The sequence below is a fragment of the Centropristis striata genome, chromosome 14 (genome assembly GCF_030273125.1).
Source record: "Centropristis striata isolate RG_2023a ecotype Rhode Island chromosome 14, C.striata_1.0, whole genome shotgun sequence".
Classification (NCBI taxonomy): Eukaryota; Metazoa; Chordata; class Actinopteri; order Perciformes; family Serranidae; genus Centropristis; species Centropristis striata.
In genome coordinates, this window is record NC_081530.1 from 11633916 (window position 1) to 11706004 (window position 72089).

Sequence of the window (72089 nt, forward strand, 5' to 3'; positions counted from 1 at the left end):
CAGTTAGTTTTCATTAGTTTTTAGAGTGAGTTTGCTAGTTTTTATTAGTTTTTATTTTTTGGAAAATGCTTAGTTTTAGTTTAGTTGTAATGGGGTACTTGTGTGCGAAATTCAACAAAGTCCCAATAAATGTTTCCTTTATTTCCTTTGTCTGATCCATCTCAGCCTTAATAAGGTTATTAAGTCATAAAACCAGATAGATGAAATAGATTTCATATCAACCAAAAAGGATTACGTATGAAAAAAGTTGACAAAGACGAAAATGAAGGACATTTTCACTATATATATTTTTTTTTTTTAAGTTTAATTAGTTATGGTTTTTTTTTAAAAACTCTTGTTTTTCTTTTTATTTCAGTTAACGGAAATGTTTTTTCAATTCTAGTTTTTGTTATTTCGTTAGTTTTGTTAACATACACAGGTAAACAGTTTAATTGGTAACAGGTGATAGTATCATGATTTGATATGTGAGGAGCGTCTTCGAAAGGCTCAGTATGGCCTGAGGTTTACCACTCTGTATATCAGCTGTTGGATTTTTTTCCGCCTTGCAGTTGTTCACAATCTCAACGCACAACTGCAAGGACTGCAGGGGACTTCACCATCGACAATACATAAAATCATTGAAATATTCAGAGAAATCTCTGCATGTTTTCTGGCCAAGGCCAAGGCCAGAAAACCTACAATGGTTGCCTGAGACCTTCAATCCCCGGTTTTTCAGGTTTTTAAAGCTGCATGAATTGTTTCCCCCCTATTACTACCCTGTTGTTGTTTATGAAAAACTTCCCAGCAAACTTTTCCAAGCCTAGATATTTAGTTACTTGCTTTATTACAAAATTTCCCAAAATTTCAGTTCAAACATAGCCTGGCTAACGCCAGACTAACAAATGAGATCTAGTCTGGAAACCAGCCATTCATTTCTCCGTAGAGGAGGTGTGGTTTACGATCCTCCAGAGCCGTTTATTGGGCGCTACGAATGTCTATCATAAGCGTCTGTACGTAGCTCTTAGCCAATCGTATCAATTATACCAGATGACGTATGTAGAGCGACAGAAATTGATGTTTACATAGCCAGACTAGCCCATCTCTACTTTGAGACTAAAATGCTGATTTCTGCTTCTGCAACGTTTTTCAGCAGCATGTTGTGACTCTGGCTGCTCACAGTCTACCGGCAGTGTTGTTGTGTGTGTGTGTGTGTGTGTCTGTGAGAGTGTTGCTTGCTTCTTTGCTTCTCCAGTTCTCGCTTTCTGCAAGATTATTTATTTTTACGCCTTATTCCCCCTCATGTCATTCAGCCACACACATCCACTGATTTTATGGTCAATAGACGAGGTGCTGCGGGTCTCTGGGCGGCCCCGCTGTCCCCCGGCTCGTAGCCAGATCACCAGCGTTACAGCAGTGAGCGGTAGCAGGACTAGTTAGTAGATTAGGCTTTGGCCAAATCCTGTCGGAAGCAAGGCTAAAACATCCTTTTTGGAGGTGAAACCGGAGTGTAAAGTCAAACGTTGTTCTTCTTTTAAAATAAACTTTCACTCTAAACTATTTAAAACGCCGTCTACAGCTAGATCCAAAGAGAGTTTCACGTCTGCTGCAGCCATGTTGGATCTGTAAGAAAACTACAAAACTACAAGCTTCCGTCTGCCGAGTAGTACGCGTCATCGTCTTGCCGTCCCTCCCCGTTCTGTGATTGGATCCCTAAAACAGGGCTAAGAAACTGCCGTAATTGCCAGACTGTGTTGCAGTTTGAAATGAAATCGAACGCACAAGGCAGTATGGGTATACCCAGGCTATGTTTTATTACAAATTTTCCCAAAATTTCAGTTCAAACATGGGGGTCATAACCAGTGTTGGGCACGTTACTTTTAAAAAGCCATTAGTTATAGTTACTAGTTACTTCTCCCAAAAAGTAACTGAGTTAGTAACTGAATTATTATTATTATTATTATTATTAATAATGTTATTGGCGGCACCAGATGAAAGAGGCTCTGTTTAACTGAGACAAAATGTACTGTTCTTCTGTATTATACAAAACTGTTTGATCCTGGGCTACACGGTGGTCTAGTGGTAAGCACTCTCACCTCACTGGTTCGCCTCCTGCTGCGGCTCTTCTGTGTGGAGTTTGCATGTTCAGGTGTGAAGGTAGGTGTGAATGAGAGTGTGATTGTCTGTCTCTATGTGTCAGCCCTGTGATAGTCTCGCCCATTGTCAGCTGGGATCCGCTCCAGCCCCCCACAACCCGAGTCTGGATAAGCGGTTAACCCTCTGGAGTCTCCAAAAGCTCCACATTTTGACTTCTACATGACATACAGACTAGAAAACAAAGCAGTGTGGAGCCCTACTGTAAATTTACCTCTATAGTTCTGGCTGTAAACTCCATTAGGCCAGTTTCAGTTTGATGATGGTATACCAAGTAAAACTGGAGACAAACTCAAATATATTTAGTATAAAATGATAGAACTGGATGTAACCCTCTTATATGTTATATTTGACACATTTGTTCACATTTGCAACATTTAAAATTCTTTATTGAGCATGATAGTGTTTTGAAAGTAAAAAAAAGAAGAGACACAAAATGACAAAAAAAGAAACAAATTAAAAAAAAAAAAGACACAAAATGACCAAAAAATTACACAAAATTACTAAAAAGACACAAAATGACCAAAAAATACACAAAATGACTAAAAAAGACACAAAATGACTAAAAATACACAAAATGACTAAAAGAAGACACAAAATGACCAAAAAAGACACAAAAAAGACACAAAATGACAGAAAAAAAGGCACAAAATAACAAAAAAAAAGACACAAAATGACCGAAAAAGACACAAAAAAGACACAAAATGACAGAAAAAAGACACAAAATAACTAAAAAAAAGACACAACAAAAGACACAAAATGATCGAAAAAGACACAAAAAAGACACAAAATGACCAAAAAATACACAAAATAACCAAAATTGTTCGACTAAACACACAAGACACAAATAAAATCGAGTCCCACTAGAATAAAAAACAGAGTTGGATGACAGGATCACACACAATCACAAGATCACATTCATGTTGGTTTTTCTTTGTTTCTTTGGTTCAAAATGTTGATCCAGTAAGTCAGAATAAAAAATAAATTATTATTAGGTCATATAGGTTAGGTTGTGCTGAAAAAAAATATACCAACATGGAATTTAAACATTTTTAAGTGGTGTATACAGGCAGGATGAAAATGATTCAAAAATGGACTAAATAGCCCCAGACTCCATAGAGTTATGGATAAGTAATTGAGAGAACACAAACAACACAAACACAAACAATCTTTGCTTTTGCTTGCTGTTTTGACTTTATTTACTACTGTGTGCATTTCAGTGGGACCTCACACCCAGACACATTCACATCAGACTATGTCCTGGAGGTGCAGGAGGTTCCAGAGTCAGATTGGAAGCCCTGGCTGGTGGACTTTAATTTCTTGTTCTCCTTCTTCTTCCTCCTCCGCTCCCTGGATGCACTGGTCTCCCTCTCCGACTGCAGTGATTCTATGATCTCTCGTAGTATTTGGACTTGCCCAGCTAAGAACCACTTCTCACGCATCGCTTCATGCGCAGACTGCTCCAGCTGCTGCACCTTACCAGCCCACATCTGGATCATACAGATATGTCAGCGCAATCATTTTATTGACATATAAACATAATGTTAAGAACACTGAAAAAAGTGTAACATGCATATGTTCATTCAAACTAATAAGTGTCCATTTAAAAGAGGATAAAATTATTGATTTGATTGTAAAACTTATTCTTTTTGCATTTAGAGACATCAAGTTTGATTTATACTGAACTAAATATACGTCCTAAGGACCCGAAACAAAGTTTTTATTTTGTTCTTTATGACCTGCAGGTAATATTTTTAGTTTGAGTCAAAAGCACTGCACACTGCACAGTCAGACCGTGTATGTAATATGTTGCATATAGTTCATATGTTAAAGATTTATAAATACATTTAACCCTTTGATGCACAACATATTGACCCCCCTTCTAATGCACAACATGGGTCAAAAATGACCCGCATTCATTTCCCATGTTATTTAATGCTTGCTGTGTGTTTGTGTGCTCTATCTTTTGATATCAACTTATTTTATGATTGAATATCCCAAGTATTCTTTAAATATCTTGTTTTTGATAACAACAGATCATTATTTACATTTTGCCTCTCATACTTTCTGAAGAAAAAAAGTTTTTGTTTTATCACATTGCTAACTAATTGGCTAAGTAGCTTGCTAAGCTAACTACTTAGCCAAGAAGTTTAGTAGTTAGCTTAGCAAACTACTTAGATAAAAAATGGATATGGGTCATTTTTCACCCATGTTGTGCATTAGAAGGAGAGTGACGCGAAAAGGGATTTTATTAAAAAATGAATAAAGGAACACAAAATAAAGATGTATGATGATCAAAAACAAACTAATTGAGGAAAACCTGGAATACTGCATGATGAAAATAATTCATTGCACATAAAAATATATATCGGGTCATTTTAGACCCATGTTGTGCATCAAAGGGTTAATGTAACCTGTTGGCCAAGTGTCTTCTTTTATAGAGTTTTTAAGGTGGGAAACAAAAATGAGTTAAGTCAAATAAAATGTGAAAAATATAGTTTGGGTATATGTAAATAAAGTAACTGGTGTCAATGCAAATATTAATTCTTAATATTATAATTTGGTTCAATAACTAAAATGTTAAGAAAATAACTTGGATCAAGTCAAAGAATTAAGTTTGAGTCAAGTGCAGTATTATTGTTTACATCAACATAAAATAATCAGGTCATAAGAAGTTACTCAAGTTAGATTCTATGAAGTCAAATATTTTAGATGTGATATCTGGACATCATTTTTTTAGTTTGAGCAAGGTTATACTTTTTTCAGTGAAGAATTAGAATGGATTTTCCCCAGTGGCGGTTCTACACAGGGGCCTACAGGAGCCACTGCCCCTGTGAAGAAGCCCTTGGCCCCTGCTGTGGCCCCTGTGTAAAATTAATAATAAAATGATCAATATCTCAGTGTACACAAATGGAACCCAGAATGTGTACAATGTATTATAGTTTAATTGTGCATATATATAAAGATCATTCTCACTGGACTGCACTTGGTAAAATTCATAATAAAATGATCAATATCTCATTGTACACAAATAGAACATATATATAAAGATCATTCTCACTGGACTGCACTTTAAAAAACAGTAATTGTGCACAAAAATGAGAAATGTCATTGTCACACTGTCAGTGTATTTGTATCTTCCAAATAAACACTTAAAATAATAAAATTAGATTTTTAAATAAGCTAAAATAAAGGTTTTGAATGCTTAAATATCATATTTGCCTTTAAATGTGCCCCTCTGATTAAACACTGGCCCCTCCTTGGCCCCCACAGTAAAACTGGTCTAGAACCGCCAGTGATTTTCCCACCTGTGTGAACCACTCTATGATGACAGGAGCACCCACGGGCCCCTGCACACTCCCATCCCGCCTCATGTACACGTGTCCCTGGTCGACGTGATAAAGGCTTGGCTGATGGAAGACTGGAGGTGCTGTGAAGGTGAGGCACAGCACCTTGAGCTGCTCTTCTTTCACTCCGGGCTTTATCACAGGCAGGAAGCGCAGGCTGTAGTTGTGTGGAAGGAGAGGAGGATGGAATTGCTGTGCAGTAGAGTCCACCTGCAGGCGGGCGTTATCCTCCCTTTTATGGTCGAAACACACACCGCCCACCATTCCACTGTCACTCACCCCGACCAGCAGAGTACCTCCCCCACTGTTCAGGAAGGCACAGCCGTACCTGCGAACGTGAGAGCCGAAAACCATCTCCATATAGTTTCCTGAAATCAGACACATTTGTAAACCTTCAGGACTTCATTTCACTTGTATGTTTTGGAGACAGACACTCATGTGAACATTATAGGACAGAGCAACAAGGTTATAATAGTTTTTGATTTTCATTAGTTTTAGTTTTAATTTCGTTGTGAATTTTTGTTTTCAAATTAAGTTAGTTTTAATTCGTTTTTACTTTTGGAAAATGCTTAGTTTTAGTTTAGTTTTTATTAGTTTTAGTGTTAGTTTTAGTTTTTTTGTAATGGGGTATTTGTTGGGTGCCATATTCAAAATGGTCACAATAAATGTTGCCTTTATTTCCTTTCTCTGATCCATCTCAGCCCCAATAAGATTATTAAGTCATAAAACCAGATAGATGAAATAGATTTCATATCAACCAAAAAGGTTCACGTATGAAAAAAAGTTGTCAAAGACAAAAACAAAGGACATTTTCACTATAATTTTAGTTAGTTTTGTAACCACACAATACCGTTTCAGTTTGTTATTGTTTGAAAAAAACAACTCTTGTTTTTATATTTATTTCAGTTAACTGAAATGAATTTTCAATTCTAGTTTTCATTATTGATTATATAATAACTTTGCAGAGCAAGTTAAGCAAAATCACCTCAAATTTCCCAAAATGTTCCTTTAAACTAAAGCTTGACTCTGTTTGTTTCTAGTGTTTGAACATCACGATGATTTTTAAAATATAATTTTTCACGAGCTGAAAAAGGGCAACTTGGTAAGAATACTGAATCAATTAACCAATTATTAGACAGTTGACAGACAATAAAACTTTTTTAGACATAATAAAACAAACAAAAAAGTCCCTATTGCCCACCCGTAGAAGTGATTTTTAACAGGGTACATGTTGATAGTTCTAAGTCTGTTCTGTCCTACCTGTTCCCTGTTTGAACTCGATGCTGCGTGTCTCGTTGCCAACGTAAGCTCCGTACCAGAGCCACTGACAGCTGCTTATGTCCACTCCAATGATTGGCTGGGTGTCCTGGAGTGGGAAGAGAGCACATTGGGTCAGTAAGGTTAGGTCAGAGAAGGCTTGTAGAGTCCTCCACATTAGAAAAAGATAGGCTAAGAATGCCAGTTATTGTAGTAGGTGCATCAAGGTAGGATGCCTCCTGGATGCCTCCCATTAGAGGTGTTCCAGGCACGTTCAACTGGCCCTGGGGTCAACCCAGAACAAACTGGAGGGACTATGTGTCTCATCTGGCCTGGGAATATCTTGGGGTCCCCCATATATTATTTCCACCATCATTATTATAGTAATTGTAAGTAGAAAATTTTCTCTGGGGAAATTCTGAAAGGGCCACGGGGGCAACTGCGGGTGTGTGTACACTATGATGAGATTCTTCAGAGATTTCAAACAATTAATACTAGTAATGTTATGATACTATATTATATACAAGGAGCACACCTACAACAAGCATTCCTTTTCAAGTATTTATTTATACAGCAACCTATGACCTTTAACCTCAAAATGTGTGTGTATGTGTGTGTGAAACATGTGTATCTGGAGGAGTGTGTGGCCCTAATTAAAGAAGAAGGATCTAATGATTGATTGAAATTACTGGCCGTTATTGACCTATCATGGTCATATATATCATATACATATCATATATATTGCTATTTACCTGTAACTTAATGTCTTTTTTTGGTCATTTTGTGGGATTTTTTTTAGTAATTTTGTGTCTTTTTTGGTCATTTTGTGTCTTTTCTGGTCATTTTGTGTCTTTTTTGATAATTTTGTGGTCAATTTGTGTCTTTTTTGGTCATTTTGTTTATTTTTTGGGTGATCTGAACTGTGCGTGTGAGATTGTGTTCAGTGAGCGGGGGTCACGGACAACATGCATGTTAAATTGGGGGTTGCGACTCAAAAAGGTTGAGAACTACTGGTGTAGTGGTCAGCACTCTGGTCCAGTGGCGGACTCAGACTGTTTGAGGGGCAGGGGCGAAAAAATAAAAAGGGCACATCCTGCACAACATGGGGCCCCACCAGCACGCAAAAGCTATGATTCCTCATCCTTGATTACGATTAGGATTAAGTTAAAATGAATTAATGATATGGTACTGACAATTATGCCCCCCCAGGGGAGAATGTGGACATTTTTAAGTAAAATGCATCAATTTGGTGCACTTTGAGAGCTAAATGAGAGCAAACACCTCACATTCGTCATAACGACAGCAGAATGAAACCAATGCCTCTTTCGCATTCCCCGTTCATCGGCTATCAAAGAGACAAACATCTGCACCTCATTAGCTAACCACAACATGTTGGTTTGCCATATTCTGGCTCTAGAGGACACATCATCATAATTAATTGTACAAAGGGGCACCCTAGAGGGCACTTAATCATTTTTTTCATGTGTAAAGGGCAGCCAATAAGGCACTTCCTTTTGTTTTCACCACTCTAGAGGACACTTTAGTGCGCTTTTTCAACTAGGAGGCCTCCACCCTGAGTCCGCCACTGCTCTGGCCTCACAGCAAGAGGGCTCTGCAGCTCTTCTATGTGGAGTTTGCATGTTCTCCCTGTCAGTGTTGGTTCTCTCTGGGTCCTCCTGCTTCCTCCCACAGTCCAAAACCATGCAGCGTTTAATTGGTGACTCTAAACCCGTAGGAGTGAATGAGAGCATGAATGGTTGTCTGTCTCTATGTGTCAGCCCTGTGATAGTCTGAGACCTGTCCAGGGTGTACTCGCCTCTCACCCAATGTCAGCTGGGATCAGCTCCAGCCCCAAAATTGAGACAAGCGGTTAAGGAAAAAATGCATGGATACATAATGCACGTCCAACTGGTAGGAGGCCCCGGGGAAGACCCAGAACACGGTGGAGGAATTATATCTCTGTCCTGGCCTGGGAACACCTCGGGGTCCCCCAGGAGGAACTGGACGTTGTGGCTGGGGAGAGGGACGTCTGGAATGCCCTGCTTAGTCTGCTGCCCCTGCGACCCGGCCCCGGATAAGCGGAGGAAAATGGATGGATGGATGGATGGATGGATAATGCAAAAAAATGCAATTCACATCAACTTTGTTAATTTAGAACTATGCCATCCATTTGTGTGATTGATTACACTATGTAAATAGCTAAAGTAGGCCTGTTTTTTTGGGGTCTTTGTTGGACAGTACAGCTGAAGACATAAGACAGAAATGTATGTCACAATTGCACCCCTGCTGTGAAGACTCATATCTTATATATGACTTATATCCACTACTGACACTTCTATATATGACAGCTCCTTTGGCGTTAGCTTCCTGCAAAAGAACCGCCACTTCTAAATCATTGACGTTTTTTGGGAGTCTGGTGCAAGGCCATAATAGTTTTTGGATTTTTCATTAGTTTTAGATTTCATTTTGTTGTCAATTTTTGTTTTCAGATTCAGTTAGTTTTAATGAGTTTTTAGAGTGAGTTTGCTAGTTTTAATTAGTTTTTATTTTTGGGGGGAAAATGCTTAGTTTTACTTTAGTTTTAATTAGTTTTAGTGTTAGTTTTAGTTTATTTGTAATGGGGTATTTGTTGGGTGCGAGATTCAATAAGGTCACAATAAATGTTTCCTTTATTTCCTTTGTCTGATCCATCTCAGCCCCAATAAGTTTATTAAGTCATAAAACCAGATAGATGAAATAGATTTCATTTCAACCAAAAAGGTTTATGCATGAAAAAAGTTGACAAAGATGAAAACGAAGATCATTTTCACTCTAATTTTAGTTAGTTTTAGTTAGTTTTGTAACCACAAAATACAGTTTCAGTTAGTTATCGTTTTTATTTTTTATTTCAGTTAACGAAAATGTTTTTCAATTCTAGTTTTCGTTATTTCGTGAGTTTTCGTTAACTATAATATCCTTGTCTTCTTGTCACCATAATCACTTGTGATCTCACCTGTTGTGGTGTTCTCTGGTTCTGAACAGTCTGATTTTGGACTCTGGAGTTTCTCTTCCGTTTGGAGCCACCTACATTTTTCTGTCTTTGTTTGCCTTTCTTTTGATTTCTCCACTTGTATCCTTTCCCTTTACGTCTCTTCCCTGAACTGGCGTTTGATGAGCCAAAGCAGGTGGAGACATTAGGTTGTTGTGATTGTGGATTGGAGGAGGAAGCTGCCTGATTTAGATCACCATTGGACTTTTTGGATAATATCTCCCGTCTTGTACCTGAGACCTTCTCCTTCAACGTCCTCTTCCAAGGCTTTGAGCTTTTTGGCATTTGGCTGTGAATTGCAATTAAAAATTCAAAAACAATAACTTATACAACTCTAGATTTTCCAGGTCAACATGTGAGTTTTTACAAATACAGTCAGTTGTCTGTAAGCTTATTGTGTGTGATTCAGCATAAGATACACAGTGTGAGATGATAATAAGGGGGCGTCAGTGTGTGCTAAATAGATAAATGAACACGAGGAGGCTTGATAAATCATAAAGTCAAGGCTGATCAAAACAATGATCAATCAAAGCCGCGAGGCATGGCGAGGGAGCAGCGCTGCCACTACGCTGATGATGACAAAGCTTATGAGTGTGTGCCAATATACAGCAGTGAAGCGAGCGTCTTACCTTTGCCTGCTGCGCTGCTCAAAGTCAATCTGTTCGGGCTTTGCAAGTGTCTGTCTAAATTGTGGAAGAACCTCAAGTGTTCTTCAACACTTGGAACATTATGACATCATTCCAAATTATGATGCATTACGGAATGGAATTCTCCTTATGTAAGCATTAGAATGCCCAAACTGTGTTTCCTGTTTGTCTTCAGGAGTGAACAATCCAGCTACCAGGTTTTACATTAAATGTAATGAATCAAGCACGGTTAAGACACTCAACACTGACTTGACAACAGTCCATTCCAAATGATACAAACAAGGCTGGGCAACCGGGGGGTAACTGCCACAGGGCCACATTGCAAAAAAGGTGTGTCTAAAAACCAGATAAAAACACTAAATCTGAGGGAAATGATCTTGCTGCATGGACAGATAATTTACCTTGACAAGATTTCTTAAATTAAGATTATTAAATCTAGAAATAAGCATGTTGTACGCTTAGAATAAGGACTTAACTCTTAAACAAGATAAATTAAAGCTGCAAGCAGCGATGAACTGGCCCGAGCAGAGTGCACTGACAATTATTTGTTTCTTACCAAGATAAAAAAAAAAAACTTTAGATTTAGAAGTGTTAGATCATTTATCTTGTTTTAAGAGTTAATTTCTTATTTTAAGCGTACAACATGCTTATTTCTAGATTTAACAATCTTAATTTAACAAATCTTGTCAAGTGAAATTATCTGTCCATGCAGCAAGATCATTTCCCTCAGATTTAGTGTTTTTATCTTGGTTTTTAGACACACCTTTTTTGCAGTGCACAGTCCCCTGGGGGCCCAGAGGCCCTTTACCTTAAAGTTAGAGAGACTTTATCCCAAATCAGACACCGTTCCTTACTGTATCTCAAATCAGACACATCTGCAACGCCGCAATTTCTGGTGTTTTCACGGTCATTTCGAACAAGATCGCCACCACCAGTGTAGGTATAATTGATTTATACATATTTAACAATCTATGTGTGAAATTTAATTCATGTATATGGAGATTTACATGTTTATTTACAATATGAAAGTAAATCTGATGAGAGAAAGCAGTAAGAATGCTCACTCACGACACTCAGGCGACAATCTTAAATGTACATCTTTATTTTTACTGCACTGTATTTTAATGTGAAGGACAGAAGGGGGGCGTGTCTATGTTCCCCCGGATCCTATGTTCCCCTGTTTGTATGAGACTGGGGAATATAGGACACTTTTTCCCCGCTTTTCCCAAAAAGGGTCCTATGTTCCCCGGTCTGTTACTCTTTCCACCATTACTGCCAAATTCCATGGCAAATAGACCTAACCCTAATCCTATTTAAAAAGCAAAAAAATGAAAATGAAAATAACCAGAAAGTAGCTGCTGTGCAAATTTAAGTTTGCCATGCTGAGAGTCTACCGTAAAGATTGATTGATTACGGGGAACATAGCATTATATGCTACAGGGGAACATAGGACCCTTTTTGGGGAAAACAGGGCACACAGGACCTTTTTTCGAAAAAAGGGTCCTATGTGCCCTGAGCGGGGAACATAGGGATGACCCCGACAGAAGTACATTCCAGGTGTGTTGATAATGATGATTGATAATGGCGATATTTATTTGGCTTACCCAGAAACATCCAATTTCCCCGGAAAAACTGCTTATTGTTTTACAGCGAGGAGATCTAACTGTCTGATTTAGGATACAGTTAGCTCACGGCTAATTCACCGGCGTTAGCGTCCTTTCGCCGACTCTGGTAAACCCGAGGCTAACATACACGGTTAAAACAATATACGGTTCGAAAGATAAGAAGTTCGACTTTAGTTTCACACCATTTAATTAGTTGGAGGCATGACATACTCATTTAATTGAATCATCATTTAATATGAAATTTTGATAGAATCTCAGCCGAACAGTGTCCGAATGTCCTTCTGGATTATGTTCGCAATTTGAAAACGCCTTCATTCAGTCCCCCTATAAAGAATTAGGGGTTGTGTGCAGTAGATTTTTAGGGAGAGATAGCAGGTCAACAATAATTGCAGCATAGAAGTGGTGTATATAATCTGAAAGTTGTGAACCTGAAGACTAATTTCTTGAAGACTTGTGTTTGATGTTTGGCTTTCTGAAGTCCATTTCCATGCTTCACTGTGTCCAGTAAGTTGTTGCAGCATCTTTCTTTGTTACACATATGGTTGGTGGTGAATTAAGCCACTTCTTTAATTCAAGAATGGATAAAAATTGGTTAAAAACCCTTCACAATATTACATCAATACACCAAGATCTTCAGAACAACATAGAAAAATCCATGCTGTGTTGTGAAACCCCTTATTGTCAGTATACATAGGAAGCAGGCAAAAATAATGCATGAGAAAAACTATGTGGTTTAGCCTGCTTTTCTAGCAAAACTGCATTTTTTGTGATTGTTTGTAACCAAAATCATTTTTTTGTACCTATTTGGATTTCTGTGATTGAAATTGTATACTTCCATAATTAACCCCCAAACAGAAATCATATTACTATGTAGGATAATTAGACATTTTTCTCTCTTGTATGAAATGTTCAAGCTGAGCTCAGGGAAGGATTCATGTTAAAATACTTTCCCATGGGCTTTTAGAGTGACAAGAAAGAATTAAGCAAATACTTTTGCTTAATTTTGCCATTATGTTTTTTTTTTATTGCATTGGCTTCTGTCAAACCTGTCTCCTAGAAATTATGCTTCTCTCATGATTATTACAATGGCATTTTATGGCTTTAGTGCCAGTAAAGAGATGACAGTAAACAATGGAGAGAGACGCAACTAATGTCCCCAGCTGGATTCAATCTAGGAACATTAAGGTCCAGGGTCAATGCTCGGGCTGCAATCGACCTGATTATTATTTTTTTTAATTCTGACTTACTGGATCAACATTTTCAACACAAAAAAACACACAAAAACACATACTTTTTTTTTTTTTTACAAAAACCACCCAAAAATTTACAAAAAACGCACATAAAACACACAGAAACAAACAAAAGATTTACAAAAAAACCCCACAAAAAAACACAAAAATCACACAAAAAACATTAAAGACAATGAATTAAAAATGCTGAATGCAAACTGCAAAATTTGAAAAACCTCTGCAAAAACTTACACTTGGTCGAGGTGTTTTTAACCTTTGGTGAAAAAGAGTTGATGCACTAAATTGGACATGTAAACTTCTGAAAAAGCTGACAGCAGGGCTCCATGCTGCTTCGTTTTTACGTTGCAACGTCATGAAGAAGTCTTGCTCCGGTGCTTTCGTGGACTCCAGAGGGTTAACTTGAGTAGAACAGCAGCTAAACTTATATGCTATGGTGTTGGCCTGTGCATAAAACTACACTGTCTGTATATGTCATCATCATCATTCATATCGTCTGCAATACAATGACCAAGGTATTTCATCTTTTTGGAGACCTCAAGACAATTATTGGATAGTTTGAACACAGGGAAATTAAGCCATTTATCGGTAACACTTTACAATAACCATAATTTATAAATGGTAAACAGATTATTAGACAGTTTATTAATGTCATCATTTATAAACCATATATAGGCCATTTAGAAAGGTAAATACATAATTTATTAATGTTTAACTAACTAAACCATTTATAAATGGCTAATAGATGGTATATTAATATAAGTTTATAGTTACTTTACCATTAACAAACTGATAAATTAAAATTAATAGTTTATCAATAGTTTTAGTTGCACTCATTATAACATATTAACACCATATTAAGTATGTTAATGATTTTGAAATGATTGATATACCTTTAAGAAATTGGTTGAAAACATTTAAAGATTAAATATGTAAAGCACTTTGTAAATGGTTAATAATTGGTCTATAAACCATCTATAAACATCACTTAGTTGGTTATTGTAAAGTGTTACCCATTTATCCTGTTTTGTTCTGTTCTGCATATTAAAACAGCACTTTTGCTGGAATTATATTTTATATCAAATTCCAAATTGTCGTCATGGGGAGGTCGATGACTCACATCCATAGGCATGGATCATGGACTCATTTTTCATTTTAATTCAAAATGTGGCATCTTTTTACAACAAATTGCTGTGAGAACATAAATGTAACCTTAAAATTGTTTAATCATGCTTTACTGACTAAAAGAAGAAAAAAACCCATTGTGAGTGAACATTTAGCAGATGGCTTCATTATAGACATAATCCTGGCTGCATTACATTTCTCAGTGGTATATAAACATAATTCCTGGCAGAGCATATATGAAGAAGCTCCTGCTGCCCAGCACTACTCAGACTAAAAGTAACAAGTGAATAATTCACTTTACAATGCTATTGTGATTCATCTTTAACTTTGTTTAGTGTTTTTTCTTTGATTACACTCAAAATAAATGTGCAGAATGGTGGAGTTTTACGTTAAAAAACCGGCAGCTGCGGTTGCTGGAACTTTACCGTAATAAAAAACTTTTTGCAACTTTTTCTACGGTAAAAAGATATTGGCATCCGCTCAATTTCACGTTTAAGAATGACATTTTATTTCATTTTTTACTGTATAAATAAAAAGTTTTTCCATCAAAAGAAACACTGTTCTGCCATATAATTGACAAGAAAATACTTTATAAATGCCGCATAAATGAACGATTTTACCATTCAATATTTCAGTATACTTCTGTTAGAGATATGTGTTTAGTGTTTATATATGTTTAGTACACTTAACAGTGAGAAAAAGTGTTTTACAAAAAATAAATGTAAAAATTACGGCTTTTATATATATTACAGTATATTTTTGCTACAAACACGGTGCCAGTGTATTTTACAGTGGAGTAATGTATTTTAAAAAAAAAAAAAACTGTAAAAAATACTGTTTTGGCTGATATATACATTTACAGTGTTTCATTGTTACTGAAACTGAATTAACTCATTTATCATTTTACGGTCTTTTACTGTCATGGTTTAGTAGTTTTTCACCGTAAAATCTACAGACATTTTTTTTACAGTGTAGGCAATAAAAAATGTAAAGTAACATCTGCCATCAATACATTGTTAGCCATCCATTTTTGAAAAAAAAAAAAATTTAAGAGCCACTGGACATTATGTGTGTTATAAACATGACAGCCTGTCCTCCTGTCAAAACCATAGCGAAAAAATGAGCTTAATTGACGTGGTTGTGACTGACAAACGGAGGTTAAAAGGGCGGATTCCCATGGCCAGTTGCAAGGTTATTATAATTAACGAAAACTAAGGAAATAACAAAAACTAGAATTAAAAAAACATTTTCATTAACTGAAGTAAAAATAAAAACAATAACTAACTGAAACTGTGTTTTGTGGTTACAAAACTAAAACTAACTAAAATTAAAACTTTGTCAACTTTTTTCATATGTAAACCTTTTTGGTTGATATGAAATCTATTTCATCTATCTGGTTTTATGACTGAATAAACTTTTTGAATATTGCACCCAACAAATACCCCATTACAAAAAAACTAAAACTAACACTAAAACTAATAAAAACTAAGCTAAAACTAAGCATTTCCCAAAGAATAAAAAACTCTAAAAACTGAATTTAAAAAACAAAAAAATCACGAGATTAAAACTAATGAAAAATCCAAAACTATTATAACCTTGGTCAGTTGGAGTGGTGGATGGGTACACAGGCAAGGAGAGCAGGGTCTCGTGTGAAAACAAAAGTAAACCATTTTTAACTTACGTTGCGTGAATCACGTTTTTGAACGTAACTTAAGCTTTTTACGTAACATACGTTTATTTACTGTTTAAACTGTCTTTTATAACGCCATCAGAAGTTTTTTACCCTTAACCTAAGGTCAGTGGTTTTACAACATAAATCTACTGAAACTGGAGCCTTTTTTTACAACCGCGGACCGTATCTGTGTGCTATTTTTAGAATGTGCCGTTGTACCTCAAGCCTGCGAGCTGTGCCGCGTTACGTTAATATGTGCCCTGAAACGCGAGCCGCGACACGTGCCGTCATTTTTTTATTTTATTTTATTTTTTTAAAGATATTTTTGGGGCATTTTGTAGCTTTATTGACAGTAGAGATATTGAGAGTGAAAGGGGGAGACAGAGGGGAAAGGGCCGTAATTTGTGGTACTGACACGTGACCTCTTCCGGCGTTTATGTTGGAGAACTTGTTGAAATATGATAATATTTAATATAATTTAAGACATTGTCAATAATGTTTTGTTGTGACAATCAGCACCATAACTGCTGAGGCCTCAGCAGCATGCCAGGAATTATGTTTATATACCTCTGAGAAATGTAATGCAGCCAGGATTATGTCTGTAATGAAGCCATCTGCTAAATGTTCACTAGCAATGTTGTTGTTTTTCCTTTTAGTCACGAAAGCATGATTAAACAATTCTAAGGTTACGTTTATGTTCTCACAGCAATTTGTTGTATATTAAAAGATGCCACATTTTGAATAAAAATGAAAAATGAAAGCATGGTCCATGCCTATTCTTAACCAAAGTGCGACACATGGGATGGTGAGTCATCTACGTCACCATGACGACGATGTTCTACGTCCTACTATGGAACTAAATCTCGGCAGAATTTTTTCTCAAAAATGAAATTGACAAACCTTTATTATCAGTGTTGGTTCTACACAGGGGCATACAGGGGCAACTAGCCCTGTGAAGAAGCCCTTGGCCCCTGCTGTGGCCCCTGTGTCAAATTAATAATAAAATGATCAATTTATAACAAATGAACAACGGAACAATTTTTACCTATTTTTTGTCCAAACAATATCTCATTGTACACAAAAGGAACCCAGAATGTGACATTGTATAATAGTTTAATTGTGCAATAAAAGCTTTTGTATATAAAGATCATTCTCATTGTACTGCACTTTCAAAATAAAAAAAGTAATTGTGCACAAAAATGAGAAATGTCAATATCGTACAAAAATAATTATTATAGTTATTTTTATTGTCTCATTGTTTCAATGAATGTATTTGTATATTCCAAATTTACTTAAAATATTTTTAATCAATCAAATCAAAATTACTTTATTCATCCCTGAGGGTAAATTCAGTTAGTCTGGTAGAATCTCTGTTAGAATGAGACAGCCTGATGGCTGTAGGAGAGAAGGATCTTTTGAATCTCTCCGTCCTGCAACGGAGAGAGAGGAGCCATCCACTGCTGTTTTTTTGGTCCATAAAGGTTTTGTGTAGCGGATGATCCGGGTATTTCAGGATGGCCTTGGACATCTTGACAGTGCATGTCTCCACCACCTCCTCCAGTGTGTCCAACCTGGCTCCAACCACAGAACCAGCTCTTTAGACCAGTCTGTCCAACCGCCTTGCATCTCTGTGTGTGATGCTGCCTCCCCAGCAGACTGCAGCATAAAACAACACACTACCACCACAGACTGATAAAACATCTGCAGCATCTTACTACAGATGTCCAGAGATCTGAGCTTCAAGAAGAAAAAGAGGTGGCTCTGCCCCTTTCGTAGAGAGCGTCTGTGTTTAGGGACCAGTCCAACTTATTATCCAGGTATACACCTAGATACTTAGAACTTGGCACCACCTCCATGTCCACCCCACAGGTATTCACTGGCTGAAGAGGGGGCTTGAACCTGCGGAAATCTATGATCATGAATGCTTAAAAATCATCTTTTCTTTCTAATGTGCCCCTCTGATTAAACACTGGCCCTTGGCCCGCCACAGTAAAATTGGTCTAGAACAGCAACTGCTTAATGTCTATGTCAAGTATTGCAGTTGCTATGGAGTTTTAACGGTATATATTCCCTTTTGTACTGGTTAGTTTCTGTGGCTCAAAACAAAAATGGGTGTTGTACTAGCACACCATACTTTAACCCTCTGAAATCACCAAAAGCTCCAAATCCTGACTTCTTCATCTCATCCAGACTAGTAAACAAAGCAGCGTGGAGCCCTACTGTAAATTTACCTCTAAAGTTCTGGCTGTAAACTCCATGAGGCCAGTTTCAGTTTGATGATGATATACCAAGTAAAACTGGAGACAAGCTCAAATATATTTAGTATAAAATGATAGAACTGGATGTAACCCTCTTATATGTTAGATTTGACACCTTTGTTCACATTTGCAACATTTAAAATTCATTATTGAGCATGATAGTGTTTTGAAAGTAATAAAGCAGTAAAATGCCCAAAAAAATCTTTAAAAAAAAAATAAAAAAATCGCATTTTATGTTGGACTAAAGGACTAAAAAAGACAAAAAATGACTAAAAAAAGACACAAAATGACCCCAAAAAAAAGACAAAAAAAATGACCAAAAAGGGTTAAAAAAAGACACAAAATGACTAAAAAAAGACATAAAATGACTAAAAAAAGACACAAAATGACCAAAAAAGACACAAAATGAAAAGACAAAATGGCAGAGAAAAGCCACAGAAGAAGACACAAAATGACCAAAAAAATACACAAAAAGAGACAAAATTACCAAAAAAGACACAAAATAACAAAAAAAGACACAAAATGACCACAAAATTACAAAAAAGGTTTAAAAAGACACAAATTTAAAAAAAAAAGACAAAATGAGAAGACAAAATCTCAGGCAGGATGAAAAGGATTCAAAAATGGACAAAATAGCCCAAAACTCCATAGAGTTAAGGATACTTATACACAATGCACATCCAGTGGATCTCATTCTTGCCCGGCCCTGCAACAAAGTCTTATTTGCACAGAAAAAGAGTTTAGCCCAATTAATTAAGGTTCATCTCCTTTTCCATGCCATTTAATAACTAAATAGTGGAAAGCACACAAGCACATTTTCACTGAGTGAGGAAGTGAAGCAGAACAATGAGCACAAACAGTTTGATTTGCAGCTGTAACACTTTACCTGCAGTGGTGCTCATTCAGCATTATAAAGCATCATAAAAAGCACTATGAGCATGTTGTAAGTGCGTGATAATTACTATAATCAGAACATAATACCATGAAAACAATATATGCTGAAGCTGATGTTGAGTTAATGAGATCCTGTGAAACAGCCACTTGAGGTCAGTGTTGTTCTAAGTTAAGAGCCATGAGTAGTCCTGGTTGTTACCATGTCCTGAATCTGAGGTCAACGCACGCCAACACATCCAGTGACCTGAGTGAGGAGAGGCCATATGCTGCTGCAGCCTCACAGGAGCCACAGTGAGATGATAATATGATGCTAAATGTAAGCAGTGACACTCTGATGGAGCCTGAGACAAAGGCTCTCTGATGCATGCAGCAATGTCTAGGCAATAGTTTCCATGCAACTGAAATACAATGGGAAAAATGTCGCTCAGTAATTGTAACATCAACATGAAACTGGATTTTGAGATGGCAGGAAAAAAAGCGAGGGAAGAGCTGCTGGAGGGCAGGAATGAATCACACCAAATGGTTTCATGTCAGTTTTGTGTATTCATGTAAATGGGATTTCAAACCAAATCTTCCAGATGTGAGGAATGCTTTTGTTTGTGGAACAGTGTACAGTGAATGGGAACATGGTGAGAATAACAGCTCTGATTACACCATATTTCATTCTCTAATTGGGATGATTTCCAGTGAATGAAATCGTAGGTAAGTTGGTTTATTTTGCATTGGAAACCTCCTGAGGAAGATGTTACCGGCTTATACTGTTTATTGTCTATTGTTTCATAAATCCAAATCTTGCCACCCTGGTTTGCTACCAAAAAACCTGTGGCATTTTGTTATTATTTCCCCCCTTTTTTTAACCCTTTGATGCACAACATGGGTCTAATGTGACACGACTACGTTTTTATATTCTATATCTTTGCAATAAACTAATTTCATCATTCAGTATTGCAGGTTTTCCTCAAATAACTTGTTCTTCACCATCATGCATCCTAATTTGTTGTTCTTTTCTTACTTTTTCAATAAAACCCCTTTTTTTTATCACTACGCTTCTAACTCAAAAGGTCATTTTTGACCCATGTTGTGCATTAGAAGGTGTTTATATGTTGTCACCAGTTTAGAACCTGACAAAGAAGACACAAATATTAACTATCCTATTTTGTTAAATTGGTGTTTTTCCAATGGACATTATTATTTGGTGGCTCTAATAAGTCTCAAATGTTAAAATATGTGATTTTCCAATGTAATCTGGTGGTTCTAACAACTCTTTTAAAGTTAAACCTTAAAAAGAAGACAAACATAGTTACACATATATATATTAAAATTGTTAATTTAGTGACTCTTTTCACTTTTTGTATCACTACGCTTCTAATGCACAAGGTCATTTATAACTCATGTGTGTAAACTTGATTTTATAATACAAAAACTATTTTTCTTCATAAAGTATGAAAGGAAAATGGATATAATGATCTGTTGTAATAAAAAAAAGATATTCAAACACACAGATAGCATGAAATAACATGGGAAATGAGTGCGGGTCATTTTTTACCCATGTTGTGCATCAAAGGGTTAAATTCAATTCAGTCGATTTAATATTTCATTACATTTTCTGTTAATTTTATCTCCCTAAACACTGTTGCAAAAACCTCTCCTCCTTACCAGGATATTCTGTTTAGGAACACATTAGTAACTTCCTTCATTATATTTGATGTTTTGTTTGTAATTAATCAGAAATTAGCCTATAAAACCCACCGTTTGTAACAAATGTGTATTATTGAAACCCTGTAAAGTGGCAGACTCAACACTGACAACATGACCTCAGCGTCCTGTATGTTAGCTATGCTTCATTATCAATCCATGTGTTGATTATTTTCTCTATTAATCAACTGACCGTTGGCTAAGCACACCCTGTGTTAGCTACTGTTGCTTCACCTGTCAGGCTTCTGCTAGTTAGCTGCTGTGATCAGTTGTATTTGGCTTGCTAATTGAGCAAACATTAGCTGCATGAGTTGGTTGAAAACATGGTCTCTGGCTTAGTTTTTAATGTCGGCAACTAACTCCTTTTAAAATGGGAATCTTGTGAATAATAATAATAAATATAATAATACCTTTATTTATATAGCACCTTTAAAAACAGCGTTCACAAAGTGCCTGGACAGAACAAGCATGAATAAAACTCCTGCAACATAAGAAACCAACAATGAAGAAATATGTATATATATATATATATATATATATATATATATATATATATATATATATATATATATATATATATATATATATATATATATATATATTATTCCATATATTCTAGGTTCATTCAATATATTCAAAGTTTCATTCAATATATTCAAGTTTCATTCCATATATTCAAGAACTGATTCCATATATTCAAGCTTCATTCAGTATATTCAAGAATTCATTCAATATATTCAAAGATTAATTTCCTGAACGGCATGCCATAATGCACGTCACATGAATGCAAGTCTGTAAAAATGTGTTTTGAGAAGTGACTTAAAATAATTCACTGATTCAGGGAGCCTTAGGTCCTCAGGCAGGGCGTTCCAGAGTGGAGGGGCCCTGATGGTAAACACCCTATCACCTTTAGTTTAGAGCCTGGACTTTGGAACAGCCAGAAGGGACCCACCTGAGGACATAAGGTGTCAATATCTCTGAAATGTAACTTGGAGCCAGACGTGCTTTAAAAGTGATCGGTAGCCCCATTTTACATCACAATATATCAAATTCTAGAGACTGTGTTTTCAACAAAAATAACTGTTTGTTTCAATTTGTTATATTTAGTGGATCTAGAGGAACTGGTTTGCAGGGATAAAGATAAATATTTACTTACTAAATATTACTGGTGGCCTGTAAGAAATCAATAACGAAGAAATGGCTGAAGAGGGAGGCACCTAGTGCAGATGAATGGATTGATATTGTGTACAGCATCTTTGTAATGGAAAGAATTACTTTCAATTTAAGAACACAAAAAGAGGTATTCATTGAAAATTGGCAAAAATGGATTACGTCTCTACCATAAAACCAGATTTCAGGTAATCTCAGATTGGACTATCAGAATAATTTCATTTCTTTGTACCTTTCCCCCTTTTTTTATTTATTTATTTATTTATTTTTTGGGGGGCGTTTTCTAATCCCCTTTTGTATGCTTTTACTTTTCCCTTGATATTTTCTGTATTTGTCTATAGGTCTTCATGTTGATTGTTCGTTTGTTAATTTCAAAAACCAATAAAAAGTAAATGACAAAAAAAAAGTGATAGCTTAAAACTAACAGGGAGCCAGTGAAGAAAAGCTAAAATTGGAGTAATGTGCTGTCGTCTGTTAAAACCAGTCATTTGAGCGGAGCAGGAGGATCTTTGGTTGTTCCTCCATCATCTCTGGCTCTAGCAGGGGTCATGGTGTCTGGGAAAGTGCAGCTGCTTGAGAATGGTAAGCTCTGCTCTACTGTTGTTGTCGCCTTTCTTAAGCGAACACATGTCGGCCGCAGCTTGTGGTGCAAACTGGGACAGTTTGCTAGTGAATGTGGAAAAGTGGGATGTATTTGGGTTTTCCCCAGATATTTACTGGGACCCAGAACACCCACCTCGAAACCGGGACAATCCAGGGCAAACTAGGGTGTCACCAGCTGATGATCAATGAGAAAAGACAAGGAAAAACTCTCAAAGTCAGTGAGGATTTTGGTAACACTTTACAATAGCCATCATTTATAAAGGGTAAAGAGATTTACCGTTTATTAATGTTTAATCATCATTTATAAACCGTATATAAGCCATTTAGAATGGTAAATAATTTAATAATTTTAACTAACTATATAATTTAAAAATTGCAAATAGATGGGATATTAATATAAGTTTATAGTTACTTTACCATTAACAAACAATTAATAGTTTATTAATAGTTTTACTTGCACTCATTATAACATTTTTAACACCATAAAAAGTATTTTAATGATTTTTAAATGATTAATTTACCTTTTAAGAAATTGGTTTAAAACATTTAAAGATGAAATATGTATTGCACTTTGTAAATGGTTAATAATTGGTCTATAAACCATCTATAAACATCACTTAGATGGTTATTGTAAAAAAGAAATAAGGTCTGAAGAGATGTTCACGCTTTGGTGAGTTTTTACGTGTCCTTAAAAAGGCGGTTGCTAACAAGTGGCTAAATGCGACTACAGTGGTTGTCAGGGACATTAAACGTCATCACACCGGACACGGACACACTGTAAAACAATTTTGTAGAAGTTACAGTAAAACACTGTCAAATTACATGAGAAATAGGGCGTAAAATTAAAAATTATATATCACCGTAATAGACACTTTAAATTACCGTAAATCAAAGAATTGCACAAAACATTCATTTTTACTGTCATAAAGTGTAAGAAACACACAGTTTTGCTGTAAAAATATAAAATTTCCATGTAAAGTTAATGGAGAAATACCATGATGTCACAATGACACAATTAACCTAAAAATAACGGGAATATTCAGTCTAAATTACAGTTTTTGCTGATATTTACATTTAAAATTACAGTAGAAAACCCATTCATTATATTTTTTATGGTGAAGTTCTGGCAACCACAGCTGCCGGTATTTAACCGTCAATTAAACAGATTTTATACAGTGCAGGAACGCTCTCTCAAATAGGATTCTCACATGTTTTTCAGAGCTCTTGCAAACTTTTGTAGATTGTAAATTATGTTAATAAACAATTTGACACGCGTCAGATTCGCCAGCTTGTGAAAACCACTGGTTAGCTTGTCGGAGACTATCTGAGGCATAATGCGACCCTCTCTCTATAACATAACATTAGATTTTTACTTTCGTAGGCTGCATTAACGCTTCAAACATAATAAAAGTGGTGTTCGTTTGTGAAGATTATCCTGCCATGATCCAAAAATCCCATAGGAGAATTCTCAGTAGACTCCATGGCGATGCTACTTCTGGGTTGGCCTACTAAAATATGTAATTTATCTCTATAGTCTGAAGAAGTAATCTGTCTAACCCTAACCAAGTGGTTTTTGTCCCTAAACCAAAGCACTATCACATAATAGACGGTATATAAATAATGGACGTAGTCACCGTGACGTCACCCATTGGTTTGTGGCCCGTTGGAAGCATCGAGTTCAGCGTTACACTCGTCGCCATCTTGCGTCGCCATCTTGTTTCCGATACGGGGAGCAGACCATATCTGGACTGTGGAGGAGCGAGAGGGATCTGATCACTGACTACAGTCTCTCTACACCTCAACCTGACTGAGAGAAGCTGCTGCTCATTCATGTTAGCATTAACTGGAGCATTAACTGGGATGTTAGTTTTGGCTAGAAAAAAAAATTTCAAAACTTACGTTATTTACCTCAGAAAACTGAACAGCGACTCCTTGGAGTGTCTGTTAGTCCAACCAAACGCTGAAACCTAAACGTCTTTTTTTTTATATCTATATAACATTAGATATAATTTTATTGACACGTTGCCGTGGATAGGCATTGTTCTGCTTCTCTCCTGATGACGGCTCGCCTTGTTAGTGACCTGTCAATCAAAGGTAGCCACGCCCCAAATCATACGATTCTTTATCTTCTATTTTCTTCTAAATGGGGCCATTATTTAAACTATTAACATCAGATTGTCTTGAAGAAGATTTTTTACTTGTGATTGAGACCATAGTGTCGTCCTAAAAAAATCCCTGAGGTAATAAATCAAGTGAGAAGTTTTCTCCTTTGCACTGAAATGAATGGACATAAATGTTTTTGCAGCCACACTTAGCAATTTTAGTAGAATGCAGGCTTAAGGAACTTCCTGGTTTACCTCCCTGCTCAGACCCGAAAGTTGACGCCTGAATAAAACATTGTTAGAAGCAAGCTGGCAGTCACTAAACTTAGTATGGCTATTCGGACTATTGTCCCGTGAGCACCATATATCTCTACATCAGACCAATGGGATGTCAGAACAAGCAGCAGTCCCCCTTTACACACAGCTTCAACTGGTGGAGAAATCCGAGGCTTGACAGACCTGCCATGCCTAGTTACAGTTGCTATATGTTATTTGACAACTGCTGTTCAGGGGATGGAACAGATTGTTAATCATTTAGTCTATATTGTCGGATGAATAGTGAACAATGCCCATCACAGTTTCCCGAAACCCAAGGTTAATATTCTATCCATCGATTGATCGTTTTACATCTGTTCTCAACAATAGTAGCCTGTAATTATGGCCTGAGCCAGATCAAAGCTGCGTGTGCGACATAAATAGTCCCTTTATAGGGAACGAGAGGAGTGACTGTGAGGTCTCGGGACTCGGGTTGGTGAGATAGCTGACTCGGTGTGCCCCCGGAGAGAGGAGAGTCATTGACCCGTGGCCAGTCTTCCTCCAACAGCGGCGCACCTCACATATTATCACCCAAGTGAGTCATCAACGGCACGTCAACATCGCTGAGGTTCTTCATGCCAATCTTCCTATTGCTTTTTTAATCCCCCAGCGTGCCTCGTTTGAGCAATTGCCTCCCTCCCCCCTCTTCTTTCTCTTATCCCCCCCTTCTAATACACACACACACACACACACACACACACGCCATCCTCCTCTGTATGCTTCCATCACATTCTGCTGAAAAATTTGGAGGTCTGCCAACACAGTGTTACACTGCTGCCGTGTGTGAATGTGGCAAGTGTGTGTGTGTGTGTGTGTGTGTGTGTGTGTGTAGGCCTCTGCCTGCATGAGTGTGCACAAGCAAGTGTGTCTGTGCAGATGCAAGATGTTGGTGTGTATGTTCACCGCAGCGTGTTTTTGCGAACATGTGAATTCAATTGACGACTGAAGGGAGGAATCACGAAGAAGTGTGTGTGTGTGTGTGTGTGTGTGTGTGTGTGTGTGCGTCTCAGGACAAATGGATGAATAGGCAACAAGGTTTACTGCTTTTAAGGCCTCGTTTGTGCGTGCATGTGTGTGTGTGTGTGTGTGCTGGAGTGAGAGCAAATGTGTTGAAAAGAGCGAAAGAATGCGAGAAAAAGAGGTATTGGATGGGTGTTGTCTTACAAGCAACAACAGCACATTGCAGAAAGAGGCATTTTCAACCAATTTATTAATCCTTTTAGGCAATGTTCCCTGTTCAGAAATGCAAATTGAATCAATCTGAGTCTGACTTTTAAGACTTTCAAGTGGGATTTAATTAGAAGCCGAGGCGCACAGTTTTAATGAGAGAGGGGGTGGAGAGAGAAGGAAAGACAGAGAGGGAGAAAACGGGGGAGAAGGAGGGGAAGGGGGTGGTGTTTTAATGCTATTCCTGCAGGATTGGGGTGAAGGACACATAAACCAGCGCTGACGGCTTTCTTAAAAGAAGAAAATTCCATCGTTCCAAGTGGCCATCTGTCCATCCGTCCCCGCTGCCCTTCACCTTCGACTCGGCTGTTTACGCCCAGGGAGGGGTTGTTGCTCGGGGTCTGTTTGGTGACACTAAACACCGCCCGATCCACTCCAAACCCACACCGCCCTCAGCAGAAAAAATCACCCCACTTCCTGTGCCAGTGGTTCAGCTCTTCTGCAATCTCCATCTCTGAATCCTTTGTCCTTTTGTGTTGCTGTTATTTACTCCAATACTATTTCTCTTTCCTCCTCCTCCTCCTGCTCCTATTCCTCGCTGAGATTCTCTAACCCTCCTCATCATCCTCCCATCATTTTCCGAGCCCTAAGCTGACTGAGCCTCCCAAAGCCATCAGGTCTGATTGTCTGATCTCGAGGCATCGAGTCCGCCGGCTGAAATGAAAAATGAGGATTCCTCTCAGCCTCTATTTTTATTCTGTTTTCATTCTCTCTTTCATTCGTCTCTCATCGGTCTCCCCCTTTTTCTTTTCCCACCTCTCTTTCACACTCTGTATCACGCCTCCCCCTCACACACACACACACACACACACAGACACACACACCTCTGTTGGCTCTTTCACTCATATTTCTTCACCTTTTGTGGCCTTCCTCGCGCCTGCCAATCTCACCCCATTCCTCCTCTCGTTTCCGTTCATTTCTGCCCTCGGTCCTCTGCTGGGTTGACTGGCAGCTGCACTGGCATGAGAATATGTGGCTGGAGCTGAGAGGCAGCAATATGTGATTATTGTGTATAAATGGGCTACCAAGGAATACTGGCAAGTACTGACTGGTTACCTTTGTAGTACAAGTACAACAAGTACAAGTGAGGAAAAAAAAGGGACAACACATTTGGATTGAAGTCCTTTTTAAATCACCCGGGACATATTGAAATAGAAGGGCACTCGGACAGTGCAGAAACATCATTTGTGTATCCGCCCCTTGATCCAGATCCACTCCAACATTTAATGGGTTTTTCCCTGGAGTCACAAGCAAGATACAGACTTTGTTTTGCTTTTGTCTCTTGGTCGTTGTTTTGCATCTCTTTGTAGTCAAAAGACATCTCTCTGTGGTATTTTCATTTTGTGTCTCTTTGTCCCTTTGTGGTCATTTTGTGTCTCTTCGTGGTTATTCTGTATCTCTTTGTAGTTGTTTTGTCCCCTTTTTTAGTTGTTTTGTCTCTCTTTGTGGTCACTCTATGTCTCTGTAGTTGTTTTGCCTAATTTTTTAAGTTTTTTCGTGTCTCTTTGCTGTCACTCGTTGTCTCTTTGTAGTTGATTTAAGTATTTTTGACTTATTTGTGTCTCTTTGTGGTCACTCTATGTCTCTTTGTAGTTGTTTCTCCCCCTTTTTTTAGTTGACTTGTGTCTTTTTTTACTCCTTGTAGTATTTTGTGTATGTTTGTGGTCACTCTTTGTCTCTTTGTAGTTGTTTCCCCCTTTTGACTTGTTTATGTCTCTTTGTGGTCACTCTGTCTCTTTGTAGTTGTTTTGCCTCATTTTGGAGTTGTTTTGTGTCTCTTTGTTGTCACTCTTTGTCTCTTTGTAGTTGTTTTGTGTCTCTTTGTTGTCACTCTATGTCTCTTTGTCTATGTTTTCCCCCTTTTTAGTTGTGTTGTGTCTCTTTTTTGTCACTCTTTGTAGTTGTTTTACCTCATTTTGTAGTTGTTTTGTGTCTCTTTGTAGTCAAAAGACATCTCTCTGTGGTATTTTCATTTTGTGTCTCTTTGTCTATTTTTGGACATTTTGTGTCTCTTCGTGGTTATTCTGTATCTCTTTGTAGTTGTTTTGTCCCCCTTTTTAGTTTTGTGTCTCTTTGCTGTCACTCTTTGTCTCTTTGTAGTTGTTTTCCCCCTTTTTTTAGTTGTCTTGTGTCTCTTTTTTATCACTCTTTGTAGTTGTTTTACCTCCTTTTGTAGTTATTTTGTGTCTCTTTGTGGTCACTCTGTTTCTTTTTAGTAGTTTTTTGTAGTTATTTTGAGTCTTTTTTGCAGTTGATTTACATATCTTTTTAAAAAGTACTCTTTGTGGTCAATTTGTTATGTTGGTGTGACATTTTGCAGGTTAAGGTCAGGGTGGCCCCTGTCGCTGTAGGCCCCTGGATGGAGCCAATTATTACAAGGTACAAACAGGGTACCAAATGTTTTTTTTTTACAAGAATCCACTTAAACTTAGAGAAAAAACAAACAAACAACTTAATGATAATTAAGTTTACTTTTAATATACTCTGTAATTACAACTTAAAGGGGGTAAACAAGCGACTGTTTTATTTCACAGCCTGCATATTCTGTAACTACACTGTAATTACAGTAAAAGGGTAAATAATGGACCCCAACATTTTACTGTTTGCAACTACACAAAAGGTATTTATTTTTTCCCTTCTTTTTTTAAACACAGCAATTTCCCAAAATAAGTTTTTGTAAAGGTATCATCATTTTAACATAACTGGTAATATAAACTGTACACTGGGTGAACTAATGACTATGAACTCATTAAATAATAATAATTTTCCTCAATAACCTGCTAATTACTGCTTATTGATAGCAAGTAATGAGGTTTTTAACCCTTTGATGCACAACATGGGTCAAAAATGACCCGCATTCATTTCCCATGTTATTTAATGCTTGCTGTGTGTTTGAATATCTTTTTTTTCCCTTCTACAACAGATCATTATATCCATTTTTCCTTTCATACTTCATGAAAAAAAAAAGTTTTTGTATTATTACATTAAGTTTACACACATGGGTCAGAAATGACCATGTGCATTAGAAACGTAGTGATACAAAAAGTGATTCACTAAATTAACAATTTGAGTATATGTGTAACTATTTTTGTCTTCTTTTTAAGGTTTAACTTTAAAAGAGTTTTTAGAACCACCAGATTACATTGGAAAATCACATATTTTAACATTTGAGACTTATTAGAGCCACCAAATAATAATTTGCATTGGAAAAACACCAATTTAACACAATTTATAGTTAATATTTGTGTCTTCTTTGTCAGGTTTTAAATTGGTGACAACATATAAACACCTTCTAATGCTCAACATGGGTCAAAAATGACATTGTGCATTAGAAGCGTAGTGATGATAAAAAAAATGTATTCAAAAAGTAAGAAATGAAAACAAAATATTAGGATGTATGATGATCAAAAACAAGTTAATTGAGGAAAACCTGCAATACTGAAAGATTAAATTAATTTATTGCAAAGATATAGAATATAAAATCCTAGTCAGGTCACTTTAGACCCATGTTGTGCATCAAAGGGTTAAACATAAAATATGATCATTATATGCCCTATAAAGTGGCAAGATAACAATAATAGGAATTCTTCTTTAATAACACTTAATAAGTATGTTTGTTATTTGTTATCGTTAAGTAACAAAACACCAAACTAAACACATTAATAGTGTCCATATAACTCTGAATTAAGTCTCAATAATTCAACTATACCCTGCTATTATTAAATAGGTATTTATATATACAGTAAGTACCCTACTATTTAGTATGTAACTGAAACCATGTATATACTTAATGATGATACAATAATTTATAGGCTGTAATCTAAAGCCTTACCAATAATTATGTGAGACTATTTTATTACAGTGGTCAGTGGAGCTTTTAAAAAGACTCTTCTCTAATACCACGGCTCCCATTAAGCTTATTTTTTGTTGATAAGACACTGTGTCTTTCAGTTTACTGTGACCTTGCAACTGATAATTACAGCCCAAGGATCATCATAATGCCCTAGAAAATCAGTAATGCTTTATGGTAATGTTATTATTTTCTTAGCAACAAGCAGTGTAACAAATTTATTTTGATCCCTTCTAAATATCAATTGAAATATCCCCAAACTAAATCCTAACCTGATCCCTCAGCGTGTTTAGCTGTCCTCTCTTATTGAGCTAAACTCCATGAGAAATGGCAGTGACTGTGACTCCCCGTGGATGGAAGGAACTCTGCTGCTTTGATTTTACTGAGCAAAGAATTGGTTAGAACAGTGATCAATCACAGGAGAGACAACAGGCTCATAAGTAATTTTTGAAGGGAACAGAGGATGTAGTGATTAACTTACAAACTTGGCATGGAAAAATACGTGGTGATAAGAGTTATCCTCACTTGGGTTCAGCACACACGCAAGCTGTAAACACAACACTGACAAACTGACTTATCAACTTATAAAGTTGTTGCTGCAAACAGTTGCCTATTTACACATAAAGCAGACATGGAACAAGATGCCCAAACCAAACCACCTCAATTGGCACCTTTCGAAGCGAAGGAGCAGCGGCTGTACTCCTTGCTCCCTCCGGATGTCTGAGCTCCTCACCCCTATCTCTAATCGAGCAGCTGCATTCTGGATGAGAGGTAGGATGGCAGACCTGCCATGAGGGAGTTGCAACGGTCTCCTTGGCTACGTTTAAATGATGACGGTCTGAACAGGAGACGCAAAAGTGGCGTTGCGTCTTCACTTTTTATTCCGCGTTTAGACGAACGTTTTCAGGAGGAAATCTGCTGCATACGGTGACGCTAAAGTGTGTGGAATTTGATTGTATGCATGCCAGGCGGCATCACTTAAAGCGATAAGAGCATCTTTGGGCATGCGGATGTTTTCACACCACGCATTTTCATCAAATACTCCTTCCACAAAGTTCTCCAACATCCACTAGATCTCCCAGGTCTCATCCAAAGCCGTCTGGCTCGCCTCCGACCAATTGGTGCATCCAAAATGTGATATAGGTAATCACAGATCCTTCTCTGTTCAGTAACACTACCTGTACATATCCTGTACATTTGGTGGAAAGACTCCTGTAAGTTTATTAGAGCTGCCAGAGCAGCTTGAAGGTCCGACGCATGGAAATAATCGCACGTTTGTTTATTTCCCTGTACTGGAGCATGGATGTGAGGTAAATGCGTACGTGACGTGAGCAGATCTGAGCAGAGTTTTGTGTCTTGGCAGTGTAGACGGACACGCTACAGCAGAGCGTATTTAATTTTTCCACTTTTGGAAGGTGGTTTCAGATTTTTGCGTTTTTAAGCCCCAAAAACGCCGTCACCGTCTAAACGAAAGGCACTTCCGGTAAAATATTTTGTTGTTTTTACCCGCAATCATCCCCGTGTAAACGAGGCCTTTGTGTTCTCTGTCTTTTTTCAAGGTTCCAAGGTGGAGAGGTCATGCAGCACTGGTGGACTTAGGGGATGGGGGGAAAAATTGCCATCTTAGATTAGATGCCCCCCATGGTAGATAGAACATTATAAAGTGGCCTCTAGGTTGTCCTTGTCGTGGAGAAAACAAGATAAGGTGCCCTCTAGGGTGTCTGAAAAAAGAAGGAAAAAAAAAAAAGAAGTGTGCCCAAGCGTTATCTTTAATGGAGAAAATGAAACATACGATGCATTGTCATTGTCATTGTTGTCAAGATGCTCTCCTGTGTTGGTGAAGCTACTGAAAGCAGAGCTTTGCAAGCTTTTTTCTATTAACTTTAACTTTTTTCCACTCATTTTCACTTTTTCTTCGTGGCTTCAACTTTTTTTCTCTAACTTTTTTTCTCTCGTTATTTCGTCTTTTGTCGTTATTTTTTTTACTTTTTTTTTCATGATTTCGACTTTTTTTCCCTAATTTTCACTTTTTTCTCTTGACTTTGACTTTTTTCTTCACATTTCGACTTTTTCTTCATGATTTTGACTTTTTTCTCGTGACTTCGACGTTGTGGCTGGGGAGAGGGACGTCTGGACTGCCCTGCTTATCCTGCTGCCCCCGCGACCCGGCCCTGGATGGATGGATGGAACAAGATAGCATTTATTTGGAGTCGTGTTGCTGCCCATCTGATCAATATCGGTCCAATATTCACTCTCCTTCTACTCTATTTGGATCTCCACCAACTCCAGAAAAGGCTGTCTCACGAGGTTCAACATACCCTCCATACATTTTCATTATCTGGCTTCACTTTACCTAACAATCACACTAAGAGGTTCTGTGCTCATTTACCTGGTAAGTCAACCCAGATTTACCGTATTTACTGTCATGTCAAAAAAATATTAGACCACCTTTGTTTTCTCCTTGCTTTCTTGTTCATTTAATGCCTGGTACAACTAAAGCTTATATTTGTTTGGATAAATATAATGATAACAACAACAACAATAGCTCATAAGAGTTTAATTTTTTAACATTTTAACATTTTCCATGGTTTTCTTGATAATGGTTTTGTAATTATCAAGAATTTCATGGAAAATGTCTAGATATGGGCAGTCCGTGGCCTATAGACGTTAGGAATCTGGCTTGTAACTGGAGAGTTGCCGGTTCAAATCCCAGTACTGACAGGTCAAGGACTGAATTGCCCATGAGCAAGGCACCTAAGCTCCCCGGGCGCAGTAGATAGATAGATTACTTGATTCATCCCCGAAGGGAAATTCAGTAGTAATATGCATGATGTGTTCAATTGTGTGTAAAAAAGGATGGGTTAAATGCAGAGGTTGAATTTCCCCATTGTGGGATTAATAAAGTAATTCATCTATATCTGCTCTTAATTTTAACTCTTATCAGCTATTTTTGTTTTTATCATTATATGTGTCCAAACAAATGTACCTTTAGTTGTAGCAAGCATCAACATGAACCAAAAAATTGAAGAAAACAATGGTCTAATATTTTTTTCCATGGCTGTAGTTATGAGGCAAACGTCTGGCCTGGTTTTCATAAAATGTATATTTTTCTTATTTTTTCCTCAGTATTCATGTTCCTTTCTGACTAATAATTACTAATATTTTTTTAACCAACCTGGCAACAATGCAGTAACTAGCTAGAAGGCCTTGGCACAGTGGAGTTGCATCCAGTGTGTCTGTGTTTATGTTCCGGTAATAACTGGTAATGTAATAACCTGGTAATAACATCCAAAACACAACATTCAGTGGTGGTTTCTCTGACATGAGAAATACGTATATGATGGTTTGAAAATACCTAATCGGCAAAACACACTGAGCACTGAAAAAGGTGCTGTCAAACTCTAATATTATTCATCTAATATTAGAGACATAAGTTAAACTCATAATCCAGGATAAAATACCACAGTTGCAGCTGCCAAATGCAGGAAGGACAGCTGGCAAAAAATGCTGCCCGTATGGATGTGTAAATTAATAGGCTTATAATATCACTGCCCTAGCTATAGCATGGGGAGATCTGACTATAATTACAATTGTGAGTGCTATTAAATTAAGGTGTTGCTTGGATGTATTCTTGTTGTTTGTATGACCATTTAAGCTGCAACCCCAGCAGTGTGAAACAGACTTGGGAGCAAATAAAATAGAAATCTAAAAACATGGTAAATAGTCTTACTTTTATCATTTATACCGACAGCAATCGCAAGCAATTGACTCCGATGTGTCGCATTGGCAACACATGGATCAAGAAATTTACACAGAGAATTTCATATTTAAAAAAAAAGTCCCTTAAAAAGGTGAAGGGGAAGGGCTTAACCAGTCTCTTAAACAAAGTAGTAGTAGTTTAACTAAAGCAGCTGGAAACTGGAAAGAAGAGCTTGGGTTTTGCATCTTAGATGACATTTGGGACACAGCCTTGGATAGTGTACATTCCTCATCCATATGTGCAGTAGTTGTTTTGCCCCCTTATTTTTATTTGTCGTGTCTCTTTTTTGTCACTCTTTGTAGTTGTTTTACCTTCTTTTGTAGTTGTTTTGTGTCTCTTAGTGGTCATTATGGCTCTTTTTAGCTGTTTTACCTCCTTTTGTAGTTGTTTTGTGTATGTTTGTGGTCACTCTGTGTCTCTTTGTAGTTGTTTTGTGTCTCTTTGTGGTAAGTCTTTGTAGATGTTTTTTCCACTTTTGACTTATTGTGTGTCTCTTTGTGGTCACTCTTTGTCTCTGTAGTTGTTTTGCCCCTTTTTTTAGTTGTCTTGTGTCTCTTTTTTGTCACTCTTTGTCTCTTTGTAAGTGTTTTCCCCCTTTTTAGTTCTTTTGTGTCTCTTTGTGGTCACTCTGTGTTTCTTTTTAGTTGCTTTTTTGTAGTTGTTTTGTGTCTTTTTGCAGTTGATTTACATATCTTTGTAAAAACTACTCTTTGTAGTCAATTTGTTTTTGTTGGAGTGACATTTTGCAGGTTAAGGTCAGGGTGGCCCCTGTCGCTGTGGGCCCCTGGATGGAGCTAATTATTACAAGGTACAAACAGGGTACCAAACCAAAAAAACAAACAACTTAATGATAATTAAGTTTACTTTTAATATACTCTGTAATTAGTAGGTAGTGTACACCTCAGTTTTACAGCTTGTTTTACATAAAAGAAAATGAGACATTGACAGTTTTAATCCAAAGAGACTGCTTGTCATCCTTAATTGATTAAACCTTTGCTTACATCTACCATGATGTCATGAATATGAAGTGACTAAGAGCAATTTCAGGCTGACACGTGGCTGACAGCCAAGCCAACATGTTGTCTGGGGGCCCCAGAAAGCATTGCTCCGGTCCCGGGTTGGCGGAGAGGTGAGGCGGGGTGAGGCGGGGGTGAGGCTGCCAGGTGTCAGCGTGGTAGATGAGCTGCTGGTGTGTAAGGCGCAAGGTGATGGAGTGTGTGAGGTCCGGTCTATCGCTGTCATTAATAACCCAGACAGGCCTGCCAGCACCTTGGAGCCCCGCTCCCATACATAACCCTCAGAGCAGCCGCCAGGGCCCCAACACCGGCCCCTGAGGACGCACACATACACACATAGCCAAACTAGTCTGACTACTGATGTTAACATGATAGAGAGGAGACATGTGTGAAGAATAGAGCTACTACTGGAGTGAAAAAATGTCTCAGCAGAAATATAAAAGGTTACAGTCTTAGATATGTGAAGTTCTTACATATTTCTCCTTCCCATCACCGCGTCCATTCACCCGAGACAGACAAAAGAATACAAAATGTGAAGGAGCCTGGCAGCAGTGTCTGCTCTTGTCTTTTCCACAAAGCCACACTTTCCCTTACCGTTTGCACACCCACAGCAAGTGTTGCCCATCAAATGAAGATGCAACGTCACACTTCAATTTGGCTTTTGTCCTGCTTTGGTCTGCTGACAGTTAAATCTTATTTAGTCCACTTTATTCTGCCCTACAAAGCCTAACTGCAGTAACTACATTTGGTCAAAATTGAGTCATAACTAAAAATGAACTCCTTGATGTCTTATATCTTGTGACAAAGTTTTAGATTTAAATTCTGAGCTTTATTTCAGAGATATAATTATATAAAAACCACAAAATCCAACTCAAAACTAAGCAGTAATTGCACTTACCACGGTCTGCTTTGGATATATATCGTAATTTAAACATAAAAATTATAGAAATTATAAGTTTATTTGAAAAGGTAATTATTATCTAGATAGTGATGAAGTAAAAAAGTGAGATAAAATTATATTAAGACTGAAATATAACATTTATTTATAATATTAAGTCTAAAATCGTCACAAATCGTTGAATAGAGCTGTTAAACACTTTTAAATACATTTATAACAAAATCAATTTGAAAATGTTTATTCACTGAAAACAAAATATAAAAGCTGAAAGAAGACAACATCATAGTCCCTGCACTCTGTTTCTGCATTACTATTAGAACCTTTTACAGCAAAACCAGAGTGCAGTTACTAAGTTTTTGGGGTCAAAGGTAAAAAAAAAATCAAAATTTTGAGATATCATAGAGGTCATATCACTTACCCATTTGGCTGGCCAGTTAAAAAACGTTAGAAAATGTTAAAGCAGCTTTTCTTTTCTTTACTTTGACCCTTTGCGTAGTTACTGCAGTTAGACTTTGTAGGGCAGTATTCAGGCCTTGGCTTAACCCTTTATCAGGCGAACTATATTTGGTGACTTCAGTGGATATCAAAATGGGGGTCCCCATGTCTCTCGCAGATTTAAGAGATTTAAAGTGGCAAATCTGCTCAAAAAAGCCACAGATTTAAGGGATTTAACCCTATAAAGCCAAGTGTATCATATTTGATACATACGTTTTTGAGACCTCTACATCATCAGTGTGATATTTTTTTCCTGAAAGACCTAATGAATACATGAATTGACGATTAAAAAAACTGAGCAACAAATTTCACAAAAATACCAAAAAAATTACAAAAATGATTTGCTGGTTCCACTGGTGGATCTGTCATTGCTGCGTGAAAACTTTATATCAGCAGATGTATGATGTTGTTTTATATGGAAAAAAAGATTTTTTATGTTTGAGGAAAATGTTAAAAGGAAAGTCAAAGTTTTATTTGGTTAAAAATATTAGGTTTTATGTGATTATATGAGTTCAAGAAAAGCAAATTGTGAGCAACAAGTTGCACAAAAAGACCTGATGTATCAAATATGATCCAAATTAAATTCATATATGAAAATTGATATTGAATTAAAAAAAGGTTAGCCAGTTCAACAAACACTCCAGTTTTGAAAATTTTGAATTTTCTGGCAATTATTTCACGGTTCAGGCTTTATAGGGTTAAAGTGGAAAAATCTGCGTGAAGAAAGTCACAGATTTAAGAGATTTAAAGTGGAAAAATCTGTGTGAAGAAAGTCACAGATTTAAGAGATTTAAAGTGGCAAATCTGCTTGAAAAAAGTCACAGATTTGACTCACAGAGACAAAAGTGGGGGAAAAAACAACTTTTCTCTCGCAGATTCACCACTTTAAATTTCATAAATCTGCAAATTTTTAATCTTGTGAACTTTTTTTCTCAAAATATTACCCCCTCCCCCAGGTCCGTATGTTTTTTTTTTACACATTCTGGCAGTATGTAATATCCTCCAATATTCTCTAGGGTTGAAATTTGGAATTTGCACGTATTTCAATGAGTGCCCTATTAAGGGTTAACTCGAATGGCCCAGCCTTTAGAGCTGTAAAACCCCTTTTCTATAAGGGAAAGTAATAATATGGTAGAAAAGAAGATGGACATCCAGAGGGAAGAGGAGATGAAGAGCTTCTTCACAGTTCCACAGCTCTTATTGATCAGTGGATCTACCCAGATACACTTATTTCTTCCCAAATATCAGCTTCGATCACTGGGCAGCTCCTCTTTTCCCATGTCTGCCTTTGAACATAACCAAGACCTGTCTTTCAACTTATCAACAGGCAGGAGGGAAAGAGAGAAAAAGTGAATGAAAGGTGCGAGGAATTGGTAGATGGCAAATGCTAATGGGAAAAGAGAAAGATAAGAATAAAGATGGAGTAAAAGAGACAGGAGGGCAACACACGAATGGCAATAGGACTGTGTGTTTTTTGCGGGAGGGAAAGGGTCCTCTCTGAGCGAGATGGAGAGATAAAGATATAGATGGATGAGAGAGGAGAGAAGGAGAGGTTTTAATGAATTAATGACTGTTCTCACAACTAGATGCCTCCTCTCTCCGGCTCAGACGCAGCCGATGAAATAATAAATAAACACATGAATAAGTGAAGAGGCCTGGATGAGACGGCACTCCGGAGGGGGAGAAGATGGGAGGGGGGAGGTGGGGGGAGGCGGGTGGTTGGGGGGGGGGGGGAGGGGTGGTAAGGCGGATAGGCACGCGGTGAGCCTCTCTGGTGATTTGCTCCAACATCAAGCAGCTGGAGGTTACTGAAAAATTTAGCGATGCGCGGGGAGCCGGTGAATGCTAATAGCGCAACTGAATCCCCTCCACCTCGCCTCACCCCCCTCCGCCCCCCACAGTCTGCCCCGCCTGCACACACTCACTCCGGTGCACTCCGACCACCTTCACTCTCCGGTGACCTTGCTCGACGGCGAGATCGAGCGGCCACTGGCATGCTAACGAGACGCCGGCTTCGGGTTTGCAGGGTTGCCAGACGCTGCGGGGCGCTAAGAGGGCAAGTAGGGGGGTCCACATGACATGTTAGCATGGCCGGGGCCTGATGGAGACGGGCAGGGTGCCACTCATCCTGGCCAATAGGGTCTATCAGATTATATCAGGGCACTTCAACAAGAAGGCTGGTAATTAGGAGCGTTGCATTTGAATCCAACTTTAAAAACACTGCAAAAAACATGAAGCTTACTAAGTATCTTCTTTTTATATCTAGCAATAGCAGTTTAGTTTAGTTTATTATTAAGATATCCATTAGCTGCAGCAAAGCCACAGCTATTCTTCCTGGGGTCCAAAAAAAAACACAAAACATGATAAAAAATAAAACACAAAACAAAACAAAAATTTTTCACATATTAGTCCATATTACACACATTTCTACATATCATATATGTATACATCATTACAAAATCTACTAACACATAATACATATGTTGTATATACACATTCGTTCTACAGCATATACATTATAATAACACATATCTATAGAAATATACTACATACATATAAATATACCATGTGTTCTTATTTTGATAAATACCATTTTATTAATATTTTGAATTGCTTTATGTTAGTGGTGAGTTTGATATTTTTAGGCAGTGAATTCCAGTGGTGGTTCTACACAGGGGCTTACAGGGGCCACTGCCCCTGTGAAGAAGCCCTTGGCCCCTGCTGTGGCCCCTGTGTCAAATTAATAATAAAAATATCAATTTATAACAATGAACAACGGAACAATTTTTACCTATTTTTTGTTCAAACAATGTCTCATTGTATATTCAAAAGGAACCCAGAATGTGTACATTGTATTATAGTTGAATTGTGCAATAAAAACTTGTATAAAACTGTATATTTATAAAAGAAAATCATTCTCACTGTACTGCACTTTCAAAATAAAAAGTAATTGTGCACAAAAATGACAAATGTCATTGTCGTACAAAAATAACTGTTATTGTTGGTGAGTCTCATTGTTTCAATCAATGTATTTGTATCTTCCAAATATACTTAAATGAGATGTTTTGAATGCTTGAATATCATCTTAATGTGGCCATCTGATTAAACACTGGCGTCTGCTTGGCCCCCCACAGTAAAACTGATCTAGAACCACCACTAAGCAATAGTATCTTGATAATATTGTTTTGAGTATAATTTACCTACTGTCCATAGCTTTATGTGCTTATGTAATTATCTTATTGTTGAAAGACTTGTTTTTAGGATTGACATTGTGAGCTTTTTCATGCTTTTCAAGCTATTCAACTGTTGAATATGGTGAGTTTTTACCTGAAATATTGACTCCAATTAAGAGTTTTAGTTTGATGTAGTTTGAATGATATTTCAAAAACGTGCTAGTTTCAAGTATTGCTGGCTTATTTTAATGTTACTACAGTCGGGCTTTTCAAGCCACAATTGCTTAAAATAAGCATATTTGGATTTATGTCAAGACATAATTGGTTTTTCCAGTGCTGAGATATTTTTACTGATTTAAAGAATTCTTACAAAGAAACATTTACTTACTGCACTGGCAGATAATTTTACTTGTTTCGAGCATGTATTTGCTTAATTCTAGTTCAACTTTTGTCAGTTGGTTTTTGCAGTGAAGCACAAAGAACAAATGCACTGGTTGAATTAATCATACAGTTATAGAAATCCATAGTAGATTTATAAAACTGAAAATTAAAGATTCAAGGATCTTATTTATTATTATTTTTCAATATAGTTTTGGCAATCATCACAATCTGTAATAATAGGATTGTGAAATTTGATTGATAACCACAAGAAAACCAACACAAGTGTCACAGATTGTTTAAACTACAATAGAACATAACTATAACAATTTCTACATGAAACAAGACAAAAAAAAGGTCAAAAGTTAGCTTACTATTTTCTCCAATCACGTACAGGCTTTCAGCCATCCACAACATTATCACACTGGAAGAAATGTTCTAATACTGTATACAATACAAAATAAAATAACACAAAAAATAACACATTATTTAATGCATAAGAAAAAACCCAGATATCTTGAGGTCAAAGGACCTCTCAAAAAATGGCCATGTCAGTTTTTTGCCTCACCAAAACGTGGTCTAAGTATAAGCCCCCTGCCCGACCAGATAGCATGATAGCATAGTTGCTACTAATTGATGCCATCATCAAGTTCAGGGATCGGCAACCTTCACTAACAGAAGAGCCATTGTTGGCCAAAATATGAGAAAAACAGTTGGAATGGAGCCCCAAACTCTATTTTAAGATAAAACAGCCTATTGAGTCTAAATTCACCAACCCACCAACATTAATAATAGGTCATAATGAGAATTCTTTCTATGATTTTGTGAGAATGCAGTAAGGACCCAAGTGCAAATGAGGCTGGAAACCGAAGAAATATCTCAAGAGATTTGGAATCGAAAAGCTAGCCAAGCAACTCAAAACTAGACTTGAAGTTGGGAAAATTTAGAGGTTAAGGCACCGGCTCATAGACTTTCATAAGCTGTGATGCACATTTTAGTTGACTAAGGGCACTTTCACACCTATCTTGTTTGGTCCGTACTTAGGACTTTTCAGTTTGAGCCGAACCTAAATTCCAGGTGTGAAAGGTGCCGTGGACCACGGTCCGCACCAAAGGACCAAAGTTTGGTCTGACCAAAAGAGGTGGTCTCGGTCCGGACCAAATGAACCAAGGTCCGAACCTTTTGCAGTGTCAAAACAACTTTTTTTATAGTTCGGACCTTCGTATCAATGACAGGAAGTTTTTTTCTTCTTCTGCTCTTGAATTACGGTACAGGAAGTTATTATGTATGTAGACTATGTATAGCACTATAAAGACAAGTTAATACACAAGCACTCTCACGTATTGCTCATTAAGCTGGTGCTGCTGGTAGCAAAAGACCAGCAAAAGTATTAGCACAGGTAAAAGGTGGCTCGCTGGATTAATTTAGTGTAAACACGTTAAGGAAGTAACACTGACGTCAGATGCCGGCCAGCCTAACGACGCAGCGTAACCAAAACAAAATGAGCCGCTGAAGTACCATAGACTGTATATAAATAATGGACGTAGTCACCGTGACGTCACCCATTGGTTTGTGGCCTGTTGGAAGCATCGAGTTCAGCGTTCATCTCGTCGCCATCTTGTTTCTGATACGGGGAGCAGACCATAATTGGACTGTAGAGGAGCGAGAGGGATCTGATCACTGACTACAGCCTCTCTACACCTCAACCTGACTGAGAGAAGCTGCTGCTAATTCATGTTAGCATTAACTGGAGCATTAACTGGGATGTTAGTTTTGGCTAGCAAAAAACAAAAACAAAATGTATCTTTCTTACCTCAGAAAACTGAGCAGCGACTCCTTGGAGTGTCTGTTAGTCCAACCAAACGCTGAACAAGACATTTTTACTGAACAAAACGTTCAAATAAACTGTCATTAAGTGAAAATACAGTGAAAGGGTCAAAGTTATGAGACCAAATCGGTAAACGTCCTCTTTTATATCTATATAACGTTATATATAACTTTATTGACTCGTTGCCATGGATACGCATTGCTCTGGTTCTCTCCTGATGACGGCTCGCCTTGTCAGTGACCTGTCAATCAAAGCTAGAAACGCCCCAAATCATATGATTCTTCTATTTTCTTCTAAATGGGGCCATTATTAGAACTGTTGACATCAAATTGTCTTGAAGATCATTTTTAACTAGCGATTGAGACCATAGTGCTGTCCTGAAAAAATTTTCAAAAGTTTTCAAATTTTGCACTGAAATGCAAAGGATTTTCGGTGGATTGCAGGCTTAATGCACTTCCTGGTTGGCCTCCATGCTCAGACACGGAGATTGCCGCCTGGGAAGTACACAGGGAGATGACGAATTGTCTTGTAAAGTCCGTTATTCCTTTTGCAGAAACCTTTTGAAACCAAAACCAACAGGACCAAATGTATACAATGTAACAGAACACGGACCTTAGTTCGGACTTTCAGGTGTGAAAACGCCCTAAAACATTTTTACTGCCATATATAATCTACACACGTCTACAATTGAAGAATGCAAATTGCTTTGGACCTACACCAATGATAAATTTAATAAAAAAATGTAAAGAAATAAAAGTTTCATTTTGTATAATTTTTTTTTTCTCACAGCCACTCGGAGCTGCTGCAGACGGCCTGAAGGGCCTCATGTAGCTCCGGAGCCGGAGGTTGCCTACCCCTGATCTAGTTTCACATGATACCAATATTTTCACTCTAGCTTTGAAACAGATGATACTATAACGTCTTCCAGATGGTAACGTCAGACATATTGTTGGATAATTGGATGGCACCTGTGGTGGCCAATTAGATGCAGGCCCCTCCATGGGCACGGCCCTGGTAGGGGGTACATGTGTAGGTGTGGCCCTGTCCATAGTACTGACATGAAGCAGCGGAATAGACCAGTGGTTCTCAACCTTTTTTCACTGTATATAAAATACATTTTATGAACTTATACTTATATTTTCCTAAAATATTTATCAAATAATTGTTTTTTAAGTATTTTTGCATGAATGCTACTTTTTAAATGTACATTTTAAAATCTCACGTACCCTCTGGAGTGCCTTCACGTACCCCCAGGGGTACACGTACCCCCATTTGAGAACCACTGGAATAGACAGACAGACAGAACACATCAATCTCTTAGCTTCTTGCTTTTCATGCTTGTAAATAGAACTTCTGGCCCTAATTTCATTCCCTCCATTGTAGCTATCCATAGACAGAAGGGAAACGACAGGAAAGTGAAGGACGTTGAACGAGAGAGAGAGAGAGAGAGAGAGAGAGAACACCACTGTCAGCTGTTTCTACATGCCTTTCCCTGCTGATTTTAATAGAGTTGTTCATAAATTCCAAAAGTCATCTATGCTCTGATTGTGCTTACTACATTCTTATGAAAATGCTCTGGTTAATAAAGGTATTCTTTGGTTTTGAAACAGAAGTTATGCTGTTGTAATTTAGCTTTTCTATTGCAACGTCTACCATGCCACTACACTTTAAAAAATGTCTGTAGATTTTACAGTGAAAAACTGCTAAACCATGACAGTAAAAGACCGTAAAATGACAAATGGTTTAATTCAGTTTCAGTTACAATGAAAGACTGTAAATGTAGGCCTATATATCAGCCAAAACACTATTTTTTACATTTTTTTAATTTTTTTAAATACATTACTCGACTATAAAATACACTGGCACGTGTTTGTAGCAAAAAAAACAAAAAAACAAAAAAACATATATATATATATATATATATGTATAAGCCATCACTTTAATTTTTGCATTTATTAAAATGATAAATGGTTTAATTCAGTTTCAGTTACAATGAAACACTGTAAATGTAGGCCTATATATCAGCCAAAACACTATTTTTTATTTATTTAAAAAAAAACCCAAAACATTACTCCACTGTAAAGTACACTGGCACCATGTTTGGAGCAAAAATATATCGTAATATATATACAAGCCATCATTTTCGCATTTATTTTTTGTAAAACACACCATATCTCTAACAAAAATATACTGAAATATTTAATGGTAAAATCTTTAATTTATGCAGCATTTATAAAGTATTTTCTTGTGGCAGAACAGCGTAGGTAAAATATGGAATAAAATGGCAATCTTAAACGGGAAATCAACAGTGCTAATGTCATTTTACTGTAAAATTACAAAAAGTTGCCCCGTATTTATTACGGTAAAGTTCTGGCAACTAGAGCTGCCGGATTTTTACCCTAAAAAAATACGCTTTTTTTTTCTTTTCGTGTAAGGAAACTTATTGAAAGTTATTTTCACATTTTAATTCACAGTATACCAAAATATAGCCCAAGTGGAATAGCCCTTTATTTCATATCTGGGGTACAAACTAAGGTTGACAGCAAAATGAATCCAGCTACAAACTTCCCGATTTAATTTGAACATTAGAACTTAACAGAGACATGTGAGGGATTTCTACTAACATTTCAGTTTGTGCTCACTTTAGATTTTTAGATCCAAATAAAGGTTAAGGTAATCTGGCATTACTTACTAATAGTGATGTCATCCCAAATCTCAGCAATTACTTTGTTGTACAATGGCAATAGAGACAGCCAAAACTGCAAAACTAGGGCTCATGTAAAATGCCAGAACTCTCCTTTACATTTGACTACACAGAAGCGGCTGGTCCATCCAGCACAGCAGCGCTCCAAAGCTGCTATTGGTTGGAGACGACTGCTTTTCCTTTTATCGTCAGTCCAGAAAACTTTTCAAAGCTCTTTTTAATATCAGTGTCTCCCATTTGGTGATATCATACTATGCCAATTTTAGCTTTTTTAAGGTTAATGTTGAACTTGACCACCTCCCACTATTTGACATCATCAAATGTTAGCTGTTTAATGACTTCAATCAGGATAAAAACCACTGTGGTTTCTCAGCTAACACCTCTTATGAGAATAAGAAAAGAATACACACTGCAAAAAAAGTATTTTCTTCTTATATCTAGCAATAGTATCTTAATTATATTTTTGAGTATAATTTACCTACTGACCACAGCTTTATGTGCTTATTTAATTATGAGTATTATTATTATTATGTGTTTATGTAATTATCTTATTTGTTTAAAGACTTGTTTTTAGATTGACACTGTGGGCTTTTCCATGCTTTTCAAGCTATTCAACTATTGAATATGGTAAATTTTCCCTAAAAGATTGGTTCGAGTTGAGAGTTTTAGTTGCATGTAGCTTGAATAATATTTCAAAAGCATTTTCTATCACCAAAACGTGCTCGTTTCAAGTATTGCTGGCTTATTTTAATGTTGCTACAGTAGCTCAAAATAAGTATATTTGGATTTATTTCAAGCTATCATTGTTTTTTCTAGTTTCTAGATATTTTTTTTTACAAAGAAAAAATTACTTAATGCACTGGCAGATAATTTTACTTGTTTCGAGCATGTATTTGCTTAATTCTAGTTATTCATTTCTTATTTTCTGTCAGTTGGTTTTTGCAGTGCAGGTCATAATTCAGCCTTTCTCCCAATCACTGGCGGTGGTTTATTCGTATCTGAAACATTTTCCTAAATATTTGCCTATTAGCACCTCAGGACCATAACCTCAGTGCAGCCTCACTGTCTTCACATAAACTGAGAAATAAATAGTTCTTTATATGGTTATATGGCTTTTTATGGTTTGAGTAGTTCCTCTACACACTGCAAAAAGAAGATTTCTTAAATTAGGTTCATTAAATCTAGAAATAGGCATGTTGTACGCTTAAGAAATTAACTCTTAAAACAAGATAAATTAAAGCAGCAAGCAGCGATGAACTGGCCCGAGCAGAGTGACCTGACAATTATTTGTTTTTTACCAAGATAAAAAAAAACTTCTTAAAACAAGATAAATGATCTAACACTTCTAAATCTGAATCTAAATGTCTTATTTTAAGCGTACAACATGCTTATTTTTAGATATAATAATCTCAATTTCACTTGACAAGATTTCTTAAATTTTCTGTCCATTCAGCAAGATCATTTCCCTCAGATTTAGTGTTTTTTATCTTGTTTTTAGACACATTTTTGCAGTGTGGACCAAGCCTTTTTGTTATGAGTGTAGGATTATTGGAGGGTAAGCAACCGTTACAAAGCACCAATGTGTTTGGGACAGTAAGCTCTCATCAGAGCAAGTGAACAGCTGATGACCCTTTGTAACAGCTTTTTCCCTTTCAATGAACCCTCCGCAGTGTAAGCTATCTGCCGCTTTCACTCTTATTTGCAGGATAGGATGCTGCTTACTCCTTTTTGATGAAATGAAGGATTAAGGATTTTGTGCAAATGCAGTTTTGTATGACTTTTATAAGTGTGAGAGAAAAGCTGGTCAGTTTTCATTTGGGATTTCACCTCATTTGACCCCAATCTGTTATGTAACCCAGTCAAAAAACATAGTACACTGCAAAAAGCCACCTCACAAAAACAAGGGGAAAAAAGTACAAAAATGAGGTGTATTTTGCTTAAAAAAAGCAAAATTATCTGCCAATGGAACAAGAAAATTTGGCTTGTCAAGACTTTCCAAACAAGTAAAAATATCTAATCTCAATGAACTCACAAATACCTTAGAATTAGTGTATTCTAACTAATAACAAGTGCATTTTTCTTGATTCTAATGAAATATTATTTTCTCAATATGTTAAAAAATATTCTTGAATTAATAATAAGTAAAGGCTAGAGCCATCATCTTGATATAACGATATGCATAGGCATTATATTTCTTGAAACCAACCCAAACCCTTGTTTAAAGTATGTCAGGAGGTAAAATTATGTCAAAGTTACAATTTCTTAGTTATGCTTGAAATAAGAAATGATTACTTTGAAATAGCAGTTTTATACTTGTACGTGTTGATGAAACAGCTTTGTAACTTTTGATATTCTAGTTTCAAGCATGTATTTACTCAGTATAGGTCATAAAATCTCAGTAACAAGCTGTAATATCTTATTTCGATAATTAAAGACCAAAACACTTATCAGTCAAAAAATAAGCATGTATCCCCTTGATCTAAGTTATTTCATCTTACACTGAAAAAAGTGATTTTGACCCTTAGTAAATGTTACATATATTATTTAAGCATATTTTAATAGAAATGATGTGTTATTGAACTCCACTTATAAAATACATGTAATTTCAAAATATATTGTCAAAATGGTGACAGTCTTATTTTATTTAATTAAATGTAGCTCGGAAAAATTAAGTTCATCCAAAAAAGTTGGTGGTCTACACATATTGTGGTTCTCTGTCATGTATAATAGCTAAAAAATATATTTAATTAGAATCAACTTAATAAAAAAGGTACAATTTAAACTTGAAAAACATACACAATTTATTTAAGTTCATTTAAAGTGGGTTTAATTGGATTTACTAAGGAAATGTGAGTAAAATGAACTCAAAAGAATTGAGAAAGAATTACATAATATATATATTTTTTAATTTACTTAAAATGTATAAGTCCAGTCAACATAATAAAAATATCTAGATTCAGATAAAATTATTTCATGCAATTGCTTGTCATAATAAAATTATGTTGGTTCAACAAAACATTTTGTTGACTTAGATTTCAGCTTTTGCAGTGTAGGCCTGCTATTATCCACATTACAAGGGAAACAGAAATGTGCTGCTGTAGTATGAGCTGTAAAAAAGCATTGTTTAAAGTTTTGAGAAGGCCAAAGGTGAAGAAAATGCTCCCACTCATAAGAAACATTAAATTCACTAAGGATGGATTTCCGAGGGAGTTATTCTATTTTTGAAAGCTGGTGAGGTTTATCTTTAGGAGACTCTGACCCACATGTCCTCATCCCCAGCTCCGGTCCTTGTGGCCCTCAGGCCTGGATGGCCCCTGGTCTAAGTCCCCCAGCTGGGATGCTGACAGACTGGATGGGAGGCTCGGGGCGCCGCCGAGGAGCCCCGGTGACATGATTTACGGGCAGAGCTGCTGGGGTTGCTGGGCGACGTCTCGCTGCGGTCCCCCGCCACTATAATCGGAGCTCCACGTCCGGCTCCGAGGAGTCTACCCAGGCTCACATCACCTCCTCCCCTCCTCTTACTCCTCCTCACCCCCTCCTCTCTCCTGCCAGTCCAACTCAACAATGTACTCCCTCCCACTTGCCTTGTTCTTCTCCCGCACCACTAAGGCATTGTGAGGCAGAGGGAGGGAAGGAAGGCGGAGAGGCTCGCAACAATAGTAGCTGTGTGATGAGGGCCACTCCTTTGAGGTGAAGACACTCAGATGCACACAAACACACACTAGAGTACACTGTAAAAAATGTCTGCAGACTTTACGGTGAAAAACTGCTAAATCATGACAGTTAAAGACCGTAAAATGATAAATGGGTTAATTCAGTTTCGGCAACAATGAAACACAGTAAATGTATATATCAGCCAAAACACATTTAGTTACATTTTTTAAATTTTTAAAATACATTACTTGACTGTGAAATACACTGGCACGTGTTTGTAGCAAAAAAACATATATATATATATATATATATATGTATATATATATATATATATATATATATATATATATATATATATGTGTGTGTGTGTGTGTGTGTGTGTTTGTGTGTGTATATATATATATATATATATATATATATATATATATATATATATAAGCCATCTCTTTAATTTTTGCATACATTTTTTTGTAAAACTACTTTTTCTCACTGTTAAATGTATGTTTATGTTATGTTACATAAAATGATAAATGGGTTAATTCAGTTTCAGTAACAATGAAACACCGTAAATGTACATATCAGCCAAAACAGAATTTTTTTTACATTTTTAAATACATTTTTTAAATACATTACTTGACTGTAAAATACACTGGCACGTGTTTGTAGCAAAAAAAAAAAAAGAAAAAAAATATAAGCCATCACTTTAATTTTTGCATTTATTTTTTGTAAAAATACTTTTTCTCACAGTTAAATGTATGTTGACGTTATGTTACGTAAAATGATAAATGGGTTAATTCAGTTTCAGTAACAATGAAACACCCTAAATGTATATATCAGCCAAAACAGTATTTTTTTACAGTTTAAAAAAAAACCCCATTACTCCACTGTAAAATACACTGGCATGTGTGTGTAACAAAAATATACTGTAATATATATACAAGCATCACTGTAATTTTTGCATAAATTTTTTGTATAAATAAAAATAAATAAATAAATACTTTTTTTCTCATTGTTAAATGTACTTAACACAATATATCTAACAAAAATATACTGATATACTAATATCTTTTTACCGTAATATTTTTTTTTAATTGTACCGTATCTAATAACAATATACTGTAATATTTAATGGTAAAATCTTTAATTCATGCAGCATTTATAAAGTCTTTCCTTGTCAATTACATGGCAGAACAGCGGGGGGTTTTTTAATTGAAAAACTTTATTTTTTAAGGTAAAATATGGAATAAAATGTCAATCTTATTTTCTTGTCAATTATATGGCATTTCTTTTGATGGACAAACTTTTTATTTATAAGGTAAAAAATTGAATAAAATGACAATCTTAAACAGGAAATCAACAGTGCTAATATCTTTTTACCGTAATATTAAAAAAAGTTGCACCATATTTATTACGGTAAATTCTGGCAACCACAGCTGATTTTTTACCGTAAAAACAACAGGTTTTTTGTTTTTTTACAGTGTATGCATGAAGGCACACATGTGGACACAAACACATACGCATGCAAAACATAAAACAAAGAGCAACACCAACACAATGGCGCTGCGTTGTCTTGCCTTCCACTGCGGTGTGGATTTATTGGCCTCTATGTGGCATTCAGATCCATCCCTCTTGTAAAAACACATTGTCTGGGCTCCTCCGCGCAGCAGCTCCACTGTTCTGGCTCTTCGTGTCTGAGCCTCAGCACCTCTACTGCTTTCCTATCCACCCACTATAATCAGCAGAGAGCGCTGGGAGTGACTTGGAGCCTGGTTGGCTGGCTCACATCGCTCCAGAGTGCTGGCTGCGAGCGAGGTCATCTGTCCAGAAAACTGCGAGTCTCTAGGGAGAGAGAGGAAAGGATGCAAGGGGCTATTGAGGAGCAATGGAGGATAAGGAACATCCTGTCTTAAAGTTGCACTGGGCAAGGTTTCCATGTAAAACTAATTTTATTAACTTTCTCCTAAGTTCTTGTATTGGCTGTAACCCAGGGGTGGGCAATTCATTTTCCGAAGGGGCCACATGACCAATACCACGAAGGTTGCAGGGGCCGGACCAAAACTCTGAACTAAATTTTGCTTAATATTAATGGAATCGCCTTATAAAATACAGTAAATGATCTGGTTTTGAGCTGCTACTGATAAGAATACATGTTATGATAAGACTGTTAATGTGGAGTAAATCAAATATAGCAGTAAAAAAGTTGTAAATACTCCAATCACCTATTTTTGTTTTTGTATTATATAAGCTTGTTTTTCATGTTTGTACATTTTCTAGGTGTTTTACAATGTTGTGATGCTTTTATTTTGAAAAGGTGCCGTCCAGTGTGAAACGGGTGCTTTAATTTTGAAAGGTAGTGACAGGCAATAACAGATGGAACGGTTAAATGAAAAAACGAATGGTAAATAATAACGAGTGCGTAGTAATTCATATAAAGTTAATGTAAAGTATCAAAAGGCTTCTATAGTGGCGGCTGACAGGACACAAGGTTTGTTAAAGTTTATTTTCTTCTGTCATATATATTAGTGGCTATATTTGTTGTCTTAACTATAGTAAAAGTGCTTGTTAGCTCTAGTGCTAATGCTAATATTTCCTTTTTTTTTTCAAGATAAAAGCACTGCGGTTGTATTGATTTTCTGGGTTAACTCACGCACTTTTCAAGGACTTTCAAGCTCCATTTTCAAGCTTTTCCAGTACCTTACAACGGTTGTAAATGGCATGTTATACAGTGGCAGTTCTCGTCCAGTTTTACTGTGGGGGCCCAGGAGGGGCCAGTGTTTGATCAGAGGGGCACATTAAAAAACGTCAAAGATTATATTTCAGCATTCAAAACCTTTATTTTAGCTTACTTAATAATCTCATTTAAGTTTATTTAGAAGATACAAAAATATTGATTTAAACAATGAGACGAACCAACAATAACAAATATTTTTGTATGACAATGATTTTTCTTTTTCTTTTGAAAGTGCTATACAGTGAGAATAATCTTACATATATATATATATATGGGTCATTTTTGACCCATGTTTTGCATTAGGTAGTGACTCAAAAAGGGATTTTATTCAAAAGATAATAAAGGAAAACAAAAAATTAGGATGTATGATGATCAAAAACAAACTAATTGAATTGATTGAACCTGGAATACTGAATGATTAAAATTTATTGCAAAGATATAGAACATAAAAACTCTGTCGGCTCACTTAAGACCCATGTTGTGCATCAAAGGGTTAAACTAAGGTATAATAATTATTTTTATTGATCAGCTTTACAGAACTTTAAAATGAGTTTTCAGTTCATCATTTTACTTTCCAGCCCATGACTATGCTGTTTTGGTCAACTGTCACTGTTCATAGAGTTGTTTTCAGCAGCAGCAAGCAGCTGTTTTCAATGAAAAAGCTCTAAAAAACCAACTGTACACTACCTGCTTAGCAAACAACACACAGACACAGTGAGAGACTAGCTGGTGAACATGGTGGAGCATTTAGCAGCTGAAGAGTCAGATATTTCCCTCAGGAGTTAGTAGAGCATAAAAACAGAGCTAAAAGAGTCATTATTGGACTTGCATTCTTCAGGTGGACACAAACACGACTCCAAATGAATGAATAACGGCTGGATGTGTAATTAAGCAACTATCTGCTAACAAGCTTGCCATATTAACTTAAAAGAAATGTCAATGTTGTGTTCACAACTTGTTTCTGCTGTCCCTAAAGGCCAATTGTCAGTTATAGCATGTTTCGGGATAGGGTAAGCAACTAAAATTACGATTAGGAACAAGTTGAGGGTAATAAGAAGGCAAATGGTAATTCTGATTCATGAAAGTCAGAATGGCCACATAGCAACCTGAAAATGGGACCCTGGAAGTATAAACCTCTTGTGGTTGTTTTGCCCCTTTATGTATTTGATTTGTGTGTCTTTGCAGTTGTTTTGTGTCTCTGCATAGATGTTCTATGTTTTGTTGTCATTTTGTGTCTCTGTTAAGACTCTTTTGCAGTGTTTTATTGTGTTGCTGCAGTTGCTTTGTGACTTCATGGTCTTATCATGTTGTGTTCTCTGTACATTGTTCATTTTGTGTCTCTTTATGGTAGTTTTGCCCTTTTTAAAGTTATTCTGTCCGTCTTTGAAGTTGCTTTGTGTCTCTTCGCACTTACTTATGTTGTTTTGCGTAACTCACGTAACTTTCGTAGCCCATGGTTTATGAATGATGTTTTTATGTAACTCTGTGTATCACGGTTTGTAGCCTAAATTCACAGAAACTGTAGCTTGAACCGTGAACCATACATGTATGTATAAGGATGTGTGTTCTATTTTAAGAGCGCTCCACTGCACTGTGAGCCGTGAAACGCTCATTTTGACAAACACTCATTGATGGTACTGTATTACTGTATTGATGGTACAATTGTCAATGTGGAACTGCCTAATATAAACATAATTCCTAGGACTTCACTGCTCCAGTTTAACATTTACAGTAATAATCATATGATGACTCAATGTTTGTTCAGCAACAGCAAATAAAGCAGCATTTAGTGGGAGCGTGTCTATGTTCCCCGGGTTCTATGTTCCCCTCTTTGTATGAGACTGGGGAACATAGGACCCGTTTCCCCCACTTTCCCAAAAAGGGTCCTATGTTCTCTGGTCTGTTACTTTTTCCACCATTACTGCCAAATTCCATGGCAGTAATAGGCCTATGGGCTGTTTTGCCATACTGAGAGTCTACCATAAAGATTGATAGATTGCAGGGAACATAGGACCCTTTTGGGGAAAAATGGGGAACATACACTGCAAAAACTGAAATCTAAGTAAGATGAAATATCTAAGATCAAGGGGATATATGCTTAATATTTGTCTGATAAGATTGTTCTTAGTAAGCAGCTTTTTAGACTGTAGCTATTTTAGACTTGACTGTGATATAAAGATTCCGCGGCTTTGGCCTTTTTTTCAAGAATTTTAAGAAAAATATTCTATATACAGATAAAAATCTTTGTAGCTGTATCAAGAAAAGTTTACTAGTTTTTAGTGTGACTTTGCTGTTTTAAAAAAAAAATATAATGCCTATGCATATTTTAGTCAAGATGATGGCTCTAGCATTTACTTATTATTAATTTAAGAATATTTTTCAACATATTGAGAAAATAGGCCACATGTATTTCATTAGAATCAAGAAATATTCACTTGTTGGTAGTTAGAATACACTCATTCTAAGGTATTTGTGGGTTCATTAAGATTACATATTTTTACTTGTTTTGGAAAGTCTTGACAAGCCAAATTTTCTTGTTCCATTGGCAGATAATTTTGCTATTTTTAAGCTAAATACACCTCATTTTTGTACTTTTTTTCTTGGTTTTAACGCTCTGGAGTCCAAGCGCCAGAGAGCCCTGCTGTCAGCTTCCCTTTAAAGTTTTGGCTTTTCTAGAAGTTTCCATGTCCCATTATCGCATCAACTCTTTTTCAGTAAAGGTTAAAACTACCTCGACCAAGTCAAACATGATTTTACTGAAGTTTTTGAAGAGACTTTTTTTGAATTGTGCATTTTTAATGCAATCTTTTGTGTTTAATTTTTTTTGTGTTTTTATGTTTTTTGTAATTTTTTATGTAATTTTATGTGTTTTTTGTAAAATAAAATTTGTGTTTTCTGTGTGGTTTAGTGTTTTTTTATGTGTTTTTATGTAATTTGATTGTGTTTTTGGTGTGTTTTTTGTATTTTTATTGTTTTTTTTTTGGTGTGTTTTTTGTGTTTTTTGTGTGTTTCTGTGTTCAAAATGTTGATCCAGTAAGTCAAAATGAAAAAATAATAATCAGGTCATATAGGTGAGGCTGTACTGAAAACAATGATACCAACGTGGCAGGGTGAACTCTTTTTAAGTGGTTTATACAGGCTGAATGAAAAGGAGTCCAAAACCAACAGAATAGCCCCAGACTCCAAAGGCTTAAGAGCTGACTTTTTGCAGTCGAGGACCTTTTTTGGGAAAAATGGGGAACATATGACCCGGGGAACATAGGGATGACCCCCATTTGATCACTTCGTGGCTTTGGAAGGAAATTCCTACAGGTGTGTTGCTCCAGACAGGCCTGGAAATACATCAAGGAGGACACGAGTGAAAATAATAAGATAAGTAAAAGCTTTCAAAATGCCAATATCCATAACATGATATATCAGTGTGCAGTTGATATTCAACACCAGTCGACAGTGACTGGCAGTTCTTCCATATTTTAATGAGACTAGGGCCAGTATTGGCTAAGCCATATATCTCTCGGACCCCTGTTATGGCATCCATTCATCACACGGCCTGCATTTTCTCCAGCTGAGCCTATGAAGCAGCCACAGAGGCCGGCAGGACTGTGATCTGCCATGCACAAAAACATGAGGCAGAGGAATAGGAAGGGAAAGGAGAGGGGAGAAGCGAGGCGCTGTGTCAGAGCTGTCTGCGCTGAGGCCTTCAACAACACAGAGCTGTGATGGAACCAGGCCGACTGCTGACGGAGGTGTGTGTGTGTGTGTGTGGGTGTTGGTGTGGGTGTGTGAGAAAGCAATGGAAGCAGAGAAAGAGGGTTTTTTTAAGTTTAGAAAGAAGTTTTGTCACCATAGAGCCTCTCATCACTTTTCAAAGGCCAACAGATGCTTCTCAGAGAATATAAACCCACTTTCTCTGCTTTTTCTGGGCTTTATCGAACTAGAAAGAAACCCCCAACTACCCCCTTTACTCCATTCCTCTTTATCATCAATCATCTCTCTTTCTTTCTCTCTCTAACACACACACATGCACACACATACTTCAAGTGTGTTGGGAGCCCAAAGTGTTGAGGTAATGACTTACACATGTCCCTATTAAGGATCTGGCACATGGCGGGGAACTTTCCCACCCGTCCATAATTGATATTAATCCCTGCTCTTTGGAGTGGCTCGGGGGAATGGTCGGAGGAGACGTTAATGCACATAATGTACAATGGCACAGTCCTACCCTTGGAGAAAAGAAAAAAAACCTTTGAAAAAAGACTGTAATAAATGAGATCAAACCCTGCCAGAGAGTGGATGAGACCAAAATTGACAGACAAGGAAAAAATAAGTAAAAGAAAATGAGAAATTCCTTAAGATATGAAGGGAAAAGTAGAGTTAATACATCAAGAATTAAATGTGAGAATGAGTTTTATTCCATATGACAAATATATATATATATTTTTTATAAAGTTTTAATTAAAAAAGAAAGAAAACATAACACAAATATTCATTCGGCTACTTAAAAACAAAACAAAATGTAATAATCATAAAGAAGAAATGCATTCATTGAAAAGTCATTAAATACCAGTAAGGGCTTTAAAGTGAGCAGCCCAAATAACAAAAACACACATTTTCTCATTCACCTCTGATGGTATGTAGCCATGCTGATCAAATTTGTTTTATTGCTCAGAAGATATTTATCTTTTGAGAGTTCTGCTCCCACCCTAGGCTATTAATCAGACTCAATTTGGCATTGGTTTCACTCAATTTATTAAGACTGGCACGATTTTATACCAAAGAAATATTTTAGCTGCAGTAATGGTTGCGAGGTCATTAACCTTTTTCTTGGTAATTGATGTCAAATGCAGATTTCAGTTATTTCCGTCACGCAGCCTAACCTCCAAAATGACACATATACAACATATTTTATATAATAAATTCTACAAACCATTTGACAATATAGGTGCTTTGTCTTTTACCCACAGGAGCATTTTCAGTAAAAGTTCCCAATGGTTTAACATGTTGTTAATGTAATTATAAGGTTACAGTTTAGATACCAAAATCACTTGCTTAAAGTCAGCAATAAAAAAAAACGTGGTTAGGCTTATCCATCCATCCATCCATTTTACTCCGCTTATCTGGGGTCGGCATTCCAAACATCCCTCTCCCCAGCTACAACGTCCAGCTCCTCCTGGGGGACCCCGAGGCGTTCCTAGGCCAGGAGAGAGATATAATCCCTCCACCGTGTTCTGGGTCTTCCACGGGGCCTCCTACCAGTTGGACGTGCCCGGAACACCTCTAACGGGAGGCTACCAGAGCGTTTTATCAGATTAATGTCAACGATGGAGGAAACAAAAGACAGTGCTCAGACAGACATATTGAAGTAAATTGCTCTGTGTTCATTTTGCAAACAAAAAAAGTCAAGACAATGTAATACACATAGCACCAAATCACAATCATTCAGGCATGGCAGTCCAGGGAGCTTGATGTACGTAGCAACAGTAACTAAGCGTTCTAATCCCATAGACATTAAGTTATTAATTTGAAATAACCACATTGACTCTTCATGTAATTGGTGTACATATTATTTACTTACATTATAGTCAGATACAGTAGGTTATTATGGTAGTTAGGGTTTCCCACAGAAAAGTTTGTGGCAAGTGTCTTTTAATCATAAATTGTGGGTAATCAGTTACTGACAGTTTGGATACCTAGCTAAGGTTGCTAGCTAACCTTAGCATGCAATAGCTGCAAGCATGATGGTGAAGAAAACTAAATGGTAAATGGGGTGTGCTTATATAGCGCTTTTATCCAGAGCGCTTTACACTACATTCCACGTTCATTCACCCATTCACACACACATTCATACTGGTGGCCGAGGCTACCAGGGCACACTGGTGCCACCTGCCACCATTGGGAATTCATTCTCACACCGGTGAACGCAGCATCAGGAGCAATTTAGGGTTCAGTATCTTGCTCAAGGATACTTCGACATGTAGGCTGCCATGGTCAGGGATCGAACCACCAACCTTCCGATCAGAAGACGGCCCGCTCTACCAACAGAGCCAACTAAACTCAGACCTGTTGTTTCCATTAGTGTGTCCTTATTTGAATCAACTAAACCACAGAGAAAACTTAGTATGTTCCCACATGCTTAGGCCCAGTAAATGGTACACACCACAACTGAGCTTGGAATACACTGGGTATCGCACAGCCACCTCATTCAAATGATGAGGTGGTGGCGCAACGAAAACTTTTAGAAAGGGATCTTTCAAAAAGCTGGACCAGAAACAGGATGAATGCAATTTTTTTTTATTTATTTACAAAAGAAAACATACTTACTTACTTACGCCTACCGCCCAGCTTTGGGCCACAAACAAAGGCCCTCCAGTTGTTTCGGTCCTGGGCCAACTTCTCCAGCTGTCTCCATGTATGGCCAGATCTCTTCACATCTGCCTCAAGGTCACGCCGCCAACTGTTTCTTGGTCTGCCTCTCTTCCTTTTTCCTTGAGGATTCCAGAAGAGGGCGTGTCTGTTGGAATTAGATCCAGGCTTGCGAAGGGTATGGCCAATCCATTTCCAGCGTCTTCTCATGATCTCCTCCTCAATAGGCTCCTGTTCTGTTTGATGCCATAGCTCCAGGTTGCTGATTTTCTTCAGCCAGTGTATTTTAAGGATTCGTCTGAGACAGTTTATAAAAGACTGGATTTTCTTTGTAGTGGTGACAATTGTTCTCCAGGTCTCTGATCAATACAGAAGAACAGGTTTCACCATTGAATTAAAGATCTCAATCTTGGTGCTCTTCAGCAGCTCAGAGGATCCCCATACATTCTTCAGCTGATGGAAAGCTGCCCTTGCCCTTCCAATTCAGACCTTCACAACTGTATCTGTCCCTCCCTGCTTAAAAAAAAAGAAAACATACTCACATACTTTTTTATTTATTTAAAGAAGACATACTCAAACAAAAAAATACAGAATACTCAAACAATGAGCACAACATGACACTTAAAACCTGGGATACAACATCCAACTTAATTAAACTGAAGCAAATAAAAAAACTGCAGCCCCTCATAGGCTGCGTTCAGACTGCAGGCGAATCTGATTCAAATCAGATTCCTACTCAAATCAGATTTTTTGGGCTGACTGACCACACTGTTTTTAGCAAGTGTCCAAATCGGATATGGCTCTGTTCAGACTTACTGACTGATCTGAAAGGTTGCTGTAGTAACGGCGTCAGAGCGTCTGACGTCATATAATTGCGACAAGAACAAGAACAACAAACAGGATGGAGGCAGGTCACCTCAGTATATTGGCCTTTCACATTTCGTTTCATCCTCTGTCCACAGACTGCTGTTTTCGACGTCTTCCATTGACTGCTCCATTGTTGACATCTAGCTCCACAACTCCATGCGGTCAGGGGATGGACTGGCGGACTGGGTCTGGCGTAGTGTAGAGTGACGTCACGGACAGTCAAAACCGATCTGAGTGTTTGGAGCGTTTCAGACTGAGACGCATCTGTCCAAATGCGATTTGAAACTTCCTCCCGAAGGTGGTTTTGATCCGGTCTGCAAAAATCGTATTTAATGTGATTTGTGACTGTTCAGACTTCAAAAGCGCCATCCAGTTCCAATCTGGATGGGCTAAAAATCAGATTTTGGCTGGCAACCTGAACGAGGCCATAGAGTATGGAGCCACTTCTACCTTTCAGCCTCACCTAAATGGACCCTACCAACTGTTCAGGTAAGTAGAGGGTGAGCTAAGCTGGCAAAGCACAATTTAATACTTAATTTAAAACAATACAGGTTATCTACCTAGATCACTTCCTGCTGACATTACTATATGTATATTTTTTATGGGCACACCTAACTAGAAGCAACCCAAATATAACACACATGAACTATCTTACCTGTTGTCCTTCACATTGGGAGTGCCCAGCCCCTCACTGCTGAGACCTTATCAGTCAAACCTGCAGACGCTCAACATGATGAGCAGCTAAACTAACTCCACCAACTAAACCCATAAAGAACTACAGGCTAGTGTAATTTATACCAATTAATCAGTTTTCAAAAAAACTTTTCAGTTTTCAAATAAAGTTAAACATTGTACTGAACTAAAGATTAAACAGATACAACAATGATGTGAATAGAACAAGGTGAAAAGGGGGGAAAGGCAGCCTTTTCACACTAGCCGTGTTTCCACTAGGAGGGAAAAGAGGCCACCGGGAAAGTCTCAGGCCACACCCTCTCAAAATTCCGCTCACTCTGCATGTCTCCACCACAAGTTAGCCCCCAGAGGGATTTAGAGACTCTGGAGGTGACGTATGGCTTTCGCCATCGCTAACGCAGCATGGCTAATTATGCAGTCTCCACTGATCATAAACATAGTGATTGTGAATTAACAGCATCACTAACTGTGCACAGAGTGTCCGGTGCTTGTTGTAAACAAACAGATCGCTAGGTGAACACCTCCTGCAGCAGCAGCACATACACACTGTACTGCTACAGAGCGAACTGTAGCTAACTGCTGCTAATGGCGGCTCTTCTTAACAAGCCAGCCTCCGGCTCGTTATCGGCTCATTAAGAAGAGTAAGAAGGAGCCGTTGGATTTGTCTGCAGGCGCTTTCTTGAAAAATAGTCGCTAAGGGCGTCTGAAAAGTGCTAAATTTAGCAACAAAGTCGCTAAGTTGGGAACACTGCTTTGCCGGCTTTTACAAATGGCGTGTGTTGTTGTCGTGTAGAGTACTACGTCAGATCCTGCTTAGCGATCTATCCAATCAGTAACCAGGCTGTTTTCAGAGGAGAAAAAAGACCCTGCTCTTCAACAGGGACTAAAAAAGTCCCGACAAAAGCAGGCTCCAGACTGCTCGTATTCAAATTAGGGGCATTTCGGCGAGTGAGAACCGCCTCATTCCGGGTTTTGTCTGGGTATTGCTTGTATTATTGTAGTGGAAACAGCCCTACTGGGGTAAACCCTGGTGTTGAACAGTAACACTTAATCGCCACACTCGATTTTTTTGTGCCTAAATACAAGCACATTTTGACGTATTTAGTCTAAATGTGTACACATATACATAATAGAATCAGCAGCAATATGTGTGAAAGCACAGACTGTTAACTCTTCTTCATGTCTCACCCCAAATTCCTGGAAAATGTTGCTGAATACATGACCTCAGCGTCCTCAACTGTGCCTGTAGGACCCTGCTGGAGGGAGGGAGTTTTGAGATGTCTGATTAAATTACCCTGTTGATGTCAGAATTATCTCTGTTAGGGTTATTGACAAGAATTTAGTCTTCTAACAGAAATCCACTATTTAGAAATTCTAGGAATTAGTTAAAAAATATGTGTTTTTCTTTTTTAACTCAATTTATTTTTTGGACTTAAAGTAAAGATATTTTAACTTGTTTTAATATATATACATCAAATGAGTTTCACATAATTATTGTGTGTATATACATGCGGTACAGAAAAATTCACACTGTGTAAACCCCCGTCACATGAAAAAATACACTGCTGCAGTAAATTACACATTGTTATCTCTGGATAATATCTGCAGTGTGACCTCTGTGACCTCAGCAGCAGCATCCTACAGTCAGATTGGTGGCCATAGGGCAGAAAGCACACAGCAGCCATTACATGGTCTGCTGCAAGGAGAAAAATAGCTAATTCTTGTGACAGGGTTATTACAGAAGATGGGGAGTTTTGTAAAGAGAAAAACTTCCCCTCTTTTCTTACAAACCCATGGCAGAGCACTGACGATGCTGGGGTTTCCTTAGGGACTTGCTGAATTTCCCGGCTGGGTGTCAAACACATGGGAGTCTGCCTAAGTTAACACCCATCAGCCACGGCTGTCCGCCTGAGGATGGAGGGATGGAGAAGTGGGGAGGTCTCACATGGAGGTCATCCAAGACTTAAAAGTGGTAATTCTCAGGAGGACACAAAAAGCCAGATTTGCTGATGATCCCTTTTTAAAGCATGACCTGATGCTACAGATTAGATCATTTTCATTAAACTGATTAACAAACGCCCCAGTATGGATGAGTAAAGTCAGGATTGTTCCTTATCGGTTTTATTCCATCAGATTTCTCACTGTCTGTAACTGTATGGGAGCGTGTCTATGTTCCCTGGGTCCTATGTTCCCCTCTTTGTATGAGTCTGGGGAACATAGGACCCTTTTTCCCCGCTTTTCCCAAAAAGGGTCCTATGTTCCCCGGCCTGTTACTTTTTCCACCATTACTGCCAAATTCCATGGCAAACAGGCCTATGTAGGCCTACGGGCTGTTTGACACGTATATGCAAATAAGGTTAGACAAGGAAAGATTAGGTCAGGGGTGGCAAACCTGCAGGTCTCGAGCTAACCCTAACCCTAACTCTAACCCCGCAACAGTGGGGAACATAGGACCCTTTTTCAGAAAAAGACAATCACAATGACTATAAAATGACACAAAACAATGTTTTAATTTTTAATTTTATTTCAGTTGACGAAAATGTTTTTTCAATTCTAGTTTTCGCTATTTCGTTAGTTTTCGTGAACTATAACAACCTTGCCTTGGACACGAGGGGAAGTCTCAAACAAAAATATGTGAAACTCAAATTGAAGTGAGGGTTAGTGGAAATGATGTTCCTAAATGTGTTGACAGCTGGGGGGCCGTGGGTGTGGCCATGACACATTCCAAAAACGATAATCTGACAAACGCGCCTACATGCCCAGGATTCAAATTTCTCTCCCAGTCTCCCTTTTTTATTCCTCTGTCACCTTTTCTTCAAGGAGCGACTACTGTATGACGCATTGCATCTCTTCACTCTTCTCAAGGACCAAGGGCTTTTGTCTTCATAGGTGGTGGGAAGACACTTTTCATGAACTAGTTTGTTTCAAGTTGACAGTGTTTTTAAGTTTTTCTTTTTTAATTACAGTATGTCAACTGAAACAATACAGTGTTTACACGTTGCCAGCAACTGTTTCTTATTAAAAAATAATGATAGATAATTAAGTAAATAAAGACTATTTGGATTCACAAGCAACTGCAGTGTGCTGCTGCAGCAGCTGTTCAGAGAACTTCTGCCTTCTTTTCTGGCTTTTTGAAATGGAAACGCCCACTCAGCATTAGCAAAAAGCTGTGACATAGGTCACCACAGTAAGGTGTGAACTCTAGCACTAGTTACTGCTGTGGACACCACGTTAAATCTGTTCAACAAGTCACACTATATACTGTAAAAAAAACGGTAAAAAAACGGCAGCTGTGGTTGCCAGAACTTTACCGTAATAAATAAGGTGCAACTTTTCTAATATTACGGTAAAATTATATTAGCACTTTTAAGGTTGTCATTTTATTCCATATTTTATCGTAAATCCATCAAAAGAAAAACTGTTCTGCCATATATTTGACAAGAACATACTCCATAAATGCTGCATGAATTGAAGATTTTACCATTAAATATTACAGTATATATTTGTTAGAGATATGGTGTTTAGTACATTTAACAATGAGAAAAAAAGTTTTTTTTTTTTTTTTTACAAAAATGGATGCAAAAATTACAGTGATGCTTGTATATATATATATATATATATATATATATATATATATATATATTACAGTATATTTTTGTTACACACATGGTGCCAGTGTATTTTACAGTGGAGTAATGTCTTTTTTTTAAACTGTAAAAAATACTGTTTTGGCTGATATATATATTTACAGTGTTTCATTGTTACTGAAACTGTCTCTACTTCTTCGTGTCTCTACGACAAAGCTGTTTTAGGGGCTCAATTCTAGGGGGCGCTAGTAGGTCATTTTGCCACTCCCTTTTCTGAAACCAATGAAATACATACATTTTTGGTGGGATTGAATTTTGTCCAGTCTGGTGAGTTTTGGAATATGATAAATCCCTCAAAAATGCGATTAATTTGCCTTTATAATGCTAAACGGATCAATTTCAATAGGGTCCACCCACTGTTAGTGCTCGGGCCCTAAATGATGGACTTGTCTTTATGTTCCAAAGGTGGACACAATTCTGTACCTAAAAACAAAAAGACTAAATGTCACTAAGCACACAGGAAACAGCGTGCAGCATGAATGAATCTGATCCTTAGTTGCTTTCTTTTTTTTTCTGTTACATTCATTGTGTTCATTCATTCCAGCAAAGTACAAAGGCTTTGGCAGCTTTTTCACGGTTCTCCTAGCAACCACAGCTGGTGCTATCATGTAGGCTTATTGGAGAATTGACTGCACTCATATAATAGCTGAATATATAACAGGTTGTCATGAAAGACAGATTTACCTGAGCAAGTTGAGAACCAAACCATGGGTTTTGGGCCATAAAGGGGACATGGAAGTGCAGTTGCTAAGTCGCTAAAGGTTCAGTGGAGGTTCTGTGAACTTCAGAAGTTTCCTCTGACATGGGGGTGAGTCGATAATGACCGGATTTTCATATTAGGGCAAATATTTCTTTCAGACCCGAGGTTTTTCATCATTCTGTTCCGTTTGGCCTTGAAGATAGATGCACTGCTGTGAGCCCTGCTGTTTCCCACCACGCTGATTGGACTGACACCCTGATCAGTGGCCCGCTGGAATCCCACTGGAGTGATGTCTCAAATCCCGTACATATACACTAACAAACACATGCTTGCTTTCAACCGTGCTGATGAGCAGAAAAGTATCAAAATGAGGGACATGCGTTAATGCATTCAAATGTGCCTGTGTTTGTGTCGATGTTCTTGCTGGTGATAAAAAGTTATAGAATGAGTGTGCCAGAGGTGGGTGTTTGTGTAAATATCAAATGTGCATGTGAGGGACAGAAAACTAAAGACTGGGAGAGAAATACAAATTAAAGCACAGCAACTTTAACTGCTTAGTTTTCCTTTTTTTTTTGGTATCAGGGGTGGAAGTTTGGAATTTTGATCAGTGATGTAATGGGGGGTAAACTCACCTAATATCAGTTTAGCCACATTTTCTGGCTGATGTAAATGTTAATGATGTAAATTCAGTGTACACCATGCTAAGCAGTACAGCACTGATGTAAGTTATATGAAATATCTCAAGCAAGAATTAAAGGGGACATATTATGCAAAATTTAGGATTCCTAATTTTATTTTGAACATGATTACATGGTTTAATATTTAAAATAAGACATTATTTTTCTCTAAGTGTCTTTCTTAATGTACCTGTATTCACCCTTTGTCTGAAACGCTCTGTTCAGCACTTGTCATTTCCGAAAATGCTCGGTCTGCTCTGATTGGTCAGTAATTCCGGGTCTTCTCTTTCTGCGCTTTCTGTATCTCCATCATTGCAGCCAGGGAATGACTGCAGACAATAGCACTCTGTATATACTTTCTATCTAGTACAGTTGGGCCAGGATTCATGTAAAGCTGATGTCAGCCTTACATGAATCCTGGCAGGTCATTTATGAAAGCTGTATCAAACCAAACTAATATATATATATTAGGGCCGGGACTCGATTAAAAAAATTAATCTAATCAATTAGAGGCTTTGTAATTAATAGCAACACAACCATGCTCTTATCGACACTTCCATCCGTTGGTTTTTTGTAACAAAATGTCCCATCATCCACGGGGCCAACCAAAGCGCTCTCATCAGCTTCTTCCTTCATGTTCACTGTGGTTTGTTGTTGTCTGAACTCATGAACGCTAGTTGGTGTACATATACTAAATACCGAAAGTGAAGTAGTTACAAGGGTGACGTGGCCCATGGAAATTACCTAGAAAAAAAAAAGGGATTCACAAACTGTGAGCCACTGAGGGTACCTAAGTTATGTAAAGAACATTTAAAAAATCATTTACTTTCCTTTTTTTCTTCTGCCATTTGTTGTCTCACTATGATGTTTCTGAGGGGATACCAGTCTGAATAAAACTCATCACAATATTTATTAGCTATTTCAATACAAAAATAAATAGTTTACATGAAATATTCACATTGTAGAAGAGTGTTATAGTTTGATAAATGGAGGGTTTTTTTCCCTTGAGTGTTATTCTTCAGTTGTTACTCAACTCTAACTGTAACAGATTTGTGTTAATGTATGAGGATTATTTTCAACATGATATGTGTTTGATGTGAGACATCAACACTCAATCATCCCTGCCACAAAAAGCAGCTGATCTTATTTAACCTTCAGCTCAGCTCTTTGTTTTCTTCTGGATTAAGGAGCATTAAGTGTCCTAGTCGGGGTGATTTAATGGTTGGACGCTTGCTGATACAGTATTGGCTGTTTATTTTAAAATCAATAACCTCGTCGTTCACCCCTGATATTTGGAGGTTGCTCCTTGTCAACAAATAAGGCGATGTCCAGAATTGCTCCTAAATTGCTACCTTGTGCACTATATTTGCACTTAATGTTTGGCTTACATACATTAAAATATTACCACAATAAACAAAAACACAAAACCAAACTATCTGTGTTCTAAACACAAGAGGGAAGTTATTTTAACAAGCAACTTGCTCAAATTATGTGCTAAGTATGGATTTGAGGTGCTTATGTAATTCCATTTTATTGTACTTTATTTGACATTCATCACTTTTTTGACAGTTTTGGGAAACATTTACCTTGCAGTTTTAAATTATTAATACAAAACACCTCAATGCATCAGTTATCAAAATCCATAAATCAATAAAATTGGACTAAATACCTATTTATATATTATATTATGTATTATTATGAAATGGGCCATTCTGCATTATAAGTAAAAGATGTAAAAAATCTTCTTCCACCACTGCATTAATGTACTTTACCTCAGCACCTGATTGCTGCATTTTGCCTCAACAATTGTATTCTTTCTTGTAATGTGAGTCTGAACCAAAGACTGTATAAATAATGGACTTAGTCACTGTGAGGTCACCCACTCGTCGCCATCTTGTGTCGCCATCTTGTTTCCGATACGGGGAGCAGACCATATCTGGAGTGTGGAGGAGCGAGAGGGATCTGATCATTGACTACAGCCTCTCTACACCTCAACCTGACTGAGAGAAGCTGCTGCTAATTCATGTTAGCATTAACTGGAGCATTAACTGGGATGTTAGTTTTGGCTAGCAACAAACAAAAACAAAATGTATGTTACTGACCTCAGAAAACTGAGCAGCGACTCCTTGGAGTGTCTGTTAGTCCAAACAAACGCTAAACCAGACATTTTAATGAACAAAACATTCAAATAAACTCTCATTAACCCTTTATCGGGCGAAGAACTATATTTGGTAACACATTGGATATCTGTCTCTCTGTTTGGTCGTAGAACCACATGGATTCCTTCCAGCTAATCAGCAAAGATCAGGCTACATCACAGACGGTGACACCATGACATCTGACCAATCAGTATGATAATAATATTATAATATTAACTTTATTGACCTTGACCTCCAATGTCAAAATGAAAAATTTTGAAAAAAAATCTGCAAGATCGTACAGAGTTATTCTTCAATGACGTGTACGAGAACTTGACTATGATGCCATATTAGGGCATGTAAAGTAAGAAAAGTAAGAATAAAAATAAAAATACAAACCTGGGGGGAAGGTAATATTTCAAGAAAAAAAGTTCCAAACTTACTAGATTAAAGTGGCAAATCTACTAACAAATTTTTTGCCGATTTAAAGTGGCGAATCTGCGCGAAAAAAGTTGCAGATTTACGAGAAAAAAGTGAAAAAAAAGCAACTTTTTCCTCGTAGATTTGCCACTTTAATCTTAAAAATCTTAAAATTATTCCTCAAAATATTAACCCCCTCCCCCGGGTCCGTATGTTTCTTTTTTTTTACACATTCTGGCAGTATGTAATATCCTCCAATATTCTCTAGGGTTGAAATTTGGAATTTGCAAGTATTTCAATGAGTGCCCTACTAAGGGTTAAATGAAAATACAGTGAAAGGGTCAAAGTTATGAGACCAAACCGCTAAACGTCCTTTTTTATATCTAAATAACGTTATATATAACTTTATTGACACGTTGCCATGGATACTGCATTGTTCTGCTTAGTGACCTATCAATCAAAGGTAGCCACGGCCCAAATCATACAATTCTTTATCTTCTATTTTCTTCTAAAGTGGGCCATTATTTACACTATTAGCATCAAATTGTCTTGAGCAGCAATTTCGCGCATGCATGATTCATTTGCAGACTGGTGCAAACTGGACGCTGAGGGGATAACGTCTCCTGCTCTGACTGCAGCTGGGAGAGACTGCTGGGGGAGGACTGAATGCTTTGGGACGGCACCTGCTACTCGTTGAGAAGAGTAACGAGTCTCCAAAAGTCTCCAATAACACCAGAAAAAGTCACTAGATCTGTTGTTAGCTGCTTTTTTGCGACTGCTTGCCGCGTCGGTCTGTTGTCACATTCAAACTCTGTTGGTTAGCTGATACAAAAGTACCTGCATGGGAACAGAGGCTGAGGGGGACTAACTAGTGGGTGGAGCCAAAACTCTCTGCTGCTTTCCAAAAAGTACTCAGAAAGTACTCAGTGGAAACACGCCTAATCACTGCTGAGGCCTCAGCTCTCTCTCTCTCTCCTCCACAGCCACCACCTTGTTTGGTTCAGTTGGTTTGGTTTGGTAGTTACTTTCAGCCTATTCACCTGCTTTTCATCACATCACATGCATGCTCACACCAAGCCACTGATATACTGATTCACACAATGGGATTTATTTGTAATGTTTTAATTTAACGTGTCACATTCACTTTGCTGTAAAACGTTTATAAAAAGGTTTACAAAGTTAGAAAAGAGGCTTGAGATCACATCCTGTCCTCAACAAAGAGAGGAGTCAAAGGTTGCTGGTTTAAAAAAACTGACATTTCAATGTCATAGTGGCATGCACTTTTCGGATTCTTGAAATAATGAGGCACATCTCACACAAGAGTGATTTTCTAAAGGTGGAAAATGTGGGATATTTCAGATAAATAGACTACTGTGTTGTTACTTATAAATTGAATACATTTGTGGTCTCCCTTGTTTGTCATGAGCTATGAAGCAGTTCATGACAGTGACCATTTGCATTTCAGGCTGCATTAAAGGTAGGAACAGTTCAACATCAAAGTTTTGATGAAACTGTAAAAATAGGACAGGTACAGGCCCATAAGTGTTTCAGTCCCACTCCAATCACAATTACTTTCATCCAAGTTTTCCTTCCCTCCTGTCCAGCTAAATTTCTTCCAGGTCCTGATACCCAGACTGAGGCTGAATTGAGCTGTCGGGACCTCCCAAGGATTGGCCCGCTGGGTCAGGACCACCGATCAGGGGATAACAACTCAGAGGTCCTGGGGAGGCAGAGGAAAAAATCAAAAGCAGACCTTGCACTGAGCCGAGAACTGCTCTCTTCACCATCAACTCCAATTCACTGGAGCTTCAGAGGAAGTCTGGGAAGAGAATAAGTGCTCTGAACCACTGGAAGCTTTGAATAATCAAATCATTTCTTTTCTGCACAGGAAGGCAAAACGAATACACGCTTTTAATGCTATGTTAAAACAAATAGGTGAAAATGCAACAAAATAATTACATGAATAAATAATTTGAGGGGTTTTATTTGCATCCCGATTACGTCCATGACCTCTTTAACTTATTTTTTTCTGAACTGTGTCTCCTAAATATGTATCCTTTTGTTAAGCAGGATTATATTTTTTGGTTTTTAGGAAAATTGACATGCTAATGTTTATCAAAAACTGGTCACACAAGAATGTTTTTTCAAGTGCCTTAAGGACCTCTGGTGAGTCAGCAACAAGTGGAACATTGTTATAATGCTGGAAAATAAATGGATGGATGGATGGATGGATGGATGGACGGATGGATGATGGGTGGATGGATGGATGGATGGATGGATGATGGGTGGATGGATGGATGATGGATGATGGGTGGGTGGATGGATGGATGGATGGATGGATGGATGGATGGATGGATGGATGATGGTGGATGGATGGATGGATGGATGGATGGATGATGGGTGGATGGATGGATGGATGGATGATGGGTGGGTGGATGGATGGATGGATGATGGTGGATGGATGGATGGATGGATGATGGATGGGTGGGTGGGTGGGTGGATGGATGGATGGATGGATGGATGATGGGTAGGTGGGTGGATGGATGGATGGATGATGGGTGGGTGGATGGATGGATGGATGATGGTGGATGGATGGATGGATGATGGGTGGGTGGGTGGATGGATGGATGGATGGTGGATGGATGGGTGGGTGGGTGGATGGATGGATGGATGGATGGATGATGGATGGATGGATGATGGGTGGATGGATGGATGGATGGTGGATGGATGGATGGATGGATGATGGATGGATGGATGGATGGATGGATGGATGAATGGGTGGTTGAGTGGATGGATGGATGGATGGATGGATGGATAGATGGATGGATAGTTGGATGGATGGATGGATGGATGATGGATGGGTGGGTGGATGGATGGATGATGGATGGATGGATGGATGATGGGTGGATGGATGGATGGATGGATGGATGGATGAATGGGTGGCTGAGTGGATCGATGGGTGGATGGATGGATGGATGGACAATAAGGCACAGTGTTGTTTGTTCCTATTTCCTAACTTCAGTCAATCTTGGTTTCTTAACCAGGAGTTTTTAGTCACCTAAACTTAAAGCTACGTGACTCAACATTTTACATTAGCAGTGGATAAAATGGTAATTTGTGATGTAAGAGGTCGTTGTAATAAAAAAATCCACAGAGAATTATCACCAAACTTTGCAATATTCTTATAGAACATTTTAGGATATTGTAGAATCACTGTTGAAACATTCCAGCAGAAGGCAAGTATATTCAGTGAAAAAGCTGTGATAAACCTAATGAATGTGAAGCATTTATCAGGGTTAGAGGAGCCAATGCAGAGCTTTAAAAAAGGAGGGAATATTGGACAATGGGGCATCCATGGAGACATGATAAGTCAGGGTTGTCAAACTGATCCATATACCTGGCCAGATAACTCCGGGTTTTTGTTCCAACAAAGCAAGAGTAAACCTGATATAACAAATCAACTGAGAAAAGACAGTTCAGGTGATTGAAAGAGTTGAGTCAGACGTGCTCAAGCTGGGTTGGAACAAAAACCTGCAGCCAAATCAAGCCTTCCTTGGATCAGTTTGCGGCCTGCTCCTAATAAATGCAAATGTTTCTCTCAGGGGGGGAAACTCTTTGCTAACATTCTCCATATAAGCTTCAAGGGTGATAAAATGCCAGTGTGCCAAAATCTAAATTGGTGGAAGTTTAAACCACTTAGCGTTCCGATAACCCCAGGCCTGGCTGACTTTCTTCTTTCAAAAGCTGTAGTGGGCTCAGTTTTCATGCTGCAGTGAAGACACTGATATGATGTCAAAATAGAATATCACACGCATCCAACAATCAGTCATAATATCCTGTCAAAAATGGGACACGTGGTCACTTGACCTTGACATCAAGGTATCTGAATAGAAATGGGTTCTATGGGTTCCCACAAGTCTCCCCTTTACAGACATGCCCACTTTATGGTAATCCCATGCTGTTCTGCAATACAAATGTATTACAGTGTTTTTGCCTCTTGTATGGATTCAATGAGCCCTATTTTATTTATGTGTGTTGATGTTAGTCTCCATAGTAGCCATTTCATTGCAGTGAGAGCATTTTTTGAAATGTATAGCTATAAACTAGCTGTCAGGCCAGGCTCAAGTCAGGACTCAGATGCAGAGCAGGTGAACTTAAAAGTTTTTTCAAAGAATGCAGCAGGGTAAGTCCTCACAGAGTGAAAGAAAAGGGTTATGAAACAGCTGACTCTGACTAAAAACGAAACAAAGAAAAGTCGCTCCAAAGGAGGATAAACACTGAATGTATCGACACCAAAAAACTAAAACTAAAAATCCTAATCTAAGATAAGGGAGAAAAACTAACTAAACTCTTGGGGGGACTATTAAATAATAACTCCTACAAACTAAAAGCGCTGCAAAAGGGAGGAACAAAAACTGATAGAAAAAATAAAAGATTCTACTAAAACACAATGAAAAACTGGATCAGGACTGAAGGGGAAAAAATAATAAAGAACACAAAATCACTCCAAAAGGAGGAAAAACAAAACGGCAGACTCAAAAAACTATGGAACTAAGAACTGCGCTTAACTAATAAATTACAAAGAAAAATCACTCTTGTGAGGAATCCAAAAGGGCGAAAACAAGTCAAGCTGTGTCAAGAAGGAGATAAGTGGCTGGTATGGTGATGGGGTCAAACACACTGGACCAAGATAAGGGAAAACACAGACTATTGGAACACATGGAGGGAAGGGTGCACCAGGTGAACACAGACTACTGGAACACATGGAGGGAAGGCAGCACCAGGTGAACACAATCGGTGATTAGGGGAGACAATCAGACAGATGACACACGGGGAAGGGCAAGTCACTTGAAACGAGAGGAGAGTTACTATTTCAAAATAAAACAGGAAATAACAAGACCAGAACACAAAATAAAACACCACCTCACTGTGGTGTGACACCAGCCATACTACAGCTGAAAATACAGAAATCTCAAAAATGTCTTAAGTTTTTGAAACCAAATCTCAACATGGATTTTTTTTATGTTCCAAAATTCTTGGTGTCTTCATGTGATATTCTGGAGAGGTTTTTGACGATTTTCTATCAATTCTTGAGTTGTCAAAAATTATAAAATGAGACATAATTGAAAGTATGAATGGCCTTGCAAGGTAAGCTAAACCTAATAAAATTATATTAATATTATGATATTATAAATGCATGCGGGTCATTTTTGACCCGTGCGTAAACTTGAGGTAGAAGTACAACAGCTGTGCTTGTTAAAAAAAGTAGGAAAGGAAAAGAAAAAAGGATGATTTGTGCTAAAAAAAAAAAACAACAACAACAAGATATTTACTAAATACAGGGAAGGAAAAGCGATTTTTATTCAAAAATGAATTAAGGAAAACATAAAATTAGGATGTATGATGATCAGAAACAAAATAATTGAGGAAAACCTGGAATACTGAATGATGAAAATAATTTGTTGCAAAGATAAATTATTTTCATCAGGCGGCCCGGGGGCCACATCCGGCCCTTTGGCTGTCCTTGTCTGGCCCACGTGAGAAACCAATACAACTGCAGTGCTTTTATTTTGAAGGTGATTTACGTATGTGCTTGCATGCATACTCCCCTGCACAGAAATGCGTTCCACAAAAAACAAAGAGTTACCTTGTTACCTTGTGAAAAACACTTAGTGCTTTTCGCATAAAGTTAATATATTGCAGGTTTACTGCATAACATACATGCTTTATATTGAATGCATGTTGTGTTTAAAAT

The 72089-nt window shown here is 37.5% G+C and overlaps 1 protein-coding gene across 1 annotated transcript; it reads right to left on the bottom strand.

Moving 5' to 3' along the window:
• Nucleotides 1-3204: 3204 nt before the first annotated feature.
• LOC131985260 (schlafen-like protein 1) lies at nucleotides 3205-35240 on the bottom strand. The gene is made up of 6 exons (XM_059350302.1): nucleotides 35017-35240; nucleotides 10392-10445; nucleotides 9727-10051; nucleotides 6738-6843; nucleotides 5439-5845; nucleotides 3205-3620 (listed from the first exon to the last, which is right to left on the bottom strand). The coding sequence occupies exons 1-6, from the start codon at nucleotides 35238-35240 to the stop codon at nucleotides 3384-3386; spliced, it is 1353 nt and encodes a 450-aa protein (XP_059206285.1). The 3' UTR covers nucleotides 3205-3383.
• Nucleotides 35241-72089: the final 36849 nt, after the last annotated feature.

Bases quoted from the DNA above. Each gene is read 5' to 3' on its own strand.
- LOC131985260 (XM_059350302.1), bottom strand. From the start codon at position 35,240: ATGGGAGCGGGGCTCCAAGGTGCTGGCAGGCCTGTCTGGGTTATTAAT. The intron at 10,446-35,016 runs GTCAGCCACGTG...TCCACAATTTAG, and splicing joins GACAACATGTTGGCTTGGCT to ACAGACACTTGCAAAGCCCG. The intron at 10,052-10,391 runs GTAAGACGCTCG...TGCAATTCACAG, and splicing joins GAGCAGCGCAGCAGGCAAAG to CCAAATGCCAAAAAGCTCAA.